The sequence below is a fragment of the Solanum verrucosum genome, unplaced genomic scaffold (genome assembly GCF_900185275.1).
Source record: "Solanum verrucosum unplaced genomic scaffold, falcon-dt-bn FXZP01000235.1, whole genome shotgun sequence".
In the NCBI taxonomy this organism is placed as follows: domain Eukaryota; kingdom Viridiplantae; phylum Streptophyta; class Magnoliopsida; order Solanales; family Solanaceae; genus Solanum; species Solanum verrucosum.
The window spans coordinates 612681-673628 of NW_026019948.1; the positions used below are offsets into that span (position 1 = coordinate 612681).

General features: G+C 34.6%; 7 protein-coding genes across 9 annotated transcripts; all 7 read right to left on the reverse strand.

The window, feature by feature from the left end:
* Positions 1–6827: 6827 nt before the first annotated feature.
* On the reverse strand, positions 6828–9473 carry LOC125811696 (probable BOI-related E3 ubiquitin-protein ligase 2). The gene is made up of 4 exons (XM_049491231.1): positions 9300–9473; positions 9106–9209; positions 8690–8994; positions 6828–7660 (listed from the first exon to the last, which is right to left on the reverse strand). Exons 1-4 carry the CDS (start codon positions 9380–9382, stop codon positions 7133–7135), a joined length of 1020 nt encoding a protein of 339 aa, XP_049347188.1. The 5' UTR covers positions 9383–9473; the 3' UTR covers positions 6828–7132.
* A 4068-nt stretch (positions 9474–13541) lies between these two features.
* On the reverse strand, positions 13542–15596 carry LOC125811725 (uncharacterized). The gene is made up of 3 exons (XM_049491265.1): positions 14928–15596; positions 14642–14827; positions 13542–14238 (listed from the first exon to the last, which is right to left on the reverse strand). The coding sequence occupies exons 1-3, from the start codon at positions 15420–15422 to the stop codon at positions 13957–13959; spliced, it is 963 nt and encodes a 320-aa protein (XP_049347222.1). The 5' UTR covers positions 15423–15596; the 3' UTR covers positions 13542–13956.
* Positions 15597–20463: 4867 nt separating this feature from the next.
* On the reverse strand, positions 20464–31140 carry LOC125811996 (subtilisin-like protease SBT3). The gene is given in 4 exon segments (XM_049491532.1): positions 20464–21019; positions 21145–22876; positions 24818–26239; positions 30362–31140. Coding segments are annotated over 4 exon segments (4452 nt in total). The 5' UTR covers positions 31106–31140; the 3' UTR covers positions 20464–20465.
* Positions 31141–34917: 3777 nt separating this feature from the next.
* LOC125811371 (subtilisin-like protease SBT3) lies at positions 34918–37239 on the reverse strand. The gene has a single exon (XM_049490864.1). The coding sequence runs from the start codon at positions 37170–37172 to the stop codon at positions 34923–34925; it is 2250 nt and encodes a 749-aa protein (XP_049346821.1). The 5' UTR covers positions 37173–37239; the 3' UTR covers positions 34918–34922.
* A 2451-nt stretch (positions 37240–39690) lies between these two features.
* LOC125811491 (probable serine/threonine-protein kinase At1g01540) lies at positions 39691–43074 on the reverse strand. The gene is made up of 7 exons (XM_049491000.1): positions 42224–43074; positions 41687–41791; positions 41405–41527; positions 41129–41299; positions 40905–41034; positions 40595–40804; positions 39691–40095 (listed from the first exon to the last, which is right to left on the reverse strand). Exons 1-7 carry the CDS (start codon positions 42847–42849, stop codon positions 39928–39930), a joined length of 1533 nt encoding a protein of 510 aa, XP_049346957.1. The 5' UTR covers positions 42850–43074; the 3' UTR covers positions 39691–39927.
* A 1154-nt stretch (positions 43075–44228) lies between these two features.
* On the reverse strand, positions 44229–48990 carry LOC125811765 (transcription factor SPATULA-like). The gene is made up of 6 exons (XM_049491307.1): positions 48563–48990; positions 48333–48425; positions 48177–48242; positions 48021–48086; positions 44634–44927; positions 44229–44563 (listed from the first exon to the last, which is right to left on the reverse strand). The coding sequence occupies exons 1-6, from the start codon at positions 48896–48898 to the stop codon at positions 44477–44479; spliced, it is 942 nt and encodes a 313-aa protein (XP_049347264.1). The 5' UTR covers positions 48899–48990; the 3' UTR covers positions 44229–44476.
* A 2725-nt stretch (positions 48991–51715) lies between these two features.
* Positions 51716–57391, reverse strand: LOC125811382 (probable E3 ubiquitin-protein ligase RHG1A). Of its 3 annotated transcripts, none has more exons than XM_049490879.1 (7): positions 57322–57391; positions 57048–57091; positions 54008–55823; positions 53170–53220; positions 52461–52559; positions 52240–52383; positions 51716–52128 (listed from the first exon to the last, which is right to left on the reverse strand). In XM_049490879.1, the coding sequence occupies exons 3-7, from the start codon at positions 55733–55735 to the stop codon at positions 51985–51987; spliced, it is 2166 nt and encodes a 721-aa protein (XP_049346836.1). In that variant the 5' UTR covers positions 55736–55823; positions 57048–57091; positions 57322–57391; the 3' UTR covers positions 51716–51984. The 3 variants fall into 3 exon arrangements, with proteins under 3 accessions (XP_049346836.1, XP_049346824.1, XP_049346829.1); XM_049490867.1 differs by having other exon boundaries at positions 53170–53223; positions 57322–57390; XM_049490872.1 differs by having other exon boundaries at positions 53170–53223; positions 57197–57325.
* Between the last annotated feature and the right edge of the window lie 3557 nt (positions 57392–60948).

Genomic DNA, 60948 nt, shown 5'->3' on the forward strand with positions numbered 1-60948 from the left:
ATTACATAGATATATATTTGGGTTCCAGAACAAAAATCTAGATATATATTTGGGTTCCAGAACAAAAATCCACATAAAATAGGTACAACATCAACATCTCTCTGCCACAAGGCCAAAAAGATATACAAAGTGGAAGTTTAGAAGAGGCTCTCAGGACCCCACACCACCAAGTGAAAGGGCAAAAAAAAAAAAAAAGATAAGAAGAAAAAACAGCTTTATCAAAATAAGGAGTTGGTCTCTTTTAATTTCATGATAATGAATTTAGCGGCGGAGTTGGAACTTTCATCGAGCAATTAATATATACAAGAGTAAACACATAAAAACAAATATTTGGATAAAAAGCTTATCACCATGCTAAAAGTTGATAGCAATGACATAACTTTATTTGTTAATCAAGCCTATCAATCAAGCAATATGTTCGAACTCCAATTTGAGTCATCCCTCACCCATCACGAGGACCTTGCCATAGGCAGAATATTGGTGTTGCTCAATAATACTCAACCAACTATTTGTTTTGTATAATGAACTTAATTAGCTAGGCTTGAACAAATAAAGGGATTACGCCATGCATTTTTTATACAACAATAAAGATCAAATGTATATTCAATTAACAATGCTTTAACTAATGAACATGAAAGACTTCTAATTTGTACCTCAAAAAAAATCTTAGACATTGGTAAAAAGAGTTTTTAAGTTACGTTAATTATACCCCATCAATGTGAGGAATTCTTATACCATCCAATTACCTTTAATTACTTGTTATAATGGATAACCTTCCATTTCTTTTTCTGACATATAAATATCATTTGAATGATATGATATTTTTTTCTTACATTGACGATATATATAATTAAAATTCCAGATAAAATGAAAAAGAGAAATAAAGAGAGTGATATGACAGAGGTCGGTTGAGGTGGAAACAATAATAATAATAATAATAGATTTTTTGCAATATAGTTGAGATGATAATAATTATGATGGAAGATGCGATGCATTATTCATCACTTTCCTCTTTGTCATCGCTTTCCACAGCATCATTAACAAAGAATCTAATGTTCGATCATCTCTATTACTTCACTCTTTTTTTCCAACTTGCTTTCTTCTTATTACAACTAATATACCACTCATACAGTCATACGTACTTACAGCTTGCCCCACCACCAACACTCAAGCAATGGCAATTCCAGAATTTTCACTGAAGAGGTTCAAAAAGGTGAACCACTAAGCTAACCTCCAGTCTTGTGTTTAGGGGATATAATATATATATATATATATATGAGGGTTCGGATGAACACCCTCACCCCTTCCTAAATCCGCCCCAGCGCCCAAGGGTTCTGCATAATTTATTTATCTTTGCACCCTTTTGTCGATGCATTAGCAGGAAAATGTATGAAGATCAAAGATTAGGGCAGTAGATAGTCGAGCGTTGTCTATTTTCTAGTTTCCCTTATTTGTATTACAACTCTCCTACTATTTTTGTCTTCAATTTTTATTAAGTGATTGTATTCTTTGATGTTGCTACTGTCAAGGGTCGATTCTGATATGCTTTACTTCTGTCAAGGGTCTATTGAAAATAACCTCTCAGAAAAGTGAAATTGCATACACCCCATCAACAGACTCTACTTATAGAATTAGATTTAATATGTTTGTTTTTGTTATTGTTGTTGTCAATATACCAATAAAAAGTTTTATATATTTTTTTTTTATCTGAATGGAATTCAATGTCCAATATAAACTTAAAGACTTTGCAACCTTTACTTGGTATAAATTCTTTGACAAATGAGATTCAATTAACTATCCTTGAAGGGTTGAGCAAACGAAGCTTCATCCTTGGCAAATGCGTGACAACTATAATGACACAAATGCATTCCGATATGATTTTATCGTTTTGAGATAGTGCTGAGCTTCAAAAACTCTCATATATATCACATGCAAAATTATAACACCTATTCATGAATTTTCTTCTAGGTATTTATATGCTATATCAATCCACACTTGTATTTTACGTACCTTTAGACCAAATTCAACGTTCTACTTAACACAATTCTAGATAACACCTCATAGAATGACAATGCTCGAATATAATGGAGCTCTCTGAAACTTCCTTCCATAAAACTTGCACCTAATCCTCTGATGACGCTTCTCCAAATTACAATTAAAACGACAAAGTCGCCCAGTTTCTTTTCCTCCTACGCTTACTGATATATCATCCTTTTTCTGTTTACCAACTGTTTTAACATATGACATAAATCCATTATCCACTTTACTTTCAGTCCAAGTTTTAACCTTATGAAATAAAGGAAGGAATATTTGATTAAAAGCTTGACTAGGCCACTGAAATGGGTAATAATAAGCAAGTCAGTGATAGAAGATAACTTTTTCTCCGATAAAATAGGCAGAAAAATGCAAAAGGGAGTCTGTAAAATTGGCAATCCAAAGAGCATTATTTATTTTCACTGTCTAATCACCTCATACTCTCTGCTGTCTGCTCCACTTATTATTAGTGAAATATAAAGGTGCACAGCTTACTTTCTCAGTGAAATCCACCGATTTCTTACCTTTGAAAAATATCACTCACGGTTAACTTTTACAAAATGGACACCTCGGAACACTAAGTTTTCGTTATATGTGAGGTGAAGGTCTATTAAGAACACCTCTCTACCTTACATTGACAACATGATCTAATTCTGAACTCTTGAAACTTCCTTTCATTTTGTATTATCAGACTAGTTTTGAAAAATTTCCTTGTGCCGAGGTCTATTAGAAACCGTCTCTTTACCTTACAAGGAATGGGGGTTATATTTGTATACGCTCTACCCTAGTCAGACCCTTGTGTGTACTGCTCTATAAATTTCTTTCATTTTATATTTTTAGGCTAGTTTGAAATGTTAACTTGAGCCGCAAAGGTCTATTAGAACAGTCTCTTTACCTTACCAGGTAGGGGTGATATTTGTGTATGCTCTACACCTAGACAGACCCTCATACTACTCCTGTTCTATTTTCAGGACTCAAACACAAACAAGTTCGAATCAACTAAATGAATTTTCACAGACCATATTACCCATCTAAAGCTAACATCATACAAAAAAATTTAAGAAACAAGCTTGCTTATATTGCCAATCTCAAGCTGGATTAAAGAGGAGAGGAGCAATACGCAGGTAACCAACGTATATTCTAGTCAATCCACAATTATCCAAGGCAGCAATGATAACACTGATCACAGTAAATAAAATGCAGATAATATCCAGTCAATTTATTCTGGACTTGAAGAACAAAAAAATCTTTCTAGAAATCTACCAATAAGTGTCACAGACACAATATACCAAGCATGTCTACAGTTAACATGCTTCCCAGCCTACTAAGTTTCTGGCAAACAAGTGAAGAAGCATATAAAATCAGGAAGCACCAAAAAATCAACAGGGTAATGTAATATACATAGCTCATAACCTCCAGTCACATGGAGGCAAATTTACCAGTTACGCCATAAGATAGCTCATAAGCTATCAACAAATAGTAACTAATGCACATAGGTGTGGATAAGGTACCTTTGATTTGTTATCCATGAGTTATAACAGAAACATAATTATTCAGTCAGATAAATCAATCAATCAAAGAACCTACAAAATAATCTCAAACTAATTGTAACCACGATATGAATACTCTATACATTTTGTTCTATGACTTTGCAAGAAATTTGTCTTTTTACTACAAACTAAGGCTTGACCAATATGAGAACTATACCTCACTTATTTTGTTAATCATATCCAGACCTAATGTAACCATAAAAATAGCTCAGTCTCAATCCCAACTAGTTAACCTCAACCATATGCCACACATAAATGATAAATCCTACCTCTTACATTTCTATGACACTACTCTCAAAGATGGATAGATTGTACTCGCATATGTATTCTTAGTACTACAACCACCTATAAAATTTCACCTTACACTTTGTTCGGTATCTTCTGATCTCAAAATGTTGCTACAGCACTCTGTTTTAACCACCATTTAATTATACATGTTCCATTACATTTATCATGCCATTCTCTTAAGGACTGAACTTAAATAGCTAGATTGTTTGTGTCTATGTACCACAACCATTTATCTCACTTCACATCCATTCTTCTGATGGATGTTAAACTTGCAATACATATTTTGCATTTTTTTTAACCTGTCCCAAAACTCTACTCTTATTTCCACCTAGTTCAGCTTTCGAAAGCAATAGTAACTGTGACTCCTTTGGGGATACAACCCATAAACTCCTGGTCCAGCAAGCCAACGAACCAGTTAGATAGCATAAAAATCGACCTCAACAAACTCTACTATTTATGCAGTAAAACTGGTTCACCTCCATGCTAGAACTCACCTTCACCAGAATCTTCATGGCTTAAAAAGTGAAGACGCTAACATAGCAACATTTACTGCAAAATGACTAAAGATAAAAAAAAAAAAATACTGACCTGACACATAATCAATGTCTCCGCAGAAGCTACCAAACCTAAACCATCTCTGTCAGTTTTCCTACATAAGCTGATTTCTTACAACCATTATATAGACCGGTAATTAGTCAAGTATCATAGTTGCATCAATCCCCTTTCTGAAATCTTAGTTCACAAGTTCTTCAAATGATTCTATGGTAATACTTGCAATTTACAACATTCAGTGGAAGTTCATTGCATATTGCCTGCCAGGGTCAACCTAATCAGCCAACTCCGAATATGCACATCTGGTTTAATAATTCCTGAAATTGATCTTCCTACAAATATTATCGGCTGGAGTTCACATTTTCATGTGTAATTGTTTTAAAGGCCAAACTACTCCTTACAAATATTATCGGCTGGAGTTCACATTTTCATGTGTAATTGTTTTAAAGGCCAAACTACTCCTTACAAAAAAACTATAGCAGCAGACTACCCTTAAAAGGACAAATTTAAGCCATCATGTCAAAAGAGCATATTCAGTTCCACAAACCATCCCCAACCCAACATTTTCCTTCTACAGAATGTTTACTTCATAAAATGTACTACTACTTCAAGAACTTCCACATAGCACCACAGTGACACTCCGCTATATAAGCACTGCAAAGACAAATCATACATAATGTGAAGGCCATCCTGAGTGAGCAGCACTTGGGTTCCTGCCAAGCACTTGCTGCAGCATAACTCCATCTTTTAGTTCAAGACTAGGACCTGACATATTTAAGAACAGTTTGAAGTGTTTATGCTGCTAAACTCACTGATCAATCTCTTGCTCATAGTTAATTCACTAGGCAGATGTGCTTATAACTACTCATAATTCAATAGATGAAAAAAGTCATTCTTAATCCTGCAATAAGACATTCACTCCATCTAATATGCTATTGTCCTCACGATGTAGGCTGAACCACGTCATCTGTCTAAACTAAGATAATGGTGACGTACTAATCAGCTTTGCCTTCGCGCCAATAACACACATCCAAGACAACTCTATGGAGTTAACATCAACAAAGCAGACAACAACTATTACTACAGCTATCCCAAACAAGTCAGAAAAAATTCGGACCAATTCCCAATCTGTGTCACTATAGCAGGGGGTCATGCTAATTTTCACTATATCAATCCAATTTAATAGTATGCGTTGAATAGACTACCTATTGACCATAGGCGAAGCCAAGATTTTAATTTTATGCATTCTAAATTCTAGGATTTCGACATCAGGTCATAGTAATTGGATTTCAGAATTTATTTTTTGTATGTATTGAATGAATCTCTTAATACAAATACAGGGTATGAACTAAACTATTGGATAACCTTCTACCCCCGCCTCTTCTATCAAAAGATTGAGAGGGTTGACAACTATCTTAAAAGGGAAGAAACAGGTAAACAATGTTCAGGAAGTGAGGAAGCAATTGGACCAGTTTTTTCTATCTTATAATAAAGTAACCTTGAAAACCCAACGGCCAATGGCATAGCTCAAAACTCGGTTGATAATGGGCCCACCCTCTAAACGTCTCCTGTCTACAATTAGACCAAATCCCTAGGGGCAGTCAGACCAGTTATTTTCTTTAGGATAGGTTTGATGAACTTGACATAGATGAGACCAAATTTTAAGCGGCATTTAGCCCAGCTAAAAACCATTTACTATGCACAGTAACCTGCTAAATCATTTATGAAACTTCACTCACAAAAGACTCAACATCATGATCAGTACTGTCTTCTTAGCAGAATACTCTAACATAGCTTCCTTTTTAAAAATAAATTCAGAAACATGGCAAACTCTCTTATGCCAAAGTGAAGCTCGCTCCCATTCAACTTGATAATGAACATATAGTCCATTTCGCTATCGGTCTCCGCATGTATTAAGTTACGGATGAGTTGTGGCTGAACCTTAGTCAAAGGCAAATCTAGAAAATAACCAAAGGGGGAATTCCTAAATAACTGTAACTAATCATCGCTGTTAAGGCACTCCCTTAGTTGATCAAAAACATTGACATTGGCGTAAGAACACCAATGAATCTGTTTCTTACTTTGCTGAATAAAGATTACGTGACATTAAATAATTAATAAAATACACAAAACATTTTAATCTCAAAAGGTGTAAGAAAATCTAGGCAGTGATAGTAACACAGATTCTATACCCAATCCATACACTCACACATGTTTGCAATACTTCTAAACATGTCCGCCTTTGATGAATTCTCTGCTAAGTTGAGTATTCTCCATGACCATACAGAAGGAAATAGGTTATCTGACCCTTAAATTCTCAATTCCTGCATAATCTTTGGCCTGGAAGTTGTTTGCTATATATCAGAATGGCAAACTAGTAAGCAACTAGATACTACAATGTACTTGCTTATAGAGAGTATTCCATTACACAATGTTTGCTTATAGAGAATATATGTCATTACACAATAGTTACCATGATATAGACATCAGTACATACTGGTTCCGAAGGAAATGTAACATCAGACAAGACAATAATTGTCATTCCATCCAAGGAAGAACCCTAAATGACAATTAGACTGCCAAGAATTTCTTAAGTAAGTTTTCCAAAATATTTAGGTGGGGTAAAAAATTTATACAACAAGTCAGTTGACCAGGACAGATGGCATAAATGTTGGCAACGACATGTACATTAGATGCACAATATCCAACTACATGTAAACTTCCATACCTATATACTTAGTGGACTGACACAAGGGACAAAGACTAAGCTTACTCTCACACTCTTTACACAGGCAGAGATGCTTACATGGTAACAATAGCATGCAAACTTCATTGGTTCTACAGACCCTACACGTCATCAACTCCTTCATTTCCTTGCTATCCCGGCAAAGCAGGTGGAGATCTGTAGCCCGTCCATTACAGCATGATGCTGTGTCATCTACCTCACTGTCACCACAACCTTCTTTACTATCTCTGCTCTGCGCATAAACATGTTGTAGATTTACCTTAAGTGTGTTAATCAAGTTCTCATTGTATTTAGCACGCTGTTGCCAAGCATTCGCTTCCAAATCCAATTGTTCCATCCGCAACTCAAGTTCCATGTTTTTCTTGTTGATATCGTCAACCTCTGTGTCTCTTTCGCGAAGTTTCTGAAGGACCTTCTCTTCAACATAGGTGATAGCCTGAATCTGATTAGCTTGAACCTTCTCCAAAACAGCTTGCCTTAAGCGGTCACCCTTTTGAAAAGGAATAGAACATAAAGAGTTTTAAGCAGAACGTATACAATGAAGTTATTATTAACACTCATAACTATTATAAAAATGACACTATGTCACGTCTACGAATAGATTCTAATCTAAGAGATCTCAACTAGTAGTTAGAATATCTAAAGCAGGAGTTTAAGATGCCAATACCCAAAACAACAAGATAAGATATAAGGACTTCCATTTTTATAACGAATAATTCACAAATTCTTAACCTAAAACGAGCATAAGTCATAACAGCCAAACTCAAATTTTACTCATCACTCTGAACCCAAACACTATACACACTCGAATACAAAGACTTGTATATATTTGGTAGGAAAAAGCTCCAACTATGCATTTCAGTTACTTCTTAAATTATCTCAAGATAAATGAGAACATCAAATTGACACAGCCAAAAGACCAAATAAACAAAATCCACTGGATTTTTTCCCTCTCAAAGAAGCTAATTCTCATAAAGTTCCATGCCTGCAAGCTCAGACATGGTATCGTTTTTTTTATATCCGTGGTGTCCTGACCAACTATTGCACACCTGGACTAACTCCACAGAATACCTTCCACCTCCTACCAACAACATCAACAAGTACCAAGTAACTCGGTCCCCTAGGGCTAGGCCAGATGGGAAGTTCATCTGAATGGATAACAACTAGGCTGTAAATTCATCAGTAATATCCTTGTCCTAGACTTGTTTCAAGAATTCCTCACAACTACCTAGTTTAACCTCAACGTTTAAAAGGGAAATTTCAGCAAGGACCAAAGCAAATATGTATGCTAGCTGAAACTTTTCAGTAAAGCACAACACTCTCTTCAAAACTTACTTTTTGAAGCTAAAACAGCCTACCTACCTTGAGCCGGGATTAAGCTTAAAGCTCTTGCGCGCTCACGCACACACACACTCTAACACAATGAAAAGAACTAACTTTTTGATAATACATCAATATTGTACATTCAACCCTAACTAATTCAACTAGCTATTAATTAATCAATTGATGGGGTAAAAACCTGAACTTTGATATATCTATCAATCTCAGCATCTTGTCTCTGCAATTCTCGCTCAATATCATCACCCACAAGCCCTAGAAACGCTGAGTCACACGACGAAGCCAAGCGTCCGTTATCCAGAGACAACCCCAAGCCAGTGGACACCGATCGCCGCTGCAACAGATCAACAGAAGATATTTGAGAGTTGTTATTCTCCATAAAATCTTGCTCCTTAGGCCTCTTCTTCTTTGGCTCCAACCCATAATTCCACTGCAAATCCAACCCTCCATCATCAGCTGTACCAGGAGCCAACCCCACTACTTGAACTGCACAAATAGGTGAGAAACATGGAAAATTAAACAAATTAGCTAAAAAAGAGAAACCCCAGAAAGTTATTGAAGGGAAAAAAAAGCTAAAATTCGGAAGAGAAGAAATACAGGGAGGTATATAAGGAGGGTGTTGAGACTGTTCAGGAAGATTAGAGCCATTGAAATAAACAACTGGGGTTGTTATCTGACCATCCATATTGTTGTACAAATCTCTGAAAAACAGAAACATCATTAGAACAGCAAAAAAAGAATGGATTTTTAGCCAAAAAGGGGAACTTTTTTTGAAATTCTTAAAATTTAACCTGTAAGATTTGGACTGTTGCTGTTGCTGATGTGGTTGTTGTTGTTGAATGTGTAGTTGGAGATGGTGATGAGGAAGCGCCATAGCTAGGTTTTTAGAGAGAGAAAGTGAAAAGGGGGGAAAAGAAGAAGAGAGAGAAAAAGTGGGTGGTGTTGTTTTCAATTTTCAATATTCAGGTCGCCGGTTCGAGCCCCAGCAGGGCCACTGGAGGCATTACAAACCGGCCGTGTTTCCAGGGCCCCGTAGAACTAACCGTGGTGGACCCGCCTTGAAACAGCGGGACTCGATGGATATAGCTAGTCGGGTTCACAAAGCGACGCCCGGAAACCACGGTAAAAAAAAAAAAAAAAAAAATTCCAATATTCAATACTGTGAGAATGAGGTTCGAGAAGAAATAAAAAAAGATTCTCCTATATTTTGCTGCTTCGTCCCTGTAATTTAAGGAATCGTCAAACTGGGTGCACGGGAGGTGTTTATGTGGATCCGGGTTGTAAATTGGGCTAGTCCTGATTGCCTGGGCCTGCCATAACAGATCCGAAAGGCCCGTAAAGGTAAAATACATTGCTATTTAGGAAATTTCTGGATACATAGCTTACGGATGGATTCGAGTGGGGACAGGGATGCATTCAAAAAGAAATTTTGTAATTTTTTTAAATGGTAGAAAGTTTCAGAGATTATGATAAAATAAGATATGTATTTAGGTAATTTTCATAAAAAAAAAAAGAATGAAGAAGAATTAACCTAAATAACAGTCTATTTAATTGACTAAACTAAAAATAGTTGACAAGATGTATAATACTCACCTTTTCAAATTGATTGTTCGATTATTATTGACTTGATATGGAGTTTAAGACTTTTAAATCTTATGATTTAAAATTAAAGATATATTGAATCATCAATATATCAAAATGTTCTTTGATATGGTAGTTTTAAACATATCATGTGGTAAAGTTACAATTAAAAAATTGCCATAAAAAAGAAAGATTTTTTGTTTGAAATGCACTAAAAAGGAAAACAGGACAAGCAAATTGAAATGGGTAAAGTATATTTATAATCCATGTATATAATATATGTTTGATTGTGTATAATTAATGTATAATCTATGTATAAGAATTAGAAAAAAAGTAAGTAGTAAATTTGTTTGGTTCTTTGAGCGAAGATCCCAAAAATGAATTAGTTGTTACTTTTAGAACCACATACTTTTTTTGAGTAGTTGCAACAATAGTTTGAAAGGAACTTCAAGATGAAGTTAGAACTATTGGATTTGTAATTCATAAAAGTGAGTGGAAGTGTTAGAAATATTTCTCAACTAGTAAAATCACTTGCGCCTCGCGCGGGAATTTAATATCACAAATTTATAAATAATAAATAAAATCCATCAGTCACTAAAACTAAAACATTATACTATCTTACATGCAAGATTACATAGTAACAAACATTAATACTGTAAAGGAAGATGATAAGAAAGTTCAGCTCTACCGTTTGCTTTACATATATCATTTTAAAGTTCCTCATTTAAATGTATCATAATTAATAATTAAAATGAAATTTAAAGGGAGAATGTATCATAAGGACAATAATTCAACTTATTATATATACTTGAAAGGGAAAATATTACATAAAACTATTCAGTTTATTTGGGTGTTTTTTAAAAATCAACATATCAAAGTGATGAAGTTCAATTTGAAACTACAATTTCAGTAGAGAAAACTTGTATGAATACTCAATTAATGTGTGTTATTTAATTTGTACTAACAATAACTTTGCAGAAACATAAACAACAGAGTTTAAAACAAACATATCAGGATTTGTGACAATTGAATGAAACAAAAAGGAAAAAATCGAGCCCATTGAATGCACATTGTCCCCTTAAGGAAATTATTCCCCTCTAGTACCCGAGGTTTAAAGGAATAGATCCTCTCAGGATAGAACGATTCTATTCACCAGTATATTGATACAAAAACAATATTTAATTGTGCAGAAGAAGAAGAATTTCAGAATTTTCGTTGTTTTAAAATTAGAGGAAATCCCTCTATTTATAGACAACAAAGGGTAGTGTGGACCAATATATATTGTGTATTATAGGAAAGGTCACAACTCTTTGGAAAAGTTACAACCATTCGGAAAGGGCACAACTTTTCGTAAAAATCGCAACTCTTCATAAACATTACAACTTTTCATAAAAGTTGCAACATTTCATAAAAGTCACAACTTTTCATGAAAGGGGAATGCTAGTTTTGTAAATAAATAAATTAAAAGAGAATCATGGTTTGTGGGGGTGCCACGTAGGCGGGCCTAGGGTTCTCTTTTATTTATTTATATATATATATATATATATATATAGTTGGAGTTGGATCGATATCTTGATCTTTAATTTCAACTTTTGCCTTGAGGTTTGAATTTAAATTTGTAGTTCAAATTTAGAGTTTTGAATTTGAAGTTGGCCTCTAATTATGGAGCGTAAATTTAACTTTGATGGTTTTAATTTTTTCATATTAAGTTTAAAATTATTTTAAATAACGATTGTGCTCGTTTTTAACTTGATCGTACTTTTTTGGGTTGATTAAGTTCCTGCAACACTAACACTAATTAGGAATACTATGGAACTATATTGGATTGGTGTTGTTGTAAATTTAAGAATAATTAGTCAAAATATTATTTATTATAGTGTAGTAGCATGATAAACTCATATTAATTAGTCAATTTATGATCCAAATTTGAGATTTTCCTTAGAAGGTATTGGAAAGTATTTGGAATGGATAATATCAATTCATATTGAAGAAAAAGTTCTCTATTGATTCAAACATTGTGCCTATGAGAAGATCGAAAAAGAAAAAAAACCATATTCATATGATACTTTTATCAATTTAATTTATTTTGTACCTTCCATTATTCACAAGAGAGATTAATGCACCTATAATGGTTCATTTCAAACTTAACTCTAAAGTACTTTTAACTTCAAAACAATTTCGATTAAGAGCAGTTGAAATTAAGGATATTATCCAAAGATTGAGCTCACAATTTAAAATTTCACGATATATTGTTCTTGAAGTAATTTTTTTGGGTCAAACTTCAGAACATAATGACTTGACATGGGTATGTTTGGTATATTGGAAAATATTTTTCGGAAGTGTTTTCTAATTTTTCACATATTTAATTGGTCAAAATATTTTCTCTAGGAAAACAAGCTACATAAACGACATTGCAAGTTTATTATCTCCTCCCCACCTGTTTTCCTCAACCATCCCAACATATTTCACCCCATAGTATTTTGATAGATAACATATAAATACTCTTGAGATAATATTTTTCACTTGCTTACCAAATATTAGAAAATAAGTAAAAAAAAATGCACTTGTTTTCCATTTACAGTATCTCATCACCTCCAAAATTTAGATGCTTAAGATATTTTAGACCAATTCAAAGATAATCTTTGAGTTTATGTATTTTCCCAACTGCTCTCCTTGATTGCAAATAAAAGTCAACAGCCAAAGGCCAAAGCTATTTGGTTTCGTTGATTGCCTGAACTATCAAAGCACATGTCATTTTCTATTGAAGCTAAATAAAAGCCTTGATTTTGGGGGATTTTCCAACTTGTAAAATATGTGGAGTTAGCGACATTTTCCTCTTTTACTTCACACACCTTTCATAGATACGTGTAAAAGAGAAATGTGACAATTAATATGTAACGGAGGAGTACTACTACTTAAGATAAAAGAAGAATACTCGTGACTTCCATGTGACCCTTCGAAATTTTTATGAAGTTAAATGTGAAGAGATAACAACTCCTACTATGTCTCATTTCTTGCAAGATCTTCTTAAAGAAAGAGACAAGAGGACATATACAAAGTATATATCATAAGTAAATAAATGATAATATCTGCATTTTGTAGATTTTATGGCCTTTTTTTAGTGTTGTCATTATTGAAGAAGTGAACTATTGAATGTCAATACTTCTGTCATTATCAAAATTGTGGCTACAAAATTAATTTCAAGCAAAGTGTGAATATACAAAGCATCATAAATAAATGATAATGTACCTGCATTTTGCTGATTTTTTGGCATTGTAAGTGTAGTGCGTATTAAAAAAGTGAACTATTGAATGTCAATACAGTTGTCACTACAAAATTGATTTCAAGCTAAACTTTTACTCCAATAGTTGTGAAATCTTAATAGTTTAGTTGGTTTAGAGGATTCAATTCCCTTCTCCTCCCTCGAATTTAAAAAACAACAACAAAAACTCAATGGTGGAAACTCAAGAAACCATTATTCATCAACAACTTGGAATTACACACTAATAATTTACTAATAAAATGGAAAAAAAAAGTACTATTCAACTTCCAAAACAAATAAACAAATCAATCTATATATTGGTATAGATTATTATAGATTATAATATAATAACAAGGTGAATTAACATGAGAAATGAATAATTGTCACATTCTTGTTCTGTCCATTTTCCAGTAGCGGCTAGTTGGAAAATTTGTTGTAACATGTAACACAGCCTGTCCACATTCCACTCCAGAGAGAAAGTTGGTAAGTAGTGGGGCAAAAGATAGAGACCACAAACAGCCCCAATAGCTATCATCAATTCACTTTGTTGACAATCAAGATTTGAGAAAAAGATCAAAACTTTACCAACTCAGATAGCTCCATAATCAAGTGTAGGTACAATTCTTTAGTGAAATTGCAGCGTTCATCTTCTGGGGATGAAGAGTAAGTAAACAATCAATTGTCTTGTAGAACTTGGGCTTTACCACTTTACCTAAAACATAAGCTCTTGATCGAAGCTTGAAGTTTAATTTTAGTGGCACTGGCAATGGCGTCGCCCCTGATGGGGTGCTCAAACTTGCTCCACCTCCATATAATGGAATCTTGTTCCCTATAACTGATACAGCTACAACTCTTTGGCTCTTTCTTGATTGGTAGAATTTCTTCATCTGTGAATCAAATCCATTTCACATATCAACAAAAATTGAAAATATTTAACCATCCATTTGGTGCCACAAGAGCTCAGACTAAGGATTAAACAACAACATACCCAAGTGTGAGTGGCGAAACTATCATTTTCACTAAAAGAATCAAAATATGAAGTAAACACTCGAAGAAGCCAAAGGTGTTCTAGCAACTATTATATATATATATAAATTTTAACTATGTATAAACAGTCTAATTCTCTGCCGAAGAGGGTTTGGATAAACCCTTCGGCCCTATCTAACTCCGCCCCTGCCCAGTGTAGAGAGACTGTTTACCATAGACTGTGAGAGAACAGAAACTATAACAAAATGAACAATATGATAATCGAGCTATAGATTTAGGATAAAAGTTAGTTAAAATGCTTACAGCTCCGGATCCAATTGTGAGTTCTGAAAATGAGAGATCAAGAGGGGATGATGTGACATGTACACCGAAAAATGATGCAGTATTACGGTAAAGGAATTTCACAGTAGCATTCATGGAGATCATATCAGTTGCTACTCCTGTAGCATCAGAACCAGCTTGAATCCCAAAATGATCAAATTTTATGGTCTGAAAATCAAAATATAACAAATACCAATTTTCAGATCTCCCATCAAATCATCGAAATTGTAGAATCAAAATGATAGAAACCAAAAAAAAAAAGACTTACCCTCATGGTGATTTTGGGTTTCTGAGGTCGACTAGCACCCCAAAGGATGAGAGCAAAGAAAGAGAAAAGGATGAAGAAACCAACAACAAAAGCAAGGACATAGCAACGACGTGGAAGAGATTTACTGGATCTATCATCTTCAAGTAGCCCTTCTTCCTCAATAACATCACATTCCTTCCAGGGCTTCTGCCCTTTGCGGTGGTGACGACCGCCGACGCCGGCGGCGGCGTCTGGTAAAATCTTCCGAGATCCAGGCTTGAGGGAGCCGGAGAATCTGGAAGAGGAGGAATCACGGGAGTGACGGCCGACGGATGAGTGAGAGTGAGGAGGAGAACCCATGGGACTGATAACAGGAGTAGAGTGAAACGACGTCGTTGTCTTCTCGCCATCGTGAGAGTCACGTGACGGACTCTGAACGTAATACGCCGTCGGTCGACTATTGTCCGGCGATGAAGGAGCCAAGCTCGTATCTTCTGAATCAGTTTTTGTATGCATTTTTTTTTGGTTGAATCAAATGTGGCCTAAAGACAAGAAATTGATGAAAGAAGAATTGTTGAAGTGTAGACACTGGGTATCTCAATTTCTAGAATTTAATATGCAAAATGCAAGTACATCGTTTTGATTGACGCAACCAAAATGTGTGTTTTATTATAATTTTTATTATCCACCGACGGGACATAAGTGGAAAATCAAATAATAATAAGAGGCCTAACAACCATTATACATTATTATATAGATAAAAAATGTTAAAATGATTTTTAGTCTCATTAATCAAATACAGCTGCCACAGAGTTGGCAACTCTAGTAGTACAACGCGTATTCAACATTACTCTTTTATCCCACAAAAAATATGATAGATTTTACTTTTTGAAAGTTAATTTCAAAATTAAATTGAATTATTATTTATTATAAGCCAAAATATTTCTTCTTTTTTTTCTTTTTGTTGTGTTTGCAGTTAAATGTAAAATGAAACTGAGGGTCATGGAGGACTTTTGTTAATATAATTTGTGTTTGATTGTGAAATAATGTCTATTTTAGAAGAAGTGGAAAAAGTAAAGGAAAATGGTGGGTTGGGTGGAGTGGGATCCACATTTTAAAATTCATACCATGTGAGTTGAGAAAAAAGAAAACCATTATTTTCCTTTTTTTTTTCTTTTTACAAGTAATAAAAAATAAAGCATGTGGGATGATGCATTGTACTATCTGCTTTTTCTCTCTTTGTCTTAAGGCAACCCAAGATGCTTCTGGTCATACATACACTTCATTGAATACTACTATTACCACACCAAAGGATCTCGTGCAATTTATGAGATTGTTAATTCTTAGTCAAATTTCATGTAGATATCAAATATCGAATTTGAAAATAAAAAAAAGTACTAGTGAGTAAGAAGAATACTACTAGTACTTATTTTGATTCTTACTCCTAAAGCAAAATATGTACTAGCGGAAAGTGACATAATCTAGTGAACATATGAAAGTTAGATCATATTATCCAGGTTATATAGAATGTGGAATGATGCAAAGGAGAAACTTTTTAAAAAAAAAATTCGCGTCCCGGATTTAGACATGAATTCAAACATTAAATTTCATTATTACTTCTTCTGTCCAATAATAGTTGTCCACTATACTAAAACTAGATGTCTAGCAATACTTGTCCACTTTATAAAATTCACTAAGAGTTACATTTTTTCTTATTTGTTGTCAGAAGATGAAGCAACTATGCCAAATGGTCCTTGGTCTGTTCTAGGCTTTTGTTTGCCGGAATATCAACAATAAAAGGGATACTAGTACTAGAATTAGGACCCTCTCTACATTCTACAAGATGTACAAGAGCCAAGACCATATTTTATCTTGGAAAAATTAGCTAATTACACAAACATTCCTACTATATTTACTAATTCTTCCTTTAGTATAAAATAATTATATATTATCTCACTAATTAATAATTTTATAACAGATTTCAAATCAGATATGTGTGTATACATGTATTTTTGCTACCAGATACACTGAAATAGGGAGAGAGGCGAGCGAGATAGTCTATGTGTTCCAGATACATGTGAATCACACTAGATAATCCTAAATATATTCAGAAATACAGATAATAGGGAAAGAAGCGAGTGAGAGAGGGAAAGGGGTGAGCGAGAGAGTCATATAATCCACTTTAATACAATATATCTAAAACAAATTACACCTAATTTTAAACCCATATATCCAAGATATATTTATCTAAATGCGCTACATATATTTATCCGAAGTTTAAATTCCTCCTTTTATCTTCCAATCGAATGGGCTTTTATGCCTATCCAGTATTGTTGGGCCGTCTCCTAAGAACAAAAAAGAAGGCCCATCTATTAAACGTGGCCTTTTTGCTTGGGCTTAGAAATGTCACATTAACAATTTGAGTAAATTATGATGAGTCAGTCGATTAATTTGCAATAGATGTCCCTTTTGAAGGTTAGTAAGTTAAGTACCTTGCATTTATAAACAATTGCACTCGAATAGGATTCCTTAATTAAATTAAGGGAAACTTACATAAATATACTAAAATAAAAAAATATTTACCATTTATAGCAATAATATTTTTTTTCACTTGATCACTTTTAATACATTTATAATACAATTTTAATACATATTACAAAGAACAATTATTATTCACATATAATACAAGTTTTATTGATGGATAATACATTTATCACACATTTTAATACACTTATAATACAATGTGTCAATTTTTTATCAAACAAACATAATATATTTAAAAAAACCAGTTATAGTACATATATATTGCATACATAATTCACTTTTAATACATATTGCAGATTTAACATAATATTGCTATAAATGATAATAAATAAATAAAAATCGCTAAAATTAGTAATTATTTATTAAAAGGTACCAATCCAAGTAATTTTTTCTTAAAGGAAAGTGGTTGACTATGATATATTCTTAAATCAATTGTAATTGTTAAAAGTTATATTGGAAAAACCATTACTTTGAACAAGCTATGCTTCCTCTGATATAGTTTTAAGCAAGTTATATCGTGTCAATCTATATTTAAAAAATTATTAATTAAGCTGTCATAATTCAAATATAATTATTTTAAATAATCACTATATCTTGTCAACGTAGCCATCTTCTACTACAACCATATACCATTGATTGAACATTTTTTATTGGAAAAACTTTTTATTAATTTATTGACCACAATGCATATATGTGATACCAAACACGCATTGAAAATTGAACTTTGGAACACTACACTTATAAGCAATATATTCGTACTGATCATGTATATAGACACAAAATATTGGTGTGGATCACGGACTATATCAAAACAAAAATAGACAAAATACAGATGACTTTGACTAATGGTTCGTCAATAATTTCCCCTTACATTAAGGAAAAGATTTGTGAATTACTTACAACTGACTCAATCACTCTATTGCATCATTCCGTTAAGGCGGGCTGATGTAGGCCTTCATATTTATATATGGGTTCGACAAAGTTCAATAACTTTGGCGACATCGATTCTATTGTATTGAAAAAATGTCATTAAATATATTCTCTTTTTATTTCAATTTATAAGACAACTTTTTTCATTTTTAGTTAGATCTTTTGGTAACTATTTAACTTTAGAACTCTTAATAGTTTATCTTTAATGATACGGCTTATTTAGCTACAAGAAATTCTATAGCTTTATTTTAGATGACAAAATTTCAATCTTTTTATCCGTTTCTCATAGCTTTCATCTTTTTCGTTCTCTTGGTGACTCAAACTCACAATCTTAGAGCTAAAGGTGGAAAATGTTTACCGGAGCAACACCCTCTTGTCCAATTACAAAAAATTATAAAGTTCAAATTCAAAATCTTCATATCACGCAACTGACTAGGCTTGAGTCCTCAACAGAAGTACTGAACATATAAGAAAGTTTATTTTTTTGGATGAGAAGTGTGAATTATCATCTTGAGATTCTCAATTGACGCTGGTAGAAAGAGTACACTAGTCAAATATATGGAGACATTGGAAGCTTCATCCAAGAAATGGGCTTATTTTAGAGCATGCAGTCACGGGAGGCCACGGATTTTTGGCTCATCTTCCGGTCCGGTGGACCCATACATAGTAGCGGATTTAGGATTTTCATGATATTCGAAAAATAAAATATAATGCTTGTGATTTAAATTTGAAACGTGAACCTCCTAGCTAAACCACCTAGTCAACCTTAATTAGAAAAAATAATCTTATATATACAATATAATTTTTACAGGATAAACACTCTCGCCCCTCCTAAATCCGCCTCGGCCTATAAGGGTGTACAAATTTTGCTACAATCATAAAAAAAAATTGGACCATGATTACATATATCATCTAGCTCGTGATCACTAGTGTCCACTATCATTTTGTCAACCCAGCTTGGCCCATATTTGAACATTTTTTTAAGCACAAGATACAAATATATTTAATTCACTGACGGGCATGATAGGGTAATTAATTCTCAACTAGACTGTCTTAGAATTCCAGTTGGAAAATGCATGAATTTTGACTGGAAGCCTAAAATTCATGTAGACATGAATTGAATTGTTATACATAGATATATGTTTTGTCTCGAGAGCTTTGGATTCAAATGAAGGCATTACCCAGTATCGCAATGTTCAATGTCGCTTATTAAGGATTTTCAAGTAGTTTTAAAGATCAGATAGTTAAGTCGGACATCATTAAATTACATAATCGTCTAGAACTACTAGATCAGATCAGTCTATTTTGACAACTCTATATAATAGATCTGAATAGGGTATTAATCAATACATAGGGTATTAATGATATTACTCTCCAATTTGATTTGTTGACAGTTCATGGTAACGCACCAATATCTAATGTGTCTTGCGTGCCTATATTTATTTATTTTATTCGACCGACAGCAATATTGAGAGGTATTGTTATAAATATGTTTTATTTTCTAAAAGTAGTCATAAACAAAATATAAATATATATAAAGGAGTGACGATTGTAAAATGGTTCTATTTTATTATTTTTTAATTTAATACTTCATCTCATATTGAAGCCTCCTTTGTTAGTTTTTAGTTATGAAACACCAAATTGTTAATAGCTACTCTTTTCGTCCCATATAAGTTGATTATCTTATTTTATATCTTAGTTTGTCCACTTTATTATATTATCCCTACAATTACTTTGAAAACTGTTCACATTTGTTTGTAAAATTCTCAAGAAGTTTTTTAAGGAGTAAATTAATAAAATTATCTTCTTATTTATGATTTTTTAATATGCATGTTAAAAAGAAAATGATCAACTAATCTGGGACAGAGGATTTACATTATGGATACTTCTGTAAATGTATCATTGAATATTTTAGGAAAACCAGCAATTAGGTGTTTGATAAGTTGGAGAGTAATCTGCAGGTTATCACTTTTACTGACAACACAAAAACAAATGTGAAGAGTATATAAGTTTATTTCACATAAATTATGTGTTACAATAATATCACATTTAGAAGACATATTAGTTAAGAGATCATTTCACTAATCAGTTATGTCCTCTCAAAGGATCCACTCTTATACTTGTTGCAACAATTGGACTTTTGACTATGTATTTTCCTCTAGTTTCCATCCAGCTCAATGAACCATCAACCACATTATCATCCATAATCATTGGACCTTCTATTCTTAGCTTGTAGCTTTGCTTTTCATACTTTTCTTTGAAAATCAACTTATTAGGTACAACACTAACTTTAAATTTACCCATTGGAGTGATCGTTGCTGTGTATACTGATGTACCATCTTGTAAGTTAGTCACTGTTCTTTTGAATTCTTGAATCCTTTTAGGATCCGAATCGCTGCTGTTCCGGTTGAAATAGCCAATGAAAGATGGATAGTTCAAGTCTAATGATGGGTTGGAGCAAGTGTAAGTTGAGGATCTTGTGATGGTTTGTATTTGTTTGGATGTGAAGTTCAAAGCACAAAGGAGATTAACATAATCTTGTGGTGTTGCATCATAGATGAGTCCGGGATCCAACGCCTTGTTTGGATCGATATGGCCAGCTCCCATAGCTAGAGGAGTAGCAACACCATTCTTCAAACCTGTTGAGACATATTATGGTTAAATAATTAAAATCGTGTTCTCTCTAACAGTTTAAGCTTACACAGTTCAATATTTCCACATGTTTCGAGTTTTTAGATGAGATGGTCAAACAGTTCAACATTACCTATGTCTTGGATGGGGCTTTGTGTGTTGTCCAATACATAGGCTGTGGTCATCATGGCGGATCGGATAGCAGCAGGGCTCCATTCAGGGTGTGCACTTTTTAGAAGTGCTGCTACACCAGAAGCATGTGGACAAGACATTGATGTGCCTGATATAATGTTGAAGTTACTATAAAGTTTTCCTGAGGTAACTTCAGTTACTGGTGTTTGTTGTGGCCATGAAGCAAGTATTAAGGCACCAGGACCCATGAGGTCAGGCTTGAGAATTATAGGACAGCTTGGTGATGGTCCTCTTGAGCTATAGCTAGCAACTTTTGGTGCTGGTTTAGCACCAATACGCGTCACTTGGAATTCAAGCTTTGCGTTAGGTGCAGAGTCACTCCTAACGTACTCAAGAACTTTATCACCCTCTTGAATGTTCAAAAACACTGCAGGAAATTCACTTTGGAGATAGAATTCCAAGTCCGTTGAATTAGTTATGAAGACTGCACCAGAAACTTTTGAATTTCTGACATTGTAGACGTCCTCACTAACTGAATTATTCTTGTCAATGCAGACCACTATTTTGTGTGCATTTTTCTGCAGTTCCTTATCATCTTGGCAATCAACATAGCTAATGGAGCTTTCACTTGAACTAGAATTCCCCGGGTAGAGCGATAAGCCAGTGACCGAAACTCCATTTCCAAGTGTTAGTGTGCCAATAAACTCGCGGTCAACTGTGCCAGCAGCAACAGTGAGCACCCAAGGTGTACCATTGTGCAAAGTTTCCAAAAAAGGCCCTTCATTTCCTGCAGAGGTGGAAACAAATATGCCTTTCTCCAGTGCAGCAAATGCAGCAATTGCAACAGGATCTTCGTATAATGGAAGCGCGTCAATGCCTAATGACAACGACAATACATCTACACCATCTTCAATTGCTTGATCAATTGCTGCAAGAATATCAGACAAGAATACACCTTCTTTCCATAGAGCCTTGTACATGGCCACATGAGCCTTTGGTGCTACACCTGTAGCAGTTCCAGTGGCATAGCCAAAAAAAGATGCACCCTCTACACGACTTCCAGCAGCCGTGGAAGAAGTATGAGTCCCATGTCCATCCGTATCACGAGAAGAATCCATCGAAATGGTAAGATTCGGGTTGTTAGCAAGTAGGCCTTTATTGAAGTAACGAGCGCCAATGAGTTTCTTATTGCACAAAGAGGAATTGAACTGAGTTCCACTTTCACATTCTCCTTTCCATCTTGATGGTACTTCATTCATCCCATCATCACTATAACTTCTACTCTCTGGCCATATCCCAGTGTCAACTAATCCAACTATGACATCTTTGCCATAATCAGACTTTGGCCATACACCAGACTCAGAGTTAAGGCCAAGGAATTGAGATGTGTGAGTTGTGTCAACTTTAACCGACATATCCTTAATCGATGAAACATAGCCGGGAGAATTCTTAATAGCTTCTATCTCAAAAGGAGAAAGACTTGCACTGAAACCATTGATGGCATTAGTATAAGTATAAACTAGTTTAGAGGACAACAAGTCTTTGCTATCTGATACAGAAGAAAGTGTAGTCAAGTACCAATTATGATGGCTAGAAAAAGCTTTTGGCATGGCTGACAAATCCATATGAATGATATAAGTTTCTGACTTTGCCAATTGAATTATAGAAAGCAACCAAATACACAAGGCAATATGATTTGCCATGTTGAGTAATATACTGAAAAGGGATATTTTCTTGAACATAAGCTAATTTACTTATATAGACAAGTGAGAGGTATGGGAAGCCAAAGTATTCCCTTTACTTCCAAATTGTCCATCACTTTGTCCATAATTTCACTATGTACCAAACATGCTATATATTATTGGAAGTTAGCAACAATTTCAACTCTGCACCCCCTCTGCAATCATACAACTAGCTGTCTATTGATAATTCTCCATCTATCATTTTCCAAATTGCCTTAGTTCAAGACTTGTAGTCTTCTACCTTTAAATATAGGGAACAAGATATTTCTGGCTTGATTAATCAACCATTAAATCTGTCGATCGACGCCTATGCTTTTAAGTACTCATAATGCACAGTGATGGGAGTGGATCCCTCATACAGTAGTGCCATTGCCACCAAACTTACTATCTACTAATTTTTCTCTTAAACCCTTTCTCCACTCCTCTTTTTATCAGTCTTTTCTCATTTTGATAGTGACAACCAATATCATATAGCCATGGGCAAAAAGAGTAAAGGGAAAGAACCAATATATGGTGAACATTGCTTACATTACATATGATCCAAACAAATTGTTTTAAAGTGTGTGGGGAACCACCCATGTGTTTTAACTAAAGAGAAGATAGAAGTCACCAAAGGTGGAGCCAAGTAGGGCAGAAGGGGTTTATCCAAACCTCCTTCAACAAAAAATTACACTGCTTATGCATGGTTAAAATAAATTTTTTATGTATGTATAGTAGATGTTGAATCCCTTTTGGCTTTTTCGTCTATTTACTTCTTCATATTTTGAATCCATTTAGTGAAAATCCTGGCTCCACCACTGAGAGTCACTAGTCATGCCAAAACCATTTAGTACAACAAGAATTTAAAGTTGTGGAAAGTTCTTCCCACTAGTAATATGAAAGTTATGATAATAAAGAAGACCTTAAAAGTCAATAGTCTTCATAAATGCAGCATAACAAGATCTTCATTATTTTATTTTGTTAGTTTCTCAAGTGACTTTTTGAAGAAAAAGGTTCTTCAGCATGACAAGGAGTGTGATGTTGTTTGGTCATATGATTTTGGAAAGGAAAGAATAAAATATTTACACGATTAGGTCACTTATATAAGAAATTCCTATGATAAGCATTAATCGATAACCTTGTAAAAATGATAATTAACCTGTTATCACATGTTTAACTAGAGGAATAGTATAACAAAATAATTTATATATTCATGTTAGTGTTGTACTTAATTTGAAACAAATTAAATTGTAAAAGTTTTTCTTATTGAATAGAATGAACCAAAATATAAGTTATCTGTTACTTGAAAGAATCTCCTACTAACTGAGATACTAAATTTGAAAGAACACCAAAACAACAAGGTTAAGGAAATTGTAAGTTGCAACTGTCATTGCCCAAAAAATTGTTGTTTTTATTTTCCAAAGTAAAAGGTAAAGGAATTTCAAGCATATAAGTCATAACTGAGAATTATTTAATTATTGGAAATACAAGGCAGCAACATGTTTGATTAAAAAAATTGAGGCACTAACTTGTATGGGGGAATCATGTGAACTTAGCTCAATTATATGAATGGATTAACAATTAAAACAAAGTGTCTGCTGCAGGGATGGTGATTCATAAATCAACCACAACAACATACTCATACTGAGTGTAGTGGCGCTTAAGGAATGTACACAACCTTCGCGACTCTAGTAACGTATATCAAAATCAAGCAAGTAAACAGTAACTTGAAAAAAATGACAAAAAGAACAATGAAAGGAAACTTCTGATTCTGGATTTACTTTTTGATATTATAATCTGATATTCGAAATCTACTGGTCCTACTAATCGAGATTTGTGTCAGTAGCCTTCTGATTCAGAACTATAACTCTAAATTCCTCACATTTTGTTATTTTACTCTAGTTCTTTATGTACCAATTTTTTTTGGTATTACCAAGTTTGGATCATTGGTGCAACCACAGTTGGACTTGTTACAGCATGGAGACCAATTACATCCACCCAAGCTATCGATCCGAATACAACTTCTCCAGTTTTGTTACAGCTATATTCAACTGTCTATGTATAACTTAGCTTCTCATACTTGCTGCTGAAGGACAATCTTGAAGGATAAACACTAATGTTTGTGTTCGATGGCACGGTCATATTTATAGAATAGTTAGCAGGACCATCGCCAACGTTTGTCACTGTCCTTATGAATTTTTGACTCAGTGTAGCTCCAGTTTCATTAGTGTACAGTGCGATGAATGATGGGTAGTTAAGATCAGAAGATGCATTTTGACTAGTGTAGATTGATGATCTTGTGATTGTCAAGATTTGCTTGAGACTGAATTTCATGGCGCATAAAAGGTTTATGTAGTCTTGTGGTGTGGCATCATAGATAAGGCCTGGATTCAGAGCGAAGTTTGGATTAACTAGCCCTGCTCCCATAGCCAGAGGAGTCGCGATACTGTAGTTTAGGCCTGAATCTTTAATGGGAGAATTGGTGTTGTCAATGTTGATGGCACTAGTGATCATTGCAGAACGGATTGCTGCTGGACTCCATTCAGGATGTGCGCCTTTAAGAAGTGCAGCAATGCCTGAGGAATGTGGACAAGCCATGGATGTTCCTGAAATCATTGTGAATTCACTGCTCAATTCGATAGCTGGATATATTAAAGCTGTATAAACATTAGGAATCTAGGATGCCAAGACTAATGACCCTGGTGCCATAATGTCTGGCTTCAAGATTCCTGGATAGCTTGGCGAAGGACCTCGTAATGAGTAAGTTGCAACGACGGGTGCTGGTGTTGATCTCACAATTGTCTGTTGGAAGCTAATGCTGGCAACAGGATTGGCACCAGATTTAGCATAACTGATCACAGCTGCACCGTCCTCAGGGCTGATAACAACTCCGGGATATTCAAACTCTTCATTCTCGAAAATGATCGGATCGTCAGAGATGTATATAGCAGCAGTAGCAGAGGATTTAGCCATGGTATCAAATTGAAAAGGGAAATTTACATTTTCGCATATGATGATTCCATTATTGAAGTTGGATATGGCGCTAACAGGGTACGTTGACCAACCAGTGATCACTTGTCCATTTCCAAGAGTCAATTTTCCAGAGAGGACACGATCAATAGAGCCAGCAGCAGTAGTCAAGAGCCAGGGGATTCCATTGTGGAGTCCTCCAGGGACGCCACCTACATTTCCTGCAGAAGCGGAAACAAGAATGCCTTTCTCCATGGCACCAAATGAAGCTATGGTAACAGGGTCTTCATACAATAGAACATTATCAAATCCCAGAGAGATGGATATCACATCGACACCATCAGTAACAGCTTGATCCATACCAGCAAACACATCAGAAGCGAAGCGTCCTTCATCCCAAATGACCTTATATATAGCAAGCCTAGCACGTGGAGCGACCCCTCTTGCTGTGCCAGTTGCATAGCCAAAAAATGAAGCACTCTCCACATAATTTCCACCAACAGTTGATGAAGTATGTGTGCCATGACCTTGTGTATCCCTGCCTGAATTCATACTAATTGTGGTATTAGGATATGCAGCTTTGTTAAAGTATTGAACACCAATTAACTTATTGTTACACATTGAAGCATTAAATTCTTGTCCAGGCTCGCATATACCCTTCCCACCTTGACGGAATTTCAGTCATCCATATAACTCCGACTCTCTGGCAATACTCCAGTATCAATGACACCAACAATCACATCTTCGCCATAATCAGAAGCTGGCCATAGTCCTGACTCAGGATTCAGACCAAGGAACTCAAACGTGTGAGTAGTGTCATGAGTGACCATTTTATCAGTAGAAGCCGAGACAAAACCAGGCAACTTTTCAAGAACTTGCAATTCATCCTCAGACATAACAGCACTGAATCCATGAAATGCATTGTCGTACGAATAAAGAAGCCTTGTCGGATTGATAGAACTTCCACTTGACAGTTTCAAGAATTGAAGAGTGCCATAGCTCATGACTAGTAAAAGCCTTAGGCATGAATGATTTATCCATATGGATAATGTAAGTGGTTCTTTTTTGCTGATACTGAATTAGCTAATTAAGAGGAACAATAAGAACAACATACAAAGAAGAGGCACTCCTTTAACTAATCCCATTTTTTGCTTCAAAACTCAATTTCTTGTGTTATTTTTTTCATTTGCTCCAATGTGCACATATTTATACTAAGGCCATGGAGCATTGTTCTGCTTTGAAAACCAATTTTGGGGTTTCATTCTTAAGTTGGATTAGACCATTTTGTTTTATTTTTATTTGCATAGGTATCATTATTAGTAGAATCCTCCATCAATTACTAACACTTTGTTTGGATGTTGTTACGTATTGTTTCATAATGTATCGTATTGTATTGTATTGTATTGTTTTAATGAATATATTGTTTAGATAGATTGTATCGTTCTCTATCGTTACATAATGTCACACATCCATAATTTGAATGACAAACCTATAAGAAAAGTAGGGATTGGGTAGAACTACCATGAAAAAGTAGGGTAAAAGATAAAACATAATTATTAAATAATAAATAAAGACAAAATGAGAAGAAAATATTAAGGTAACGACGCGATCACACCAAATTGATCGTTACATAAAATGGTTTTTTTCCTCCTTACCTAACGATAGATTTAAACGATACTGTACAATAGAATTTAGGGAAAATTGTGCAGAATAGCAAACATTTAAACCATATTAAATGCTATAACTACTATTTAGAAAAATTATAATTCGTAGTTATAGTTTCGCCCAATCTTGCTATTAGCCTGATTTGTATAATTCGCTAATTTATATAAATTCAGAATCTGTATAATTCGGTTCCTAATTGTATAAATCCAGTATTTTGTATATGTTTGTAAGAAAAATTCTCTAATTTATAATTCGCTATTTGTATACGATTTATGAAAAATTCATAATAAATTATCATGTTTGTATATTGCCAAGTGAAATATACAAACAGAGTTCTGAAAAATTCCTAAATGTATAAATATAGAATTTATATATACTTACCCTATTTGTATATTCGCAAGCGAAATATACAAACGAGCAGAAATATACCACTGCAGCCTCTATAGCAAATACAACTATAGTTATGGAGCGCAATTATCGAAACAATAACTATAGAACCTTATTATGTCTATTATGTTTGCTATCTCTGTAATTTTCTCTAGAATTTAAGCAACAATCATAATAAATTGTATTTAAACTAACAATACAATAAAATACTGCGGGTAACAACCATCTCAACAAATTATAATCATTGTTAACTTTCTTGGCCGTCTAGTTTGTTATTTCCAAGATTGTTATGTTTCTATATCTTTACAAGTTCTTGAAACCTCCCCATAAAACTTCAAGCATAAGCTAACAAGATAATTTGGCAATTGGCTAATACAGAACCCATTCAATTTGTCCTTTTTGTAAAAGTTAAACCTTTTCTAGAAATATAAGGTAAATTAAATCTCGACCATGTCCTTTTTGTAAATTTTACGTGTTCAAACAAGATTGTTTAATTTATAGTGGTCCATGAGTTTGCTTTGATTTATTTTTTTTCTATAATAGTGATCCATAATTGAGAGCAAAAAGGTATGAACTTATTGGTATTGGTAATGAAGAAGGTATATTTATGCAAGAGGCTAAATATGGGAAATTTGCACTTTTAGTCACTCAAATATCACCAAATTTTGATTTTGGTCCTTATAATATTTATCTAACCACATTTAACCTTCAAATTTCAATTAATTACAATGTGCACTTTTGATCCATGTGATTGTAAATTTTCTCAACATTAATGTATATTAACCATTACACCATTTAATTAGCCATGCATATTTAGGTTTGTACGGTTTGTTACTTCATATTTGAAGATAATATTTGTTCTCACAATCTAAAAATGGATCAAGAACCTGCATTTCATTTGATTGAAGGTTAAATATACTTAATCATATATCAGAAGAACCATTAAACTCAGTCTAAAAATCCCTGTGATTACCAAGTATGGATCATTGGTGCAACCACAATTGGACTTGTTACAGCATGGAGACCAATTACATCCACCCAAGTTATCGATCCGAATACAACTTCTCCAGTTTTGTTACCATTATATTCAACTGTCAATGTATAACTTAGCTTCTCATACTTGCTGCTGAAAGACAATCTTGAAGGATAAACACTTATGTTTGTGTTTGATGGCACGACCATATCAATAGAATAGTTAGCAGGACCATTGCCAACATTTGTCACTGTCCTAACGAACATTTGACTCAGTGTTGCTGTAGTTTCATTTGTGTATAGCGCGATGAATGATGGGTAGTTAAGATCAGAAGATGCATTTTGGCAAGTGTAGGTTGATGATCTTGTGATTGTCAAGATTTGCTTGTGAGTGAATTTCATGGCGCATAAAAGGTTTATGTAGTCTTGTGGTGTGGCATCATATATAAGGCCTGGATTCAGAGCGAAGTTTGGATTAACTAGCCCTGCTCCCATAGCCAAAGGAGTCGCGATACTGTAGTTTAGGCCTGAATCTTTAATGGGAGAATTGGTGTTGTCAATGTTGATGGCACTAGTGATCATTGCAGAACGGATTGCTGCTGGACTCCATTCAGGATGTGCGCCTTTAAGAAGTGCAGCAATGCCAGAGGAATGTGGACAAGCCATGGATGTTCCTGAAAGCATCGTGAATTCATTGCTCAATCCGATAGCTGGATATAGTAAAGCTGCATGAACATTAGGAATCCAGGATGCCAAGACTAATGACCCTGGTGCCATTATGTCTGGCTTCAAGATTCCTTGATAGCTCGGCGAAGGACCCCGTGAGGTATAAGATGCAACAACGGGTGCTGGTGTTGATCTCACAAATGTCTGTTGGAAGCTAATGCTGGCAACAGGATTGACACTAGATTTAGCATAACTAATCACAGCTGCACCATTTTCAGGGCTGATAACAACACCAGGATATGCAATTTCTTCTCCCTCGAAAATGCTTGGATCGTCAGAGATGTATATAGCAGCAGGGGCAGAGGATTTAGCAATGATATTTATTTGATCGAAGAAATATCCATTTTTGCATATGATGATTCCATAATTGAAGCTGGATAGGGAAGTTGAATTGCAACTCGATATTGACTCGTTGTAGATAAGTGGGAACTCGTTGACAACAGCACTAGCAGGGTACATTGACCAACCAGTGATCACTTGTCCATTTCCAAGAGTCAATTTTCCAGAAAGGACACGATCAATAGAGCCAGCAGCAGTAGTCAAGAGCCAGGGGATTCCATTGTGGAGTATTCCAGGAGTGACACCTGCATTTCCTGCTGAAGCGGAAACAAGAACGCCTTTCTCCATAGCACCAAATGAAGCTATGGCAATAGGGTCTTCATACAATGGAACATTATCAAATCCCATAGAGATGGATATCACATCGACACCATCAGCAACAGCTTGATCCATACCAGCAAGCACATCAGAAGCAAAGCGTCCTTCATCAAAAATCACCTTATACATAGCAAGCCTAGCACGTGGAGCGACCCCTCTTGCTGTGCCAGTTGCATAGCCAAAGAATGAAGCACCCTCGACATAGTTTCCACCAACAGTTGATGAAGTATGCGTGCCATGACCATGTGTATCCCTGCCTGAATTCATACTAATTGTAATATTAGGACTTGCAGCTTTAATTCCTTTGTTGAAGTATCGAACACCAATTAACTTCTTGTTACACATTGAAACATTAAATTCTTGTCCAGGCTCACATATACCCTTCCACCTTGACGGAATTCCAATCATCCCATCATCCTTATAACTCCGACTCTCTGGCCATACTCCAGTATCAATGACACCAACAATCACGTCCTCGCCATAATGAGAAGCTGGCCATAGTCCTGACTCAGGATTCAGACCGAGAAACTCAAACGTGTGAGTAGTGTCAAGAGTGACCATTTTATCAGCATAAGCCGAGACAAAACCAGGCAACTTTTCAAGAACTTGCAATTCATTCTCAGAGATAACAGCACTGAATCCCTGAAATGCATTGTCATACGAATAAAGAAGCCTAGTCGGCTTGGTAGAACTTTCGCTTGCTGTATCTTTCAAGTTGACAGTTTCAAGAATTGAAGAGTGCCATTTCTCATGACTAGTAAAAGCCTTAGGCATGAATGACTTGTCCATATGGATTATGTAAGTGGTTCTTTTTCCTGACGCTGAATTAGCTAAGAGGAACAATAAGAACAATAAGAATCCCATTTTTGGATTTACTTTTTTTTTGCTTCAAAACTCAATTTCTTGTGTTATTTTCTTCATCTATCTGTTCTAGTGTGCACATATTTATACTACTGTCATGGGAGCATTGTTAAGCTTTTGGGGTTTATTCTTAAGTTGGATTAGACCATATTGTTTTGTTTTATTTGTATAGGTATCTTATTGGTATAATTCTCCATCTAATCATTGTTAACTTTCTTGGCCGGTCTATTTTGTTATTTCCAAGATTGTTATATTCCTATATCTACAAGTTCTTGAAATGTCACCATATAACTTCAAGCATATGCTAACAAAATATGTATTAATGCACATTTTGTCTGGAAACATTGTAAGAGATGTCCATTAGGCTAGTAAATATGGACCCAAGTAGAAAGTCAACATCAAAAGGCTTTGTTGAATGCAATTTGGAGCGAAACCAAAATTATGATGAGGAGGTCATGAATGAGTACACAGGGCAAAGTTAAACCTTTTCGCAAATTATCACCAAATTTTGATTTTGGTCAGTATAATATATTTTCAAAGCACATTTAACGAGAAAAGGCCCAAAATAGTCCTTTCATCTTTGGGCTAAGACTCAAAGTCATCCTTGAGTTTTCACATGGAGCATTAATAGTCCCTCATGTTAGCAATATTGATGCACTTTTGGTCCTCCTTCAAAATTTTGTCTATTTTTAATATTGATTTTATTCATAATTTATGCATGGAATGTTTAATCGTCATTTTATATATTTAGTAGAAATAATAACTCCATGTGAGAGATTGTGAGAAGAAAAACACCTTATTTTGTTTAGTAGAAATCGTAATATTGCAGGTAATGTTGAGAGGTTCATCACAACGATTTCACGTACAATAGTACAATTTTTTCTTTTCTTGCAATGTCATATGTTAAAATGTTATTAGCTTAGCTACAATAATATTTATACCGAACAGAATAAGGTGCTCTGCTTCTCACCTCCCTCACATAGAGTTATTATTTCTACTAAATATATTTAAAAAATGATGGGACATTCCTTACATAAAATTATGAACAAAATTAATGTTAAAAAATAGGCAAAAGTTTAGGGGAGGACCAAAAGTATACCAATATTGCAAACATAAGGGACTATTAGTGCTCCATGTGAAAACTCAAGGATGACTTTGAGTCTTAACCCAAAGATGAAGGACTATTTTGGGCCTTATCTCCACATTTAACCTTTAATTATTTGAAATGTGAACGGTTGACTGTAAATTTTCTTACGGCTAGTTACTTCATATTCGAAGGTAATATTTGTTCTCAAAATAGTCTAAGTAGGCGTTTGGCCATGTGATACAATATCACATTATGGTATCGTGAGATGGAATCAGCATTTGGACATGCAATTGTACGTTGATTCCATCTCATGAGATGTGATTTCATATTCTTCAAAAACCATGATATGGAATTATATGGGAATTCCATATCATGATTTGAGATATTTTAATACAAAAATTGATCTACGAGTTTATATGTTGTTAAAACAACCCCACATTTATATCTACTAACCATTTATTTCATATGTAAATAAAATTTATAATCACATCATTACTTTTTAAAATTTATTATTCTCACCGACATAAAATTTATTATTCTCACCAACATATAGTCACTTTAACTCACAAATAACTTTGTAATAATGTAACTTCAACATGAGGAAATTGTCCGTACTATGTGGGAGGATTATATTAAAGACTAGTACACTACAATTTATGTTCAATTTTTTTTATTAAATTAAAGTTAGATGAAACAATTACTTAAGTGGAGAACAAATAGCTTTGTAATAATTTATTATGTGATTTTATAATTTTTTGTTTATTTGATAGGATTGAATAAACAATTGGGGCTATTTTAATAGTTTTACAACTTATGAGATTTTTATGTTTATGAGAAAATATACACCACAAAAAATTCATATTGCATGTCCAAACAAAACTTCAATTTCATCTCATGATTCCATATGATGATACCATATCGCATGGCCAAACGAGCCCTAAGTATAACTCTTTTTTCTATGTAAATGCATGAAGAATAAACATTTCATTTAATTGAAGGTTAAATGTACTTAATCATATATTAGAAGAACCACTAAATTGATAGTCTAAAAATTCCTCAGCTCAAATTATTTTTGTTTATGGCCACTAGTAAGCTCCTTTAATTCTTACTCTGGCAATAACTACTAGGTACTAGCACTAGCTAGCTTCTATTCTATGTACGGAAAAGGGTCAAAATTGCCCCCGAACTATATGAAATAGACCATTTATACCCTTCGTTATAGTTTGGTATCAAAAATGCTCTTGTTGTTATCCTAAGAGACCACAAATACCCTCAAGAGTTAACACCCCAAATTTTTGTTGACGTGGCCAGCCACGTGGGACTAATCCTTCCACCTAAGCGTTGCCAACTAGGATTCACTACAAAAGAACTAGACCTTTAGCGGCAACAACAGTCGCCACAAAAGCCCAGAAAATCGTCACTAAAAGTTTTTAACATTAAATTCTAGTTTTGTGTTTTTTTCTTCATTGTTTTTAAAAAACCAAATATGATATCGATTAAGTAGGAGTTTGAAGACACTATATGTTTTATTTTTATGTCATATGTAAATGTATAAAATGTACAATGATGCATTATGTATATATAGTAGGAGATTTGAATCGAGAAGTAATTTTGATTATTTTTCGTAATAATATTGGATGTTTTTAATATGGATATTGCAAGTTATTTATTTTAGAAAATTAGGTCACAATCGAAAATTAATTATCATATTTTTTTGTTGAAAAAATAGGTTTTACTAGCGAATTGTTGTTGGAGCCTTAGTCGCCACTAAAAACCACTCATAACCTTTAGTGGCAATATTTTGAGATTTTGTGGCGACTTTGTCGCCACTAAAAGTCAAGTTCTTTTGTAGTGAATCTTAGTTGGCAATGCTTAGGTGGAGGGATTAGTCCCATGTGGCTTGCCACGTCACTAAAAAATTGGGGTGTTAACTCTTGAGGGTATTTGTGGTCTCCTGGGATAACTGCGGGGGTATTTTTTATCCCAAAATGTAATGAAGGATATAAATGGTCTATTTCGCATAGTTCAGGGGCAATTTAATTTCATCCAATAGGAAGATGTCCCGTAATAAATATTAATAAAAATAATTAAAAAATAAAACGATGTTGGTTTTAATAGTAAAAATGGACCATAAAGGTAGACTGAGGGGTAATTTAAACCCAATAGGTGAGTGATGGATATATATAAACCTTTTCGAATAATTCAAGGATATTTTTGGCCCTAATCCGTTGTTTAACTAATAGTGGTCCATAAGTTTGCTTTGATTTTTTTTTTATAATAGTGATCCATAATTGAGAGCAAAAAGGTATGAACTTATTGGTATTGGTAATGAAGAAGGTATATTTATGCAAGTGGTTAGTAAAAACTTTGCCAAATTAAGAAGAATATGGGAAATTTGCAATTTTAGTCACTCAAATATCACCAAATTTTGATTTTGGTCCTTATCATATTTATCTAACCACATTTAACCTTCAAATTTCAATTACTTAAGATGTGCACTTTTGATCCTGTGATTTTAAATTTTCTCAACATTAATGTATATTAACCGTTACACTATTTAATTAGCCATGTATATTTAGGTTTGTACGGCTAGTTACTTCATATTTGAAGATAATATTTGTTCTCACAATCTAAAAATGGATCAAGAACTTGCATTTCATTTGATTGAAGGTCAAATATACTTAATCATATATCAGAAGAACCATTAAATTCATAGTCTAAAAATCCCTGTGATTACCAAGTATGGATCATTGGTGCAACCACAATTGGACTTGTTACAGCATGGAGACCAATTACATCCACCCAAGTTATCGATCCGAATACAACTTCTCCAGTTTTGTTACCATTATATTCAACTGTCAATGTATAACTTAGCTTCTCATACTTGCTGCTGAAAGACAATCTTGAAGGATAAACACTTATGTTTGTGTTTGATGGCACGACCATATTAATAGAATAGTTAGCAGGACCATTGCCAACATTTGTCACTGTCCTAACGAACTTTTGACTCAGTGTTGCTGTAGTTTCATTTGTGTATAGGGCGATGAATGATGGGTAGTTAAGATCAGAAGATGCATTTTGACAAGTGTAGGTTGATGATCTTGTGATTGTCAAGATTTGCTTGTGAGTGAATTTCATGGCGCATAAAAGGTTTATGTAGTCTTGTGGTGTGGCATCATAGATAAGGCCTGGATTCAGGGCGAAGTTTGGATTAACTAGTCCTGCTCCCATTGCCAGAGGAGTCGCGATACTGTAGTTTAGGCCTGAATCTTTGATGGGAGAATTTGTGTTGTCAATGTTGATGGCACTAGTGATCATTGCAGATCGGATTGCTGCTGGACTCCATTCAGGATGTGCACCTTTAAGAAGTGCAGCAATGCCAGAGGAATGTGGACAAGCCATGGATGTTCCTGAAACCATCGCGAATTCACTGCTCAATCCAATATCTGGATATATCGAAACTGTATAACTATTAGGAATCCAGGATGCTAAGACTAATGACCCTGGTGCCATTATGTCTGGCTTCAAGATTCCTTGATAGCTCGGTGAAGGACCTCGTGATGTGTAAGTTGCAACGACGGGTGCTGGTGTTGATCTCACAAATGTCTGCTGGAAGCTAATGCTGGCAACAGGATTGGCACCAGATTTAGCATAACTGATCACAGCTGCACCATCTTCAGGACTGATAACAACACCAGGATATGCAAATTCTTCTCTCTGGAAAATTCTTGGATCGTCAGAGATGTATATAGCAGCAGGGGCAGAGGATTCAGCAATGGTATTTATTTGATCAAGGAAATGTCCATTTTCACATATGATGATTCCATAATTGAAGCTGGATAAGGAAGTTGAATTGCAACTCGATATTGACTCGTTGTAGATAAGTGGGAACTCGTTGACAAGGGCGCTAACAGGGTACATTGACCATCCAGTGATCACTTGTCCATTTCCAAGAGTTAATTTTCCTGAGAGGACGCGATCAATAGAGCCAGCAGCAGTAGTCAAGAGCCAGGGGATTCCATTGTGGAGTATTCCAGGAGTGACACCTGCATTTCCTGCTGAAGCGGAAACAAGAACGCCTTTCTCCATAGCACCAAATGAAGCTATGGCAATAGGGTCTTCATACAATGGAACATTATCAAATCCCATAGAGATGGATATCACATCGACACCATCAGCAACAGCTTGATCCATACCAGCAAGCACATCAGAAGCAAAGAGTCCTTCATCAAAAATTACCTTATACATAGCAAGCCTAGCACGTGGAGCGACCCCTCTTGCTGTGCCAGTTGCATAGCCAAAAAATGAAGCACCCTCCACATAATTTCCACCAATGGTTGATGAAGTATGTGTGCCATGACCTTGTGTATCCCTGCCTGAATTCATACTAATTGTAATATTAGGATTTGCAGCTTTAACTCCTTTGTTGAAGTATCGAACACCAATTAACTTATTGTTACACATTGAAGCATTAAATTCTTGTCCAGGTTCACATATACCCTTCCATCTTGACGGAATTTCAGTCATCCCATCGTCCTTATAACTCCGACTCTCTGGCCATACTCCAGTATCAATGACACCAACAATCACGTCCTCGCCATAATGAGAAGCTGGCCATAGTCCTGACTCAGGATTCAGACCGAGAAACTCAAACGTGTGAGTAGTGTCAAGAGTGACCATTTTATCAGCATAAGCCGAGACAAAACCAGGCAATTTTTCAAGAACTTGCAATTCATCCTCAGAAATAACAGCACTGAATCCATGAAATGCATTGTCATACGAATAAAGAAGCCTAGTCGGCTTGGTAGAACTTTCACCTGCTGTATCTTTCAACATGGCAGTTTCAAGAACTGAAGAGTGCCATTGCTCATGACTAGTAAAAGCCTTAGGCATGAATGACTTGTCCATATGGATTATGTAAGTGGTTCTTTTTCCTGAGGCTGAATTAGCTAAGAGGAACAATAAGAACAATAAGAATCCCATTTTTGGATTCACTTTTTTTGCTTCAAAACTCAATTTCTTGTGTTATTTTCTTCATCTGTTCTAGTATGCACATATATATAACTAATGACATGGTGCATTGTTAAGCTTTTGGGGTTTATTCTTAAGTTGGATTAGACCATTTTGTTTTGTTTTTTTTGTATAGGTATCTTATTGGCATAATCCTCCATCTAATCATTGTTCACTTTCTTGGCCGGTTTATTTTGTTATTTCCAAGATAGTTATGTTCCTATATCTTTACAAGTTCTTGAAATGTCTCCATAAAACTTCAAGCATATGCTAACAAGATATATAATTTGACAATTGGCTAATAAAGAACCTTTCAATTTGTACCTATTTCTATTTTAATGCTTTTTTTGTCTGGAAATATTGTAAGGGATGTTGTCCATTATGCTAATAAAAATGGACCTAAGTAGAAAACTTATGGGATGTGACATTCCTTTGTAATTCACTATTTGTCAATCAAGTAGAAAGTCAACATCAAAAGGCTTTGTTGAATGCAATTTGGAGCCAAACAAAAACTATAATGAGGAAGTTATGAACGAGTACAAAGGGTAAAGTTAAACCTTTTCACAATATATCACCAAATTTTGATTTTGGTCCATATAATATTTTTCTAAACATATTTAACCTTATGTGAATTGTTGATTGTAAATTTTCTTACGGCTAGTTACTTCATATTCGAAGGTAACATTTGTTCTCGCAATAGTCTAAATATAACTCTTTTTCCTATATAAATGGTCGAAGAATAAACGGTTCATCTAATTGAAGGTTAAATGTACTTAATCATATATCAGAAGAACCACTAAATTCATAGTCTAAAAGTTCCTCGCTCAAATTATTTTTGTTTATGGCCACTAGTAAGCTCCTTTAATTCTTACTCTGGCAATGATACTACTAGGTACTAGCTCTAGCTAGCTTCTATTCTATGTAACAATTTGGGCCTTTCTTTAGGAAAAATGGAAAAGTGAAAAGAGGGAACAAAGCAGCAAAATGATTCACTTTGCATGTGTTGTTTCATCAAGAGAGAGAGATGCAAAAGAAATTTTTTTGTGTTGTAGATATGTAAGAGCAAGAAAGAATGTTCGAGACTGAGATCTCTATTTAAGTTTTGATCCCTTCAATTTCGTTTTGTATATTTGTTTTTATAAAATAGCATAGTGCGAATGTATTACTTTTTCAATTCTAGGAATTTAAACCTGAGATCTCTAATGAATAGAAGAATAACGTTTATCTAACCGCTCTCTCGATTTATTCTTTATAATATTCTTTACTCCCTCCATTTTCTTCTCTCTTTTGACAAAACCAAACAGTGGAAGAGAATTTTCCCATTCACATTTTCACATGCAGAACTGTTCAGAAAGTCAAGATAGGACTGTTTGGTTGGAGGCGCCCCTAAATGTTTGGTCATGTATTACTCCAAATCAAAGTTGTTGAAAACAAATAAACATCTTAAATAACTTATAAAACATAACGACTATTTTCTACATCATGACAAAACTAGAAAACATAATTAAATTGATGGGTCCAAAATCTCAAATCTCTAGCTGTCAAAAGGATCATCTATAGTAGCTGCCAAATACAAAGGACACCTACCTCATTTCCTCCTTTTGTAATTTGTAGCATACTCAAGACTTTAGTGCTCGTAGGGACACTCCTAGTGGCGGAGCCATCTTTGTTCAAGGAGAATTAATTAACATTTCATTTGCGGAAATATTATATCGGGGTGGCTCAGTGGTTTGGGTTTGGGACTTCCATGCTGGAGGTCTCAAGTTCGAAACCCCTTGCCAGCGAAAGCAAGGGGTTTGCTTCTGGGCCGAGCTCGTCGCATCGGGCTTGCCTAATGCGGGTTACCTATCCTATGTGGTTTGCGAGCTATCGCATAGGAGCGGGGGTTTTACCTTGTGCGCACCCAAAGGGTAGCGGCTGCGGTTTCCCTTGTCATCAAAAAAAAAAGTTCTTTGATATTTACTTGTTGAGCAATATTTTAAATTCTCTTAGTAAAAAAGTTCCAGGTAAGATGATTGAGAAAGATTCAACAAATTTGGACCGCTCACATCACACTATAATAGCGTAAAGGCAGGGGCGGTCCGCCATTACAGTAGGCATCCCATGAAACACTTCAATCAGACCCTACCTCAGAACCCAAATCACCAAAAGAACATTTGTGTTAACCTTTGTCTGATTAAGGAAAAATCAACTGTTTGGTCGTACATTTTGACTAATTTCAGTTGTTAATTGTTTAAGAATCTTCTTTTTATTGAATGTAGCTTTCTGTCGGTGACATTATCTGTCCACAAGAAAATGACTCCATCTTATATGTCCCCCAAAAAAGATGTAGCTTTTCTTTTCTAATCCTGGTAAAATCCATATAATGCAGTTAGTAATAAAAGTGCTCTTTTTATGTTACCATATTAGGATTACGGTATACTGTTAGTAGGTTATTTTAACACGATGTAGTAATAAAAGGACATTGTCAGTGCACACAAGTTAAACTCGTTTGTGGTAAATTCGATACAATACAATCATGTCCTTTCACTGGTAAAATAACAGTCATGTTCAAAGCAAAACTGAAGGCAATTACATATACTAATAACAAGGGCTATGCTACAAAACCTATCATGACTGGTGAATTAACTAAAATGCAGAAGTTAAGTGAATGATATTTACATGTGCTAGCTCCAAATGAATGACAGACGAAACAACGGGGTTGGAATTGACCTTGTTGTTGGTGCTGCTAATGCTCATCATCGGTTTCTTGTTTCTTGACCAAAGACCAGTTGGTTTGCACACTACTTTCATATCCACTGCTATCACCTGATTCAATTACACGCTTGTCCATTACCCTCTCTTTAGCACCATCACGATATAAACGACCACCATGCTCCTTTGAAGCCCGTCGCTCCTGTATCAATGCCACAGTTATTCAGAGGAAGTGAATGAAAACCAAGTAAGGGTATTGATAGGAAACTGATGAGATGATCCTTGTACTAATTAACACAAGCACTATGCAAAAATATAACAGTGTTGGTCCATGATGTAATAAAATAGACATCACAACTTTGATCAGATCTCACCAGCACATTACAACATATTCAAAGCAGTCCATGTGCTTGGTAGTTGGTAATAGGGTACGTAAGGAGGTTCATTAATGTGATCTAATTTATGGTGTAACAAACATAATTCTAACAGAAAATATCTTCATGTCATATCATGCATTAAGTGATCATTTAGAAAAGAGATACTCGTGACTACATTTTAGCTAACAGCGCAATTACATCCAAATTAAGTCTTAGATTCAGTTCACATCATTCCATTACCCCAAATGCATTCTTAGCGGTCGACTCTCGTGACTAATCAATGTGACAATAAATTCAAGGGCCTGGAGGAAAACAAGAGCTTACATCACGGAAGGGAAAGTCATCAGCTTCAAGCATGTGTATTACTTGTCCCATTTTTGGCCTCTTCTGAGCATTGGGATCAACACAGCGTAATGCTACCAAAAGAACACGTTTCAGAGCTCTTGACGAAGGCTTCTCAGGTATCTTGGGATCCACAACGCCCTCGGCATTCCGGTTTGAAACCATTATTTTAAGCCAATCAACCAGAGTTACCTGTGAGCCGGATTGACTAAGCAGAGTCAGAACAAAACTGGAACAAATATTAAAGAGGTTTCCTGAAACTAGGAACTAACATTGATCATATGAGACAAACCTCTCCAGGAGGACGGCTGTAATCCACCGGATTCCTTCCAGAAATGATTTCCATAATAAGAATTCCAAAACTATACACATCACTTCTCTCATTCAACATGCCAGTGCTAGCATATTCCGGAGCAACGTAACTGATAAAGGGGTCATCAGCAATTTATTTTCCAAGGGAAACACAATATTAGCAACTAAACAATGATAGTGGGTTTTGAAATGTCAAGCACTAACCCGAATGTTCCCATAACCCGAGTAGTAACGTAGCTCTTCTCAGCACCCAAAAGCTTTGCCAAGCCAAAGTCTGACACTTTTGGACTCCACTGCTTATCAAGCAAAATATTGCTTGATTTGATGTCACGGTGAACAACCTTGGGTTCAAGGCCCTCATGAAGATAGGTTAACCTGTAAGACTCACCAAGCTTTAGTTACTCCCTTTAACACAAAGTACAAAAACAATTACCGCTCAAAAAAAAAAAGGTTAACAAAAAAAATTTAGCAGTTGTATACCCTTTAGCTGTTCCAAGAATGATATCCATTCTAATTTCCCATGTAAGAGGACTGCAAGGCCCTACATCTCCATGGAGCCACTGTTCCAAGTTCCCATTGTCCACATACTCATACACAAGCATCCTGAAATAGCATATTGACCGTATTGAGTAATTCATCCCAACTCAAGCTCAAAAGCAGAATCTCCAGAATAATTACAAGTCAAAAATATCCTAAAAGACAATCACCACCATAATACTATAACCGACAGTATTAAGCTGCAGACAACTGAAACTGAATTACCTGTGAGCACCCTCAGCACAGTAACCGAGTAACCTCACCAAATTCTTGTGCCGAACCCGACCAATTGCTTCAACTTCAACCTTAAACTCCTTCTCTGCTTGTCCCCTGAAAAGAAAACTACATATATAAACCTGAAGACAGAACAAAAGGTACAGATTTTTTCATAAACTAATCCTATAATTACTGCTTTCTTTTCTGTATTCCCTTCTTCAAACTGCTTTACTATGCTTTTTAAACAGAGGGTCTATCAGAAAAAGCCTCTCTATCTCTACAAGGTAGGAGAAAAATCTGCGTAGACCCCACTTGTGGGATTACATTGAGTATGATGTTGTTGTTAATCCTATTATGTAAGTAATTAAGCCCCAAAACCCAAAAGATACCACATTTAACACATGAACAACGCCATATTACTTAAAAAAACACACTTTACATTAATGACATGTCAAGACACATGCAAGAATCATAAACATATTTGAAACATTATGTTATCAATATATAACCAATTCACAGAAGAGGAAAGAACTTTGAATAGTGCACCTGTTATTGAGCAAATTCTTAACAGCAACTTTACTGTTATCTTCCATAACTCCACGGTAAACAATTCCATACCCACCTTCACCAATCACATTTTCCTCAGCAAAATAATTTGTTGAAATTTCAAGCTCTCTCAGTGTATACCAATGACCCCACCCCAAATACGAAACCTCCGGCACAGCAATGATAGCCTGCTCATTAGACCGAGCTTCCTCACTACCATGACTAGACCCGCCACCTTGCCCAACCCGACCCGGATTGGCAATCTTCTGACCCTTTCCGATCTCAATGAGTGCCCTCTGATAATCATCGGAATTCTGGGTTTTCTCCTCGAAAGAATCAGGTTCCGGAATCGGAGCAGGTAGTAATTTCGGGTTTTCCGGCAGAGTCCGAATTGGGTCGATTCGGATTTCCTGAATTTCCTTGGATACTTTAGGGATATTGGGGTTTTTCTTAGCTGAAACTGAAAGGGTATTTTTACTAGTGCTACGTTTGGAAGTGAACCATAGTGAGATAAGAAACAGAACAAGCACAATTGCAGCTCCTACACAAATACCCAAAACAACCCATAAACGTAAACCAAAAATTGAAGTTCTTTTAGAAAGTTCATCAGTCAGAAACCCCGACATAGTATAATTCCCCTTTCTTCTTCTCCTCCAGCTCCGGGAAGAAGAATTAGGCGTTGATTAACAAAGAACCGTTGGAGGAGCAAGACAAAGTATTATATGGTAATGGGATAATGCATGTGGCACTATGGTGGGGACTACGGACTCTAGTGTTGATGGTAGAGACAGTGGCTTGTTACAGTACAAGTCATCTTTGGAGCTAAGCTGTGAGGGAGTTTTGGGACCATGGAGATTGGGAGTGGGTGGGTGGGGGGGGGAGGGAGCTGTAATGATAGGACTGGTAGAAATGGAGAAAATTGCCCCCACTGGATTCTTGATTAGCTTACTTTATTGTGACATTCATTAAGAAACGTATATTAGTATCTATACAAGTATGGAGTTATTAATGGACGTAACCATATAGTAAATGGTATAGTTGGTGGCATTTCTTTATTGATTGATTTTTGCCTTTTTATTGCTGTCTTCGTCTTAAAATAAGTATAATTTAGCAATAACCAAGTTCATTAAGAAGATAAAAGTATAGGGTATAATTAGAAATATATATTAATTTTATGATATGAGCTATATTTTTTTAAAATAAATTTTATTTTGAGACGGAAAGAGTAGTTTTTATCTTGGCTTCTTTTCCTATACTTTTTTGTTGGATTGTTTGGTTAGATCTTTCATTTAAAGATGGTTGGTGGATACTTTAGCTTCATTTTAATTGAGCTTGATACCACCTTTTTCTCAATTTCCCACTTTGATAATAGTTGCGTCACTTTTAGTTTCTTTTTTGTTAATTAAAGAGTTGAGAAATGATTAAAAGAGAATGTTGTGGAGTGGGTGATCTAGTTCAATTTATGCTTATCTTTATATTCATTGATATTATTGTTAGTGGACCTTTATTTATTTTGATTATTTTTTTCAATTACTCCTTATTTTTTATAGTAGAAGATGCTACATCCAATGCTTATATTGGGGAAAAAGTAAATTCTGTGGCGGATTCCATTTAGTGAAAAGTTCAATTGAGGGAAATAGACCTTACTATAAAAAAGAGTGTATACATAGTCCAGGCTTTACAGTTTAGTATAGTCTGTTTATTTATAGTAATATATTGAAGACAAATAAATATGTCCGTCTGAGTAAAAGTGGTACCCTCACTGTAAAGCATACAATTCAAATCCATTCATCATAATTATAGAAGAGAATGGTACCAGATTTTTATGTACCTGTTTGAGTCACGATGGAGGTAAGTGGGAACACTATTGATCCTCCAAGAGGATGGAAAAACTTTCCATAGCAAGACATCTGAGATTCTGAAATTATCCAGAAACGACATCTATTCAAGACAGTAGTATATTTTTCATTTTCAAGTTGCTGTAAGAACTCGAACGTTGTACACGAAAAGTAGCTAAAAGTTTGAACAGTTATTTTTCCAACACTAGTTATTTTGTCAAGTCCAAGTTTCAACAGTTACAAAAGCACAGTTCTGTTCGTGCTCATCGAGCATAACAATCAAGGATCAGTGCATCTCAGGACCATGAGGCAAATATTTAACTTTGGAGATGTACAAACAATTGGAGTTTCACAGTATCAATAGTTAATTCCATCTACACCAACTCCTCAAATATTTGATCCTGTGAAATTTTGGTTAAGACGACACTCCTGATGATGAATTGTTTCCAGAGCAACTCATATCTAAATGCAATCTTGATAGTGTATTGTCTCGGCACATGTCCTGTATAAGTAAGAGAATTGCTTTAGCTTTTAACTTAAGAGATCTCAATGAAATACTACAAGCAGCTTACCTTAGAAGATGCTAAATGGTTAAGAACTCCATAATGATTCTGAATTGTAGTTTCTAAAGCTACAGCGTTTTCTGTGTTATGTGAGGTTATTGTTGGTTTGCCTGATGGATTCTGATTGGAAATTTCAAATGCAGTCTGTGGCATTTCTCGATTCACAGGAAGTGTAGCTCCTCCATTTGCACTCAGCATAAAACTTCTCCCATCAAATTCATTACCAGATGGGAGTTGCACCGACTGCATAGACCCGGGAACATATCCTGGGTATAAACTCAATCCATTCCTCAAGGTAAGCATCTGTAAACCCAAAGAAAGGACACAAACGGAAAGTTTCTATTATGCAATTTTAAAGAGGACAGTGGCAGATATGAACTAGTAGTGACTTCATCATAATCCACATGTGCTTAGATCTCAGAAAGTCGCTTCATACTAGTCATAGCTTATGACTACATGTCATCGACATCAAACATCAACGGCCCAGAAAGAGAGAAAGTTAACACATTAGATCTTTGAGATGGATGACACAGTGAGGAGTATTTCTTTAGGTATTACAAGAACCACTGTACTTTTTATTTACTAGATTAAATTTTGGTATGTTGTTGACCCATTATATCAAGTGAACTATTAAGCTATTTTCCTATTCTCCGCAACTATATGAAATTAAAAGTAATTATAAGATTTTTTGCACTTCACAATTTCAAGAGCCACAATATATGCAAACTACTCACATGCATCAGAAGTGCCCTCGTCTTCTATGTGATCAAAAACGTCAAGGGGATTTGATGATTATGCCAAAAGATTACCATTTTCGTAAATAAATCATAAGAGGAACAGCTAACTATTCAAAGTAGCAAGAGTATGAGAGGAAACTTGCATCCATCCGGATTTCAGGAGGTTTCCTATCTGAAATCATCTAATCATAAAAGTTTTAATAATACATATTATAAGGGGGAAACCGAAAGAAACCACATTACAGATAAGACTATAAAGTAAATTCACCAACTGACTCTACAAATCAGACAATGACTGAAAACCTTGGTGAGATTTAAAGGATGGAGCATATCACTTCGCACAATTCACATCATCTTCTCCATTTCTTTTATATGTTATATCTGAACTTTTATTTGTGAATGTTCCACATATGGAATCCCTGTTATTATAAATAGGGGTCACTATAACCCATAAGAGGGACCAGTTTCATAACAAGAAGCCCTTGAATTCAATACAAGTCAAGATCAAATCTATCAAAGTGAGATAAGCAAACTTGTTTCTTAATGAAATGCCCGAATTGTATAAAGGAGGCTCTTGATTTTATTTCTGGAAAAAAAATCCGAGGAATCACCGAGATTCACTACAGTTGAAATAAAATACTACACTTGTCGCAATATTTTCTACCTTTGATTATTTTTTCAAGCACAAAATTTGTTGTTACACAATAAAAATGTTAAGCTTAAAGCCAAAGCAATGCTCATTGCAAGGTAGAGAAATGGCTAATAGCATGAGATTTACTAAAAAACAGTTTAAAATGGATCTATTCAAACTAAAGGAGCAATAAGAAACTAGTGAACTTAGAGGGGTGCTTCATCTAAAACTGTATACGAAACAATTCTTGAATATAAGAGAGGTTTTTCTTCTTCATTTACACTTCTCAATTCAATCCCTTTTCCTCTAACCTACTTCAGGCCATGATACTGCCAAAAGTAAGAAACATAATGAATGTTCATGCCAGACCAATACATACTTTCTCTTAGCTTATCCCACTAATGCTCCATAACCTAGTAGACTAGTAGCAACAAGTTTTTCACCTCTTTAGCGTCACCTACTAGCTCAACTTAGAACTCCAAGGATTTAAAGAAAGGCTCCAAACCAAAAGCACTCCATTTCATTTAGCTTCTTTTGGGGTGTCAACAGTTATAAAAAACTGAAGATGATGAGGCCTGTAACATCATATCTCAAAGTTGTGTGCGCCATACTTGTCTAGACAATGTGTTACATAACCACAGAAATACACACACCAACCTTTTCCATTCCATTCCATTTTGTGGAAGATACCTACATAAACTTTCTGCACCTGTTTTTGACTAATCTAAAGAGTTGAGACTAGTATTTAATTTCTGTCACATGCAGCAGTGATAGCATCCAGCTGAGAGAAATGCAATTTAAGATTAATATGTTCTTTATTTTATTTTCCTTTTTCATATTCTGATTTGATTTTTCAAAGCTCCACTGCCCCTGTTCTTTTATTTTACCAGTCAGAGAGAGGACAATGATACTAGCAAGAGCAAAGTTGTGACATTGTGGAAGTATTTCAATGATAATAGACTCACACCTAAAACATAAAACTCTCCAAAAGTGGATAGAATACAAAATGCATCAAAGTATTATGTATGCCTTTTGCTTTTGACTCATGTAGAAGACCACTTTAAATAAATTTAAGTGTTCATTCTCTAATGGCTTAAACTTTTACAAGAGGTGCTACACACAAATTTACATTGTATGGGACCAGTTGGAGGTCTCGACCTCGTCTCACTGCTATTGATTTTTCACTTGCTAGATTTTTAAAAGATAATTCTCCCTCCATTTCACTTTATATGGCATTGTGGGCATGCAATTTAAGGGGGGGGGGGGGGGGGATGCCACATATCTAAAGTAATGTTGGATCTTATGATCTTAAACATACAATGATATTTTTGTGCAGTAAGAGAAATGGAAAATTTAAAATTAAAAGTTTTCAAATATAAAAAGGTGTCATTAATTTCGAAGGAGGGGGTTATAGTAATCTAGCCTGCAGTGTGTGTGTGTGTGTGTGTGTGGGGGGGGGGATATCGAACACAAAACATAAATAAAAATGTTCTCTTTTTACAGACATAAATGTTTGAATGAGACGATTCACATAGTTCTAATGAGGGTTCATTAGTTCTCAAAGAAGTCAGTAAAGTACATATGAATCCCTACATTGATATTAATACTCTTCCTTCAGGTTAATGGCATGCATTTACAGTAATATCACTAGCAAACAAAGACCTTTGTCAAGAACAACCACCAAAAAATATGATTAATCAACCAAAGAACACTTTTATAAAAATTGAACATGCAATAGGCAGATAAAAGAGAGAAAGATGGTGTTATACTTTCAATTTCCAATAAAGATATTCACTTAAAAATAAGTGTATTTATTCCGTGACTTTGTGCTCCGCTGTAAGAATTAGAATATGTTACTAACTTTCCTTAACATTATACATACACGATACACCTTTATTACCTACTCCTGTTGAGCCATCACTGCCATAATCCTATCAAGATGTTCTTTTAACGTGTTTGAAAACATATAACATCTACTAGACTACGAGCAACTAGAAGTAGTCAAAGGGGAGTAGCAAGAAGTTTAACCTGAACTTGCAGTTGAAGTTGCTTCAGATATTCAATGGCTTCATCAAGCATAGATGCCTTGTCAGTCTGTGAAATAAATAAAGCTCAATTATGATAGCAAAGAAAAACCAATAAATAAATATAATAATGCTCAAAGGCTGAGATGTTGAAGAATACTTTGTTAGAATTCGGAATTAGGTTCTGCAATGCTTTCAGTTTCTCATTGATCTTACTCCTCCTCCTCTGTCACACAAAAATTAATCATGTATAAAATAGGTAGATGTACTTTTAGGATGAAAACCATCAAATTTAAGATTCAAAATTGAAGCGAACCTTCTCGGACAAATTATGAACTTCAGCAGATCTACTCCTCTTTGAGGAACGTGGATGAGTCGGATCAGATGGCATGTCAAGTCCATCACACTCCTGAACAGATTGTAAAATCAGAGTAAATGAAATTTACAAATTTTACGAGAATCATTTAAACATAAAAAGGAAAATGAAAGTGAAATTTCCAGAACTAGCAAGTTCTATTTGTACAGAATAAACAAAAAAAACCTCACCTCGCTACTGAAACCAAAGTTATCAACCTTATCATCTTCCAAAAACTCTCTCCTATTAGAATTCATACCGTCACAATCCCCGAGGCCAGCAGAAGCAAACACATTCTCAACGCCTTCCTTGAACTCGGCAGCATAAAATCGACCGGGATCGGAGAAATTGAGGCTAGAAGATGACTCAGCCACCGGCGCCGGTACCGATCGGTTATAAAAACCAGCCGCAGCAGTCGCAGAAGCGGAAGCGGACGTACCTTGAAGAAAATTAAGAAAAAAGGAAGACATATCTTCGGATTCGAGAGATGAAGCAGCGTGAGGGTTCGTTCTGTACGGATCCGCCATTGACAATAACCACCATCACAAAATGATCATCTGCAGAAAACCCAAAAGAATCGTATGCGTGTTGCTTTGGGTTTTTTGAGTTTTCAGTTAGAACAAAAGTTGGACTATGGAGGACACACTTTATGTAGAGATGGGTGATTAGTTCATCTTCTCCCGCCTTAATTGCGTGATTTATTTTGTTTTGAAAATTGCTTAATTTGAATTTATCACCTGATTTATGAAGGATAATACGTTTAGCGTCCTGATAGATTACTAAATTACAAATCACCTCCTTGGAGTATGAGAATAGATAACGCAAAACCCAATAGTTTCATTTGTACCACTTAAGTCCCCTTTTTGTTTTTATTTATGTTTAATTTGGAAATTGGACCTTAAAAGGTGATGAGAAATAGTAGAAATCAAGAATAAGGAACATGAAATCATAGTAAATTATTAGATGCCTATTAAAAGTATCCCATACGTTGACCTTTTTTAAAAAACTCAAGTATATACCATCTCCGTTTCAATTTATGTGACATTGTTTGATTTGATATGAAATTTAAGAAAGAAAGATAATTTTTTAAAACTTGTGGCTATAAATCATCTCATTAGAAATAAAGTGAGCATCTTAAAGTACAATTATTAGTACTAAATATAGAAATGTGTTATTCTCTTTGGATCTTACTAAAAAGGAAATTGTGTCACATAAATTGGAACAAAGGGAGTTCTATTTGAAACATATCAATGTAACTGATTTGTATTTGTGTCATGTATGTCTATTAAGAGAGTATAATTCTCCTATCAAAAGGTTCTTCATTCTCACATTTCAAATCTAAAATCTTTGAGTAGAGAGAAGAAAATTGACATCACAATCATCTTATCAAAGGAAGATGGCAATATAAATCAATTAATTTCACGGTTATCTATATTTTTTACGTAACAAATTCATAGACATACTTCTTATGTTGATTGAAATAGAGAATATACCAAATAATACTGAAAAAATCAAGTAACAACTAGTGAAGTCTACTCTTCTTTGTGCATAACATAAAATTGATTACATATTTTTTTTTAAATATCAAGATTGTGTTAGGAAGTAGTTGGAGAAAACATACAAAAGATCCATGTAGATTTTCTGCCAGAATAATGATCTCTTTGGATTTTAGTCAGCAACCCAAAATTGAATTGAATACTCTCTCCGTCCCTATTTAGTTGTCCATATTTCCTTTTTTAGTTATCCCTATTTAGTTGTCCATTTTGACAAATCAAGAAAGGACAACAAATTTTTTCCTATTATACCCTTATTTACACTTCTTGAAAATTGTAAAAGTGTACGTTGTTTCCCTCCAATTTATTTCACTTGAATTCAAAGAAGTGGTTGTAATTTTGAAGTGAAAAGTTGTCATAAGGGTAAAATTGTAACTTCATTGTGTTAATCATTGTTGCCTTAATCTGTGTGTCATTTCTAAAGTGGACAACTAAAAAGGGACGGAGGGAGTATGATTTAAGTGAATGCATCAGTCCACCTTTCTTCTTGATAACCTTATCCATTTAGATGCCATAATAACTGAAAGAAAAATTATTTATTTAAACAACCAAGTTATGTTCCCGAGGTCGGTGACCTTTCTTTTTCTTATTTCATTATTTTATTATAATTAATATTCAAAAAATTTTGTCTCAGGTACTATATTATTTGCTATCGTTACTATTCTCTCCTCCTCTTGTTTTTAGCATGTCTTTTTTACTATCAAAACATAGAAATAGAATTGCGTATCTGACCCTCAAATGAGGTTGGTTGGGACTTGGTGCAATGGTTCTATAGTCTATGGTCTATTTAGGTATATAATTATGGATTTGAGCTGTTGACATATAGTTGAGTGTCATTGTTCATAATGAGCAGAAAAAAGAGAAGGGTATTGTCAACATTCCGTGTCACCAATTAATCTATATATTTAGTTTTTTAGTTTGAATTCAAACAAGTGGCCATATAGTTAAATGCTTGTTTTTGCTAGCCATCTATCTATTTATATATTTTCAATATCTGTACTAAAATATCAAATTGGCTACCAATTGTATGCTTTTGTTACCACTTACAAATCTTTAATAAATTAGTATTATCAATTATGTATAATGGGAATAAAAGAATGCGTTACGTCTCTCTTCTCTTTTTTCTCCCAACTAGCCCAACTACTCTGCTATCAGATGCGCACTTGCCCCAACAATCTCACCTTTAAAGTGATTTATGACTTTAAAAGAACATAATTACTACTCTACTTTGTAGTGCTTTGAGGTATCCATATACATGTTGCACCAACTCAGTCATTCTTAGAATAAAAATGAATGGAGGGACGTTAGAGTCAATTGACATCCCTTAGTCAAACCTATCCTTTGTCCAAAAAGAGGCAATTAACACCCCTTTGTTAAAATATACACAATATAGATCGCAATAGTGCAGTGTTAAGTATCCCTGCACGTGTTACACTAGCTCAATCACCCTTAGGGTAAAAATGGACAGAGGGCATGAAAGTCAATTGACAACCCTTAGTCAAACTTATCCTTTGTTCAAAAAAGGTCTATTTACACCCTTTCGTCAAAAAATGCACAACATAGATCACAATAGTGCAATGCTAGGTAACAACGTGTCCTATAATTGTATGATTCCACGAGTGGGGATCTAGAAAGGATTAGATGCACCTTCCAATGTAATCCCGCAAATTGGATCTGGAAGGGGTGCGATATATGCATACAACCTTACCTCTACGATTGTGGGATAGAGAGATTGTTTCCGATGGTAGATACGTTCTCTAATGCATGAAATAGGAAGAGAGGATAGGAAAATGAACCAAAAATATTCAAAGGTATCAATAAATTGGAAAGTTAGAATGTAAATTTCCAAACAACCAAATAATGTAACACTTGCCTAATGACCCTAATTGCAGCTAGTGCTTCTTCTATCTCTAAAATAACTCCCTCTAAGCAGAGGTCACAATAAAATTAATGAGAAAAATACATAGATCTTTCTCAAAATGAACTGATGGACCAAACGCGTAGACACGCTTTGTGTGTCAACCTTCCATGGCCCAACCGGAACATCCAACTTCCACAGATCAATGCTTTCCTGAAGTATTGAGTCCTGTTGTTTTGCAAATTGGGCACAAATTCTTCTGCATGAGCCATTGTTTAACACAGTCGGCATGAAAATCATGGCCACAATCCAGCTTCCCAAGATCCTCACCATCCTTGTATTCTTCCTGCAAATTGTTATAAACAAATTAAGATTCCTCACTCTTAAGGTGAACAAAAATTAGATCTCCAGCATACGGTGATCTGACTCGAAGTAGAATAAGTATTGAGTTTTGTACCTGACAAATACAGCATGGCTCAGCATCCTTGGTTTCTTCCGTTCTAATGCGTACATGCTTCCGTTGCTTCAGACGATTCAAAATGGTTTCTTCAGTCAGCCCAGTGCAGACATTCCCGATGCGGTCCTCAAGCGCCAGTAATTCCTGTAAATACAACACAGGCAGACAATTTAGAATGTCTTTCATAGATGTGAAAATGTAGTTATGTTCCCTGTACTAACCTCATAGGACATGTTATCAACATCAAGACGCATATCGCGATGGCGATCCTGAATATCCACCATCCCAAAGAACCCTGACTGATCAAGGATCATAACGTCCTGGAATACAAGGAAGATTTTAATTTCAAAATACTCTATCTTATAAGCTAATCAATTTTAGATACTACTGTAGGTTATCATTCCTATCCTCTTCATGTCCCATCAGGAAAATATATCACGGAAAACCGAAGAAAACTTTTATCAATTTGTAACAATGCTCGTGATTTTGTACCAATACCCACACTAGGTTATTAAGGAAATCTGAAGAAACATATCCACCAGTGCAAAAGCAAATTAGACAAAGGAATCTGGAATCCGGAAATCAAAATCTATTTCAAATAACTTACGGAACCGTATATAGGAATATAAGGAGGCGTCCTTGATATGATCACAAGGCACAAAGAGGATGGAAGAGGGGTATAGACTTAAATTAAGCAAACTACTAATATATTGGAAGTCCACTATAAGAACACAAAGGGTCAGGCCTAATAAATGGTTTCATACAAATACTATGAACTAAACCACAATAGCATAAAGTCATACCTAGATATTACAAAAGATCATGCACCTAGTATAACTTAAAAACACATGAACCTAGACAATTGAACATTTAAGTTGTCTATTTTGTATAGACTAATCAACATATCCAAATGGCTTCAAGAATTCTAACCTCAAATCTTAAGCTCTCTCCCCTGCGCATTAGATCCAATACATTGCGAATCTGCTGAAATGAAAAGAAAACAACTGTAAGTAATTGAGAATGAATGGAAGGCATCACAACATGCAAATTAATTTACATATATAATGCAATATTTTCTCAGTCTTGTGCTTTTACAACAAATTTTCGAATCAAGCTGACTCTAACAAAAACATTCCAAAAAGCAAATTGACATTTAGTTAGTCTTTCTCTTTTTGGAGTATTTTGCATGTCCTAAATTTGGTGCTATTAAAAAACGGTACTTTGTTCAGGAAATGACCTTTAGCTTTACAAGTACATTTACCACAATAGAATCCTTCAGCTCTTTATGTGCGAGAAAATAAAGACAGGCCACAAAAGGTTTTATGCTGACAAATGCCAAGCATGCAGTAACTTATTTTTGGCAGGAGCAATAGAACTAGGGTATATTATTCAATATCAAGAAGGCTAGAAGAGCATCTTACAGTGGATACCAAAAATCTAAACTTCAAGGTTCAGAGATAAGCTGGGAGCGAAAGATTTGGCATAGGACTACCGTAAATCAATGGGGAAGAGTAACTTGAGGAGGAACATGCGTTTACAATTGAGCAAGTTTGTAGTTGCTCCACAGTTCTTAAATTCAGATGCATTATAAAGTTTTTTTCCTATAGGTAAGCAAGCTTCTAAATAATGAGTGCTGCAACAGCCTCCCACCCCCCAAAAAAAGGAATTTTATGGAACCTGCAAAAAGCCTTGAAGGAACAACATAATCTTATATTGCCAAAATGAGAAATTACAGAATATTGGACCAATAATGAACCCAGTATCATACCTCGGAAACTAGCCTGCCTCTTCCTTCACCGGCAGCAGCCAAAGTCCTCCAGGAATATGGAACTCCCATTGCACCATCGAGTTGTCTCTCCAACAACAATGCTGACCTCGAACTTGATGGACGATGCCCGGGATGGCCAGAAAGCCCCATCTCCTGTGAGGCAGCAGAACTCAAATGTGGCGGAGTGTTACCATTGTGACTTCCAGGTTCACTGACAGCTGCAGACAACATAGATCTACGAACATATTCTGAGAGTCGTCGAGGATATTGCTGAGGATTTCTGTGTTCCACCCAACCAGGAGAAGAGGAAGGGGCTACTGAGCTAGGACCACTCCGAGAAGCAGATGCAACATTTCCAGCCATGGAAATATTTCCACCAGCTAAACCCCAGTTGACAGGATTTTGGTTCAAATTTCTCAAGTCACTAGCGGGTATGAACATTGGATGCTGCGAAATGTTTCTGGGCACAGTTCTTGAGCTTGGTTGTTCATATGCTGCAGAATTCCTCTCACCAAAAACAGAATAACTTGATGAACTGCCAGCTCTTGAACTTGATGAATCCCACCTCTGTGCACTTCGTCGCAGAGAAGGAACCGGCCCCAAAACTGGTTGGCTTCGGGGATTTACATTATCTGCAGCAGACACGGACCTCGAATCCAAAGACTCATTAGGAAGCAGCCTCAATGCGTCCCAGTCAGACATGGTAACATTTCTATCATTACCCACAGTAGGAAACGTATTACCAGGAATAGGAACTTGCTGATGAGAGCCATTGATCCTCAGCCTAAAATTTCTACGGTAACTTTCTGCTCTTCTTGAAGCAGGCAATGCAACAGGACCTTCCATAGTGGTGCCACCCATGGCGAGCCCAAGTCTTGGATTTCCCGGCGCTGGCAAACTGATGTTTCTTCTACTTTCTGTTGGTGCAGGGCTATTAGCACCTGCAGTCACATTATTTGGAGCCGGTATAGAACGCCATAAGCTGTTTAGAAGATAATCTGGACTTCCACTTCCCGAAGATTGCCCCAGATGTCCTTCAACTGCTTTTCTCTTACAAGCCATGCGTCGACCATCCAGTGTACAGCCTGGTCTGCCATCACTTTCATCCCTCAGAAACCCATTGGTCGCAGAAGTCCCAGCAAGGGGATCAGAAGAAGTACTGGCGGTTGACATCCGTTCTTTTCCTGGTCCATTAGACTTGAATGTTGGGGTGCACTCCATCACTTGGCAGTCATCGTCGTCATCTTCATCGCCATCATGCCCCTCATGTCCAGCACTCCTATTTAGTTCATTTGGAACAGTGCTAGAAGTAGAAGCTTGAGAAAATAAAGTGTTGTCAGCTAACTGGTTATTCAAATTTATTTCAACATCACCCAATGAAAGAATATTGGAAGACCCATAATGCTGTTCAGTAGAGAAGTGAGAAGTCCCAGGACAGGCACTCATTGTAGTATTTTCACTATGACTAACACTATTTTGTGTATTGGAGGAGCTGGATTCTCCTAAATTCCATCCAATTACATTCTGTCTTTCTTGGTTTGCATGACTAAGAAATTGTATGGTTGTCTCATTAGAAGGTACCATATAATCTGGTAGCCGACTTTGTGCAGGATTTCGCAAATTATTCCAACATATCTGCTGATCTATACCCCCATCACTCGATGTTGAACCATGAGTAAAACCCAAAGTTTCTGGCAGGGATCCGATGGCACTCCGTTGCCCTTGCATTAGGCCTATACTCTATATTCACAATCTCCAAAAGATAAAGATAGTATTGTAGTGACAGCAGGGTCTCAAACTTCACCACTAAGCAGACCTGCAAGCAAAGTAGAAACCACATTATTGTAAGGCAGTTCATCAATAGAACGTGAGAACAGAAATTCTTGTCTCAATGTTCAGAAATATTAGATAAGGAAAAAGAGTGAAAAGAAAACACTATTTAATTTGGCAAAATGATCATTCCTTTTCTTCTGGTTGCACAAGACCACAGAGGCTTTAGAGTCCATACCATTAATTGGCACATGAGCTCTCAGCTCAGTACCAAGCTTTCACCACTGCATTCATATTTGGCCAAATCTCGTAGATGTCACAAGTTAGAACATATCACTCCCCAGAGATATGTCTCTAAACTTGTTGCTATCAATGAGATTTTTCAAGCCAGATATGAGTACCTCCATGTCAACCAAAATAAGGAACTCAATGTGCAATTAACATTATCACCATAAACATCACAAACAGTAGAAAACAAGAAATAGATAATCGCCTTGAACACAAACAGTGGGTGTATTTGATAAACTTTGCCAGTACAATGAATGTAGCTAATTTCAGTTACACTGAGGCAATAAGAATAGTTCCACCAACAAGAATTGTAGAGACATTTTGATATCACAACCACTTCATATACAAAATACCATTACAGAAACATGTGTAAAAAAGCTGCCTTTAAATTTAAGCAAGGAGAAAACAGAGCATCACCAACCAGAAACCACCATTACACTAAAAAAATTGAAGCTTCCCCTTACCCACCAGCTTAAAATTAAACATATATACTTACCAATAATCAGAGACTCAAACTGTATATACTTGTAAACTTCAGAAAAACCATTTTTCTTGACCAGATACTAAGCAAATCTCTCTAAAACCATTAAAAATCAGATCTTTAATAAACATCAAACATCAGAAAAAGTTGTAATCTTTGACAGAGGAAGCTGGTTTAATAATAATCAAAACATCCCCCTCTAAATCAGCTCAATGTAGAACAATAAAAAGCCCAAAAACAAAAACTAGCAGGAGTAATAACTTCGTTTTTCTCCTTAATTTCCTGAAAAAAAAAACAACTTTTTGAACTGAAACATAAGGGATTCTTTGAATCATCCATCCAATGCATATAGTCAAACAAACAAACAAAATACATAACTTTTCTATACATATCTCAAGAAAGAATTTGCAGATAAACCCAGAATCAAGATGAGGTAAAACAAATCAAAAGCAACCAAAAAGAAAAAACCGAAAAACACATGAAAAAAAAGTAAGAATTTACCTGCAAAACATCAGCAGATGAAGCAACAGATCTAAAGTCACCACCTGAAATCCAAAAAACAAAATTGAGTTACAAACAAAATCCTTTCTTTTCTTCTTTCTACACAAAATCCCAGATAAAAAAGAATCAATCAAACATAAAAAAATCACCTCTTTAACAAAAGATGAATGAAGAAAACAAGATGAGATGAGAAAGAAATGGTGGGTTTGTAAAGAAAAATAAGAGGAAAATGAGAACAAGAATGAGAAAGAGAGAGGAAAAGAGGTGGCCCGACCTGGTAGACTAAAGAGAGGGGACAATAATCTTTAACACAAAACACCCCCCTTTCACACCCTTTTAATAAAAGATTTATAACCCAAAAATCAAATTCCAAACAGAGAATTAAATGATGCAAAAGAAAAAAAAATGAATTTTTTTTCAAATGGGTAAAAAAAAAAAAAAAAAGAAGAGTTATTGTTTTGTCCAAAACTCTAAAATGGCTTAAGTAATTAATTACCATTGAGTGTGAAACTGTGATTGAAAAAAAAGAAGTCTCTTGTTTCGAGGCGCGCCGATGGGAAAAGAAAAAAGGAAAATAGTATTCCTTTCCTCCCTCACAGGACAATTTACTTGGTAGATTGTATTAAAAAAAAAATAATGTATATATTTTTAATAAAAAATAATAATTATTAATATTATTCTTATACATCGTATCGAACAATTTTTTTAAAAGATTTTTGTGTGAGAGTGTCTCTCTCGTTTTCATCTTCACGCCAAAGCACCTGTCCCTCTTTCTAATCACATGTGTGTTTTTGTACTCTTCTTCTTTTTTATTTAACGTCTCCCCCGGATTTTATGTGTATTTTCAGTTACAATTTCTTTTCCTTTTCTTTACAATGGATTGTCAATTTGTTTGGTTACTTGTGGAATTTGAACCCATTACTAATTTTATTTCCTATTATGTCTTTTATTTTATTATAATAATAATAATATATTTAATGTAATTTTAGGAGTGAGGTTTGAATTGTTTTTATTTTATGTAGGAAATAATATAAATTAGGAATATATATTATTATTTGAATCAAACATTATTTTTAGAAAATTTATGAATAATTCTATCATCCGAATTTGCTTTCTAAAATGTGATTATTATTATGTTCAAAATTTTGAATTTTTGTTATTATTATTGTTGCAAGGAAGATGTTGAAATGATATTTATATGTAAATATAAGTTAGGAAAATTAATTAATTTTTAATATTATTTTTAGCAAATTATTAAAAATTATATCATCGGAATTTGATTTCTAAATATGACTTTTAAAAAAAAGGAATTTTAATTTTATTAAGTGCTGACAAGGAAGGCGTTGAAATGATATCTACATGTAAACATAAGTTAGGAAGACTAATTAAATATTATTTTTAGAAATTTATTTAAATTCTATCATCCAAAATTTATTTTTAAAATACGATTATTTTCAAATTTTGATTTTCGTTGTAGCTAAATGCTGACAAGGAAGGCGTTGGAATGATATTATTATACATATACATACCTATGAGTTAGGAAGACTAATTAGATATTATTTTTAGAAAATTATTAAAAATTCTATCTTCCAAGTTTAATTTCTAAAATACAGTTATTTCAAATTATATAGATATATGTATACCTTATTCTTTTTATAGGTAGTTAGTTGTAAAGCTTTTAACTCTATATATTATTATTATTAAAGTTAATCTAAACTAATAAAATATTAATTATGTGTTTGTAAAACGTTATTCTGGATCTTGTTATAAAAATTATACTGTATTTATTAATATAAACATTTGAGTGATTTAATTTCAAAATGCTAAAATATTTTTATGATTAAAGACTAGGTTTTTTCAATTTATTTTTTGATAAGATTTTGTGTTCTTTTTATTTTCCTACAAATTTTAATAATATTCAAATAAAATAGTAAAGTTCACTATACAAACCTTACATTGGTAAACGCAATTACAAGTATTATATGTATTAGTTGGCAAATGTGAGTGATGCTAATTATCCACTTTAAAGACTTGGTAATTTCCGTCAAATATAAAATTAGGTTCCTTCGTTTCAAATGTTGTTTACTTACTTGGGTGGTTTGCTTTGACCATTAAAAAAAAAGTATACATCAAACAAATTAATTTAATGCATATAGATACATAAAAAATAAAAATCTCAACTATAGTTATGTAATACTACTATGTATGTTGAATTCAATGGTAAATTCCCCATTTTATCCAAATATTTAACAATTTTATATTTTTTAATATTAAAATCAACGTAAAATAAATATAACTTTCAATATCTATAGGCTATATTAGAGCATCAAAAATGACAAAACGCTTTTCATATTGTTACTCACTCTATCTCAAATTATTCAATTGAAAAATCAAAGATGTATTTAAAATTATACTCATATGTTCATATTTTAATACAATGAACTGAATTTCTGATCATTATTATTATAATTTATAAACAAGAATAATGTAATGATCATACATTATTCTCAATAAACGTAATTAGTGAAGGGGCAGGAAAAGAGTAAAAAGTAGTGTGAATAAAAGAAAAAAAGAGATGTTTTTATAAAGCCACAATATTGCAAGTGTTAAATGATCCAAACTACTTTTAATTGCTTAGACATGGGATCTAGTCCTAAGTGACCCTGTAATAATAATTATTATTATTTTCAAATGTTTGTTTGGCCTTTGAGATGATGTTATTATATATAACAATAAAAGAGTCGAATAGGATTTGAGGAGGATGGTGTATATAGTTCTATTAGTGTCTTGTGACAGTAGATATATTGTTTTTGATAGGTCATAAACATAAGTAAGAATATATCAAAAATAAGTACGAATAGAAACATGTTATACTGAAAAAAATATAGAAAAGAGCGATAACACTAATATACAATCATTGAAATAAAAAAATAAAATAAATTAATAGAATAGAAGAATAATGTTTTTGACATTGTTATTGATGGGGAAAAAAATCAATAAGGGTTGTAGTGGAGTGGTGGATACTCTTTTAACCTAAACTAAAATTTTATCTCCAATGTGAAACTTTTCGATGCAAATTTATATTTAATCAAATTTCAATATAAATATCAGACATTGAATTTTTATTTTTTTTAAAAAAAGGATTTGGGATTTGATGGTTTAGGTCAAGCATCCAATCTTTTCTCCATATACTTAAATAAACATTACGTAATGGCTGATTGAAAAAATATATACTAAACTCAATTAACAAAAAAAATTAATAGTGATTCCAATAAGCTACAAATCAGTCATTATTATTATTATTATTATTAATTATTATTGAATTTTTCCATGATAAGTGAGGTCAGATATGGTTGGCAGAAGAAAAACAAACCGAGTGATTATTTTTTTTCTTCTTAATTGTCTATTTGAAAAAGTTGAAATTAGTTGATGTTGGCATCTTTTAATTTATTTATATTTTCACCTAGTCTCAAACCAACTTAGCTAGCTCCCTATATCTAGCATTAGGTGGCGTTTAAATATGTTTTTGATTTAATTTTTGAAAAAAATATTTTTAGAATAAAGTTGTGTAGTTGAGTTACCTTTTAGAAATATATTCGGAAAGTAGTTGTATTATTATTTGAGGAAAAGAAAATTACTTAAATTGGATGGTGATGATTTTTCATATGCAAAATTCTCTCCTTTGACTATTATTTTAAGAAGGCTATAAGATTGCCTATTTAAAAAAAAAAAAGAAAAGAATTTTCATTAATCAAACTTAAAGAGTTATTACATAAGAAAATTAGTCTAGGTAATATATAGTTCATTCTGTCCCGTCAAATATAGAAATAATAAAAATGGGGGATTTAAGTACAATAATAAGCTTCTAAAAGTATCAAGCTCACATTTTTTTTTGCTAATT

What these genes read in the sequence shown, in the direction of transcription:
- LOC125811696 (XM_049491231.1), bottom strand. Translation starts at nt 9,382, where the DNA reads ATGGCGCTTCCTCATCACCATCTCCAACTACACATTCAACAACAACAA. An exon ending in CCCTCCTTATATACCTCCCT is followed by an intron (nt 8,995 to 9,105) that starts GTATTTCTTCTC and finishes CTATTTGTGCAG; the next exon opens with TTCAAGTAGTGGGGTTGGCT. An exon ending in ATAGATATATCAAAGTTCAG is followed by an intron (nt 7,661 to 8,689) that starts GTTTTTACCCCA and finishes CCTTTTCAAAAG; the next exon opens with GGTGACCGCTTAAGGCAAGC.
- LOC125811725 (XM_049491265.1), bottom strand. Translation starts at nt 15,422, where the DNA reads ATGCATACAAAAACTGATTCAGAAGATACGAGCTTGGCTCCTTCATCG. An exon ending in AACCCAAAATCACCATGAGG is followed by an intron (nt 14,828 to 14,927) that starts GTAAGTCTTTTT and finishes TTTGATTTTCAG; the next exon opens with ACCATAAAATTTGATCATTT. An exon ending in TCACAATTGGATCCGGAGCT is followed by an intron (nt 14,239 to 14,641) that starts GTAAGCATTTTA and finishes TTTGATTCACAG; the next exon opens with ATGAAGAAATTCTACCAATC.
- LOC125811371 (XM_049490864.1), bottom strand. Translation starts at nt 37,172, where the DNA reads ATGGGATTCTTATTGTTCTTATTGTTCCTCTTAGCTAATTCAGCCTCA.
- LOC125811491 (XM_049491000.1), bottom strand. Translation starts at nt 42,849, where the DNA reads ATGTCGGGGTTTCTGACTGATGAACTTTCTAAAAGAACTTCAATTTTT. An exon ending in AAGAATTTGCTCAATAACAG is followed by an intron (nt 41,792 to 42,223) that starts GTGCACTATTCA and finishes TTTTCTTTTCAG; the next exon opens with GGGACAAGCAGAGAAGGAGT. An exon ending in ATGACTTTCCCTTCCGTGAT is followed by an intron (nt 40,096 to 40,594) that starts GTAAGCTCTTGT and finishes GCATTGATACAG; the next exon opens with GAGCGACGGGCTTCAAAGGA.
- LOC125811765 (XM_049491307.1), bottom strand. Translation starts at nt 48,898, where the DNA reads ATGGCGGATCCGTACAGAACGAACCCTCACGCTGCTTCATCTCTCGAA. An exon ending in TTCATAATTTGTCCGAGAAG is followed by an intron (nt 48,243 to 48,332) that starts GTTCGCTTCAAT and finishes TTTGTGTGACAG; the next exon opens with AGGAGGAGGAGTAAGATCAA. An exon ending in ACCATTTAGCATCTTCTAAG is followed by an intron (nt 44,564 to 44,633) that starts GTAAGCTGCTTG and finishes TTACTTATACAG; the next exon opens with GACATGTGCCGAGACAATAC.
- LOC125811382 (XM_049490867.1), bottom strand. Translation starts at nt 55,735, where the DNA reads ATGCAAGGGCAACGGAGTGCCATCGGATCCCTGCCAGAAACTTTGGGT. An exon ending in GAGAGAGCTTAAGATTTGAG is followed by an intron (nt 52,560 to 53,169) that starts GTTAGAATTCTT and finishes CTTGTATTCCAG; the next exon opens with GACGTTATGATCCTTGATCA. An exon ending in TTGATAACATGTCCTATGAG is followed by an intron (nt 52,384 to 52,460) that starts GTTAGTACAGGG and finishes TTGTATTTACAG; the next exon opens with GAATTACTGGCGCTTGAGGA.